General features: G+C 41.5%; 8 protein-coding genes and 1 long non-coding RNA gene across 14 annotated transcripts in view; 3 read left to right on the forward strand and 6 right to left on the reverse strand.

The window, feature by feature from the left end:
• Positions 1-24,604: 24,604 nt before the first annotated feature.
• mrpl12 (mitochondrial ribosomal protein L12) lies at positions 24,605-27,716 on the reverse strand. The gene is made up of 5 exons (XM_034539227.1): positions 27,522-27,716; positions 26,345-26,543; positions 26,183-26,245; positions 25,837-25,974; positions 24,605-25,213 (listed from the first exon to the last, which is right to left on the reverse strand). The coding sequence occupies exons 1-5, from the start codon at positions 27,578-27,580 to the stop codon at positions 25,097-25,099; spliced, it is 576 nt and encodes a 191-aa protein (XP_034395118.1). The 5' UTR covers positions 27,581-27,716; the 3' UTR covers positions 24,605-25,096.
• Positions 27,717-28,347: 631 nt separating this feature from the next.
• On the forward strand, positions 28,348-29,492 carry zgc:103625 (methyltransferase-like 26 B). The gene is made up of 6 exons (XM_034538575.1): positions 28,348-28,547; positions 28,738-28,900; positions 28,975-29,034; positions 29,131-29,198; positions 29,280-29,358; positions 29,445-29,492. Exons 1-6 carry the CDS (start codon positions 28,348-28,350, stop codon positions 29,490-29,492), a joined length of 618 nt encoding a protein of 205 aa, XP_034394466.1.
• A 230-nt stretch (positions 29,493-29,722) lies between these two features.
• On the reverse strand, positions 29,723-39,043 carry hgs (hepatocyte growth factor-regulated tyrosine kinase substrate). Of its 4 annotated transcripts, none has more exons than XM_034538569.1 (20): positions 38,830-39,043; positions 37,069-37,153; positions 36,878-36,953; positions 36,637-36,729; positions 35,660-35,777; positions 34,888-34,940; positions 34,638-34,706; positions 34,380-34,504; positions 33,848-33,965; positions 33,536-33,634; positions 33,360-33,455; positions 33,173-33,211; positions 32,902-33,066; positions 32,581-32,791; positions 32,303-32,475; positions 32,075-32,215; positions 31,616-31,799; positions 31,386-31,522; positions 31,104-31,286; positions 29,723-30,987 (listed from the first exon to the last, which is right to left on the reverse strand). In XM_034538569.1, the coding sequence occupies exons 1-20, from the start codon at positions 38,864-38,866 to the stop codon at positions 30,871-30,873; spliced, it is 2,319 nt and encodes a 772-aa protein (XP_034394460.1). In that variant the 5' UTR covers positions 38,867-39,043; the 3' UTR covers positions 29,723-30,870. The 4 variants fall into 4 exon arrangements, with proteins under 4 accessions (XP_034394460.1, XP_034394462.1, XP_034394461.1 ...); XM_034538571.1 differs by having other exon boundaries at positions 33,854-33,965; positions 38,830-39,042; XM_034538570.1 differs by having other exon boundaries at positions 32,581-32,794; positions 33,854-33,965; positions 38,830-39,042.
• Positions 39,044-40,691: 1,648 nt separating this feature from the next.
• On the reverse strand, positions 40,692-43,116 carry cldnk (claudin k). The gene is made up of 2 exons (XM_034538574.1): positions 42,782-43,116; positions 40,692-41,806 (listed from the first exon to the last, which is right to left on the reverse strand). The coding sequence occupies exon 2, from the start codon at positions 41,605-41,607 to the stop codon at positions 40,960-40,962; it is 648 nt and encodes a 215-aa protein (XP_034394465.1). The 5' UTR covers positions 41,608-41,806; positions 42,782-43,116; the 3' UTR covers positions 40,692-40,959.
• Positions 41,699-45,200, forward strand: LOC117734519. The gene is made up of 3 exons (XR_004609812.1): positions 41,699-41,801; positions 42,830-44,799; positions 45,090-45,200. It is a non-coding gene; the product is annotated as an uncharacterized LOC117734519 (long non-coding RNA).
• btr02 (bloodthirsty-related gene family, member 2) lies at positions 43,300-46,901 on the reverse strand. Its single transcript, XM_034538572.1, has 7 exons — positions 46,761-46,901; positions 45,076-45,348; positions 44,908-44,985; positions 44,575-44,808; positions 44,344-44,491; positions 44,221-44,247; positions 43,300-44,125 (listed from the first exon to the last, which is right to left on the reverse strand). Exons 2-7 carry the CDS (start codon positions 45,343-45,345, stop codon positions 43,581-43,583), a joined length of 1,302 nt encoding a protein of 433 aa, XP_034394463.1. The 5' UTR covers positions 45,346-45,348; positions 46,761-46,901; the 3' UTR covers positions 43,300-43,580.
• A 240-nt stretch (positions 46,902-47,141) lies between these two features.
• Positions 47,142-49,133, reverse strand: LOC117735345 (GTPase IMAP family member 8). Its single transcript, XM_034539904.1, has 2 exons — positions 49,014-49,133; positions 47,142-48,350 (listed from the first exon to the last, which is right to left on the reverse strand). The coding sequence occupies exons 1-2, from the start codon at positions 49,030-49,032 to the stop codon at positions 47,326-47,328; spliced, it is 1,044 nt and encodes a 347-aa protein (XP_034395795.1). The 5' UTR covers positions 49,033-49,133; the 3' UTR covers positions 47,142-47,325.
• A 1,316-nt stretch (positions 49,134-50,449) lies between these two features.
• On the forward strand, positions 50,450-54,269 carry rsad1 (radical S-adenosyl methionine domain containing 1). Of its 3 annotated transcripts, none has more exons than XM_034540459.1 (9): positions 50,450-50,768; positions 50,883-51,016; positions 51,100-51,304; positions 51,391-51,756; positions 52,484-52,547; positions 52,622-52,769; positions 53,011-53,065; positions 53,220-53,323; positions 53,642-54,269. In XM_034540459.1, the coding sequence occupies exons 1-9, from the start codon at positions 50,622-50,624 to the stop codon at positions 53,769-53,771; spliced, it is 1,353 nt and encodes a 450-aa protein (XP_034396350.1). In that variant the 5' UTR covers positions 50,450-50,621; the 3' UTR covers positions 53,772-54,269. The 3 variants fall into 3 exon arrangements, 2 of the variants coding, with proteins under 2 accessions (XP_034396350.1, XP_034396349.1); XR_004609906.1 differs by having other exon boundaries at positions 50,461-50,801; positions 53,132-53,323; positions 53,642-53,661; XM_034540458.1 differs by having other exon boundaries at positions 50,461-50,801; positions 53,642-54,245.
• A 1,618-nt stretch (positions 54,270-55,887) lies between these two features.
• The window catches only part of rasd2 (RASD family member 2), a 1,515-nt gene continuing 456 nt past the window's right edge, over positions 55,888-56,946 (reverse strand). The window contains exons 1-2 of the mRNA XM_034539643.1: positions 56,721-56,946; positions 55,888-56,567 (exon numbers count right to left, since the gene is read on the reverse strand). The exon at positions 56,721-56,946 is cut by the window's right edge and continues 456 nt beyond it. Of these exons, the coding sequence (XP_034395534.1) occupies positions 56,056-56,567; positions 56,721-56,946 (738 nt within the window). The 3' untranslated portion in view covers positions 55,888-56,055. The remainder of the gene's footprint in view (positions 56,568-56,720) is intronic.

The following is a 56,946-nucleotide window of genomic DNA, read 5'->3' on the forward strand; positions in this document are numbered from 1 at the left end:
CACAGAGAGGTCACTCGCAGACGTTGTGCTGCAATCACAATTTTCATTAGTGGCCAGTCAAACAAGACTTGTGTTCTGCTCTCTTAAGTCACAAATGAGGTAGTCCAGGATGGGAAAAAGGCAAAAAGGCCAGAATTCACAAAGTAAACTCTTTATTCACAATGGAAAAACAGTTAAACTTGCTGCAAGACTCCTCTTATACATTATGTGTGAATTGCAACGTCAAATTAAGACTATGAAAACAGAAAAATAAAAACAATTGAACTCTAAATAATGACTTACGTTTTTGTCTGGGAAGCAGTGGCACAAGAGGAACGCCTCGGTTTAAATTCTATACAGTGACTCCTCTCACCACTTACCATCACCACGGCAACATTTGAGTGCTGCTAGACAGACACAATTAGGATCTGGAGGAAGAGAGGACAATCATCAGACACACACACACACATGCAAGCATGCACACACACACACACACACACACACAAGCATTGCAGTGTAGCTCTTCAAAAAATAAACCTTAGAAATATTCCACATTTCTTATACACAATTGGTATTATTCAACTTTTCAATGACATTCAAATGAAACATATTCTGATTTTCCAAATATTCCTACCACTTTACCTTTTTCCTACACATTCAGCATTTCAGCATTTCAGCATCCACCATTCACTTTGTAATTTTGTCAGAAACTGATGTTTGGAGTTCTTCGTAATCCATTTAGCATAAGAGCCCTTATAACAAAACAAGCTATTACCCCCTCTCCACAAAGCCACATCCTCTGACCACAGGCTTCGCTCACACTGTTCATTCAGCCTCTCTGTGCCATTTGCAGCCCGCCTCTGTATTCAAAGGAATAAGAATAAAAATGGTCTGTTTATCTGAGACATTCAGAGTGTTATCCCTGATCCCACCTGCAGCTTCAGCTGGATGCATTAGCACTTCACTCTCTATCAACCCTGCCTGCTCTGCCTGTTATCACACAGAATGCACCCTTGAGTGCTAAGTGCTGCTCCTCAACAGTGATGTATGTTATTACTGTGGTAATAGCATGTCCATGTTTCTGCCCAGTTGGGCCCAGGCGTAAAATAAAAAATATACTTTTTTGTATTTAAAATATACTGACAGTACATTGCAAATACAGTACATTGCAAATACAGTATCAAATAATTGTACTTTCTGCAAATATATAAAAAGTATACAAAAGTCACACTTTCACCTATTTTAAAAATTCAACTTTTAACACACTTTAAAATAATTGTACTGTAGTATTCTTTGAAGAAATATATTATAAGAAAAATATACTTTAAGTGAAAGTTCTGTGCAATTACTTAAATGTACTTCTTTGAACTTTGTTTTCAAACATACTTGTTGTATATTTAAAAATGTATGCTCTAGATTACCATTGAAACAATGTATTTAAAGCACACTTGATAAATACAGATTTTAAATATACCAAATTTTTTGAATATGTTAGGTCATATTTGAATGTAATTAGTAAGTAAACTTATTTGTGCTATTATTTTAATATATTAATTGTATTATTATTTTGGAATGTATTACTTTGAAAATGCACCAAAAGCACATTTTTAAAATATATATGTTGATATCTTGCACGCTACTCTGTCAAGTTATTTTAAGGTAAATTTCAGCTTCATAATAAAATGTTACTGTTCATCTATTTAGCAAACTTCGTCATCTCTTTGTCATATAATATAGCATAGTAATAACAAAGTGTGCTTTCTTAGTAATTGGAATAAACCAAAAGTATATTTTTTGGTCTACTAATCCCAATATTAATACATCTACTAAAAGTATAACTATTGGTATAGTATTACCACAATATTATTATAGTTATAATGTGATAATAATATACCAAAAGTATAACTTTTGGTATATTATTACCACAATATAAATATATTAATATTGTGATGTTTACCTATTTGTTAAATACTCCAAATATACTGAAAACAATGGAAAAAAAAGTGAATTATCGGCATGTATATTAGTACATACATATACTTAAATTGTACTTTCCAACTGAGGCTGACGGGTCATTAGGAATTGGTCATAAACTATAAAGTATTGTACAAACTTAAATATTGACCTGATGAGGATTCGTTCTGGACCAAAGTGGGAGAACGATCGACAGACATTTATGAAGCAATACCCATCAAGCCCCAACATTCTGATGCATGCTATCCATTATTCTACTTGGTTTATCAACTATAGTATCCATATAGCTAATTGAGAGTATAATGTTTAAAGAGTACTTACAGAAAGCTAAAAAGGTGCCGCGTATTGCACCGTAGTGCCTATTGTCAAGAGCAGTGACTGTGGAAGTGAGGAAGAAAGCATAATGAGCGAAGAGAAAACAGCTGTGAACCTCCAGCAACACATCTCTTACTGCACATGCTGAGTACCACATCTTTTATCAATGACCTCGCATGCAACACAAGCTGGATCCAACCAAATCACACTACGTCTCCACTGACAACTTCTCAAGACTATGTTTCTTTTACACTGGACTCACCAACAAAAACAATACAAGAAAAGTACATTTACCATGAAGCAGTGCTGGTAAGCATACGCATGTTGCAGTCTGGTAAGCAAATGCTTATAACTTGAGCATGCTAAGTGTAGTAAACTAGAGCAGCCACCTGGAGGCTGTATTTATTATTTTCAGTAAAGGTCAAGTTTGACCTATTAAGAAGTAAAAGGGAACTGTTTATTTTATTGAAAGAGTCCACTCTAGAGAACTTGTACTTTGTTTTATGATGTCAATCTTACACTTTTGGTGTACCCACTGACCCAAACCTGTATCACTTGCTTTTTGGCTATGTGAAGGCATGGACTTGCATTCTCAAAGCAGCTTTCTGGTAGTCCGAGCACTCAAACACGACATGCCAAAATTCATCCCATTTATTCTTACGCACACGTAGCTTGACATGTAGACACGCGTCAAACACACGTAGCTTGACATGTAGACACGCGTCAAACACACGTAGCTTGACATGTAGACACGCGTCAAACACACGTAGCTTGACATGTAGGCACGTGTCAAACACACTTAGCTTGACATGGAGACACGCGTCAAACACACTTAGCTTGACATGTAGACACGCGTCAAACACACTTAGCTTGACATGTAGACACGGGTCAAACACACTTAGCTTGACATGGAGACACGCGTCAAACACACGTAGCTTGACATGTAGACAAGCGTCAAACACACGTAGCTTGACATGTAGACACGCGTCAAACACACGTAGCTTGACATGTAGACACGCGTCAAACACACTTAGCTTGACATGTAGACACGCGTCAAACACACTTAGCTTGACATGGAGACACGCGTCAAACACACTTAGCTTGACATGTAGACACGCGTCAAACACACGCAGCTTGACATGGAGACACTCGTCAAACACACGTAGCTTGACATGTAGACACGCGTCAAACACACGCAGCTTGACATGTAGGCACGTGTCAAACACACTTAGCTTGACATGTAGACATGGGTCAAACACACTTAGCTTGACATGGAGACACGCGTCAAACACACTTAGCTTGACATGTAGACATGGGTCAAACACACGTAGCTTGACATGGAGACACGCGTCAAACACACTTAGCTTGACATGTAGGCACGCGTCAAACACACTTAGCTTGACATGTAGACACGGGTCAAACACACTTAGCTTGACATGTAGACACGGGTCAAACACACGTAGCTTGACATGGAGACACGCGTCAAACACACGTAGCATGACATGTAGACACGCGTCAAACACACGTAACTTGACATGTAGACATGCGTCACACACACTTAGCTTGACATGGAGACACGCGTCAAACACACTTAGCTTGACATGTAGACACGGGTCAAACACACTTAGCTTGACATGTAGACACGGGTCAAACACACGTAGCTTGACATGGAGACACGCATCAAACACACTTAGCTTGACATGTAGACACGCGTCAAACACACTTAGCTTGACATGTAGACACGCGTCAAACACACGTAACTTGACATGTAGACATGCGTCAAACACACTTAGCTTGACATGGAGACACGCGTCAAACACACTTAGCTTGACATGGAGACACGCGTCAAACAAACGTAGCTTGACATGTAGACACGCGTCAAACACACTTAGCTTGACATGTAGACACGCGTCAAACACACGTAACTTGACATGTATACATGCGCCAAACACACTTAGCTTGACATGTAAACACGCGTCAAACACACGTAGCTTGACATGTAGACACGCGTCAAACACACGCAGCTTGACATGTAGGCACGTGTCAAACACACGTAGCTTGACATGTAGACACGTGTCAAACACACTTAGCTTGACATGTAGGCACGTGTCAAACACACGTAGCTTGACATGTAGGCACGTGTCAAACACACGCAGCTTGACATGTAGGCACGTGTCAAACACACGCAGCTTGACATGTAGACATGGGTCAAACACACTTAACTTGACATGGAGACACGCGTCAAACACACGCAGCTTGACATGTAGGCACGCGTCAAACACACTTAGCTTGACATGTAGACACGGGTCAAACACACTTAGCTTGACATGTAGACACGGGTCAAACACACGTAGCTTGACATGTAGACACGCGTCAAACACACGTAGCTTGACATGTAAACACGTGTCAAACACACGTAGCTTGAAATGTAGCTTGACATGTTCACACCAAATGTGAACATGCCAAGCTACATTTTATTCATAGTCACATTTATCTGCATGTCCGGTTATGGGGGCTAAAAATCAAACCGCTGATCCCGCCACTCGTGGCTTAAATTAAGAAGTACCCTCTTAAGAATTCATTGCACTGATTCACTTTAAGTTCCTTCATCATGAAGCCGTAACCTAGCTTGCGTACAGGCCAAATAATGTGAAATTCACATTAAAAGTTATATCTAGAAATAATTGCTTACTGTATAATTTGATTAATTGTCACTAACTGGAGCGTCCGTCAGCCCTAAAGAGGTCCCTTCTGTGACCAAGGCTTTCATCAGCAGGCAGTGTAAGGGCCATGGGAACCACTGTAATGGAAACGCTCAGATTCAGTATGATGGAGTACAAACACTTGATAGCAGACCGAATTAGGCCGCTGTTTATGCCTTACCCCACGTGGTTATCTTAGTGTACCTCTATCCCTGTATGGCATTAATGTTCTGCCCTGAGGTTAAGTGTTTCCAATCTGCACTGTTTAGAGGTGATGAAGCATCCCATGCGCCTAACAGACACAAAGCATCACAGAGTCTGCCTCAGGAGAATGAAAGCTAGTTTGCCTTTCAGATTTAATTCAAACATAATAGAAGAAGCTTCACATTCCAGATGCCCAGCTCCTTAGAAATGTGATTAAAAAAAAAAAACTAAACAAGAAAAGCCCTCCAGCAGCATATAAAAAAAGATTGAAAATGAGCCAACGGCCATTTGCTCTTTTCGCAACTTATAATTTCATGTTAAGGGTAGTATATAAATAGGAGGATTATTGTATAATGAAAAAAGTGACCCGGGTATGGCCGCCAGTTACCAATGAGAAGCCTGCTTTTGTCTGCCCCACCGGCTAAAAGTAAGGACGTATTATTTTGAACATTACTAAGAATTTCAAGTGATAAATAATTATTGGAAACTGCTCGTTACGTGACAGCTTAACAGGCATAGCAACAGTAACTAAGGGGGTTAGCATAACTGATGAACTGAGGAACATTAAAGAAGAGTCAATGCAGTGCATCCACATTATAGAGTTCAGCTGTATTAAAGTTTGTCGGAGTGATGTCAATTACTCTTTAAAATGGCTTCAGGGAGTCCTGATGTAAATTGTGCTCAATGATCCCAAACTTACCAAATGTAGTGAGCCAACTAATTACAATCATAGCCTGCAATCAGCATGCAGATATTAAAGAAACCATTGCCTCATTTTCTTAAAAATCATTATTGCTTTTTAACATAGCAAGAAAGATGAAGGACGCTGGATTGCAATACGAGGACATTATTAAATTACAAGCTAATGAGTCCTTGGAAACAATAATGAGGGAGATGTTTGTGTCTTTTTACACCTCATTCCTCATTCTTATGACCAAACACAAATTGTCTCTTTGTGTCTTTGTCTGTGGGAGGGTGATGTCATGTTGGGTGGTTATGGGACCAAAAAAGCAAGTGTGTTTGTCAGATACTCAGTTTGCACATTGTCATCTTGTTTTTCCCCTCAAGGATGAAACCATCTTGCATGCACATTACAATAGAAGAGGAAACAGAAAAATCTGTTCCCCATCCATTTGTGACATGCAAGAGGTCTGATTATTATTGTTATTGGGTCCTTAAAAATTTCAAAATATCCATTAAGCACAGCAAACATATGGTTAATTGTTTCTTCTACAATTAATGGCTATTTACGCTCCTCGAATGTCGGCATTTAACCCCAGCAGTGTGATGAGAGTCACATGTTCTCAGATTCAGGACATATTCACAATATGAACCCACACTTTACTCCTCATGCAGTTGTTTTTCTAAGAGATTGATCCTCAACTTTGCAACTTCAGAACCTCCCCGTTGTTTTCTCTGTGAATTTTCAGTTTCATTCACAACAGGGTAGTTCTGCTACGATGCTCAGTGATTTATTTTACTTTCAAAAGCCCCAAACTGTACCTTGTGTCTACCCTGATCAGCTAAATAACTGAAGCAGAGATGGGAAAAAAATAAAATAATAATACAAAGTACCAAGAACCAAACCACTGTTATTAATAAGACCGATTGATTTTGTTAATTGACTGCTAAATGAGTATGACTTATTTAGCAGTAAAATCGATAACACATTCTCAGTCAAATACAGACGCGTGGTCAGCGCCCCTCGGCATTGGAGATTGACGCACTGGTATCGCGGTAGCACTAACCTGTCATGATCTTGTAGAGGAGACTTGATAGATGGGGTTAATTCCAATGAAGGCAATAATTACAGTAGTAAATATGAAATAAGATGTATTAACATTTAAAGAAAGTGTGCACAAACTAAACCTTAAAATGCATGCAATACAAAGTGTTTTGGTCATATGGTGAGTTATGGGATATGATAAAGGCCATGTTTGTATCACATAAAAGAAACAATGTATGCATCAAAACAAATATCACATCTATGAGATCCCCACATTTTTTTTTTATGTCCGGGGTCTCGGCATCTTTTAAATCTGATCACAGTGTCAGTTCCCAGGAATCCTAATCCCGGTTTCATTTCGCCCAGGAAACTGAACATGAAACTGCCGTTGTAATAGTTCACGGCCGCGACAGTTTGACTCGCCAGCTTGGCACCTGGAGGTATTGCAGGTGATTGGAAATAGATTGGTGGAAGAAGGCAGAAAGGAGTTATCGTTGGAAGGCAGGCTGCAATAATTCAGCGCTATCGTAGGAAAGGTGCGGTTCACACCTCACTGCAGACTGAGTGAATTAGGTGGAGCGGTCCAGGATGTGTGGAGTGGAAACGGAGAGCAGGATAATAAGGCAGCTGATCAAACATGTCCAGTTTTTTCTGGTTGGGTCTGACTGCCAATGCACTGCTTCAACATCTGTCATCTACTGGCCATCTGTGACCATGAGCAAAAATAACCGCTGGGCTTCAATTGATTAACCCCTCCGAGTAGGTTCATCGACATCCATCTCTCTAGAAGTATAGATTTCTTCTTTTTGTTTTTCACTCAGTACATTTAATGTCTTTCTTTTGGATAATGAGATGTTTTCTGTGCAATGCTTACATTTTCAAACTAGGTGAAGCTTTCCAAATTGGATTGTGATATCAGCGAGTGGGGAAACAATACCCTGTCAGGTCATTGGTTGTGTTGTTGGTGACGTAGACATGTTGACCTGACATTGGTACTTTCTGAAAGCTCAATGAGTCACTAATTGGTCATTAGTCCTTCAAATGATACGACAAATTACATGGTTTCTTCATGCTGTCTAGAATGACACACAGGTTTATTCCAAAATTCCATACAAACATGTTATTTACTACATTTAAACTCTATATTTAAACATGATTTACTCAAATTATTTCCTTGACCTCTATTTATAAATGTCCTATTTAAATTCTTCCCTTGACCTCTATTTATAAATCTCCTATTTAAATTATTCCCGTGAACCATTTTTATAAATGTCCTACTCAAATTACCCTCTTGACCTCTATTTATAAATGTTTTACTCAAATTATTCCCTTGAACTCTATTTATAAATGTTTTACTCAAATTATTCCCTTGAACTCTATTTATAAATGTTTTACTCAAATTACTCCCTTAAGCAGTATGTGAGATATTTTGTAATTCATCAGAACCCTGAGCAAAACTAATAGTGGCTGAATTGCATACCAACTCTAGTGAAATATTACAATAAGCCAACGATGGACACTATGCTGGCATAAATATCCCACAATGCAATAGTTATGATAACCATAACAGGCAATGGACAGCAATTAACAGAAATAATGTTTAATTGTAAGGGTAAAAATCCACTTTTCTAGCAGGCAAACACACATATATATACATATACATATATATATATATATATACATATATATATATATATATATATATACACACACACATATATACATATACAGATATATTCTTCAACAGTGTCATTGGGTGCGTTACCTTTAAAAAAAAGTGTAATCATAGTTAAGTTGCTCCTAGCAAATAAAGTTGCGAGGTATTATAGGAAAATGAATTAAATGTTTGTGAACATTCCGAAAAGATCGTTTTGTAACATTCCCTATTTATGTTAATCAAAAGAAAAAAAAATATTTTGAAAGCATTACATTTCCTCCAAAACATGCATTAAACAACTATAAACGACAGGTTGCTTGATTTGGATGGCGTGACAGCCAAACCTGTACAAACACATCAGTAAGGAACCAAGATAAACACACAACAGCATGCAGAACCACGGCATCAAATCCCCAGAGCGGATGTCTCCCATATTCGGGTCTATCACGTTAACCTTGAGGCATGATCCCGCATGGTCAGCTCCGAGTCAGTTTGAATTAGAGACGTTTGTAACAGAGAGCTCTTCCTAATGTAGAGCCGTGTGACATCATCAGTGGGCACAGAGACGCCCGGGGTCACAGGGCAGCCAGTAAACGGTCACTAATGAGCCAGGTGAAAACACACACACACACACACACACACACACTTTTTTGATTTCACGATTAAAATACCTACAGGATATTAATGCCAGTTTCTTGTTCACACACATTAAAACATCATACAGGAATTGTACGGAATCAACTCCTCTCTAATTTAACGTAGATTAAGTTTTACTTATCTTATTCAGTTTAACATTTCAAAATTAAAAGAAATTATTTGGTCTGACATCATTATTTTGACTTGAAATATAAACCGCTGGGATTTCAATCGACTCATTCAATGAGTCCCCTCCACTGATCCATCCATTGACGACAATTAGCCTCCATGTATAGTAATTAAGACTACATTGTATGTAAGTTTCCATCTTCAACATGCCAGCGAATTGTTGTTGCCGACTTCAAGATCAGCATTAAGTGACCTTTTCCCATGAATATCTAAAGAATAACTCCTCATCTGCATTTCATTATGTAAAAGGTCAAATTGCTTCAGTCCTTACCACCGCTTAAAACCCTCAAAAAACACTTCCTACTTTGAGTTTAAAAAAAAAAAGAAAGTCTGACTGTCTTTGGGCTGTTTTCCCCTCAGTGCTCCAGTGTGAACAGGGCCGGTCGTGCCATGGCACCGGCGTCCCCCCTGACGAGATGATTGCTCTGTCGGCTTAAGGCTCTGTGGGATTACGCAACTTCCACTTTGTTTTCATTCAACAGCCTGCATGCCAACTGGTTCTGGGAGAATGTGCAAGAAAGGGACGAATGCTGCTAAGATGTAATTCATCTTGTGGTGAAGTTGTGGTCGACAGAACTCTGACCAGCGCCCATTAAAAACACACTAAAGACGCACTGATGAAAACACCAGCAGAGTGATTAGTAGAGAGATTAGGGGCTTTTTCTTGTTCCTCTAAATACAAGCAGTGTGATTTTCACCAAAGTGTTTTATTTATTTATTTATTTATTTGTTATTAGCCTTTATTTAACAGGGTCGGTCCCGTTGAGATACAATGACCTCTTTTTCAAGGGAACAGTCACAAGACACAACAGAAATCCCATAACAAAGATAAAATACATCAAAAAAATAAATAAATAAATAAGGCAACAGGACTAAAGCTCCGGAATCACACCAAAACATGAAGTGCAGTATGAAGCCGCTCCAATTTCTCTCACACGAGTCTTTAAAGTTTCAAGCTCCGTTAACTTTAGAGTTTTTTTGCAGTGCATTCCAAGCAGCAGGTGCAGCAAACTTAAAACAGTGCTTACCAAATTCAGAGTGAACTTTGGGCATAATTAATAAATAAAGCTCATTGGAACGTAAGCAATAATGCATATGTGTTATTTGCATGATGATTATCATATTAAAGTGCACACTTTACAGCCTTTGGGAGTGCACAGTGAAAAAAAAAAAAGTAAAGTTGATAACTCTGAAAACCTTCCTGCAGTCTGTTTAATGGCACACTAGTGCAGCTGGAATTCACAAACCTGAGCTACATCAAATAGATAAATTAATTTGCACGGCTTACCGGTACATTTTTGACATTCCTTGCTACTGTAGTTGCTCTGCGCGAATGGGGCTAACATTAGTGTGCTAACATGCTAACTGTATAATGTTTACAATTGTGTTAGTACAGGTGATACTGATGGGTGTGTCATTGGTTCTGCAGGTATTTGGTCATAATGAGGACAACATCTGATGTTTAATGAACACATTTACCCTTGGGGATTAATACAGTATATATATATATATATATATATATATATATATATATATATATATATATATCTTACATTTAGAAGCATCAAGAGTCCCAAATGGCAAGATAACAGAAAAACTGCAACTGCAACTAAGATGATCTGAAAGAGGAAGTGGATTGAAGAGTGAGCTGATGAGTGAATTAGATGCAGGTGAGGAGGAAGGTAGAGGAAGGCCTGGCAGAGCTTGATTGGGGAAGTGGGGACAGGTGTGTATAGATGGGCGGGGGGGATGTCAAGTGACTTGGGCTGGCAAGAGAGAGTCTCAGCGCATCAGCGTGGATGGTTTTTAGAACGGCAGGTGTGGGGAGTGAGAATTAAAAGCCCTCTTGACAGATTGTGTTGCCGGATGAAAGCTTAAGGGATCACCAAAGTTATTACAATTTATCTTGAGAGGGGAACATCAAAGTCTGTACCACATTTCATTCAAACGTGTCAGCAACATTTCACTCAAAATCACAAACTCATGATTGTGAAAAGCCAGAGGGGGGGGGAGGGGTCATCAAAGTCAGTAGGGTTCAACCCGATGGGACCATGAATGCCTGTACATGAGATGAGCCATGCGGCTAACTAGATACGTCATTCTGATTAAAGATTTTCACATTAATTCCAATATGAGATCAATCAGATGAAACAATTCTGGAAGGTAATGACTTTAATCACAAATATGGATGTTGAGATGGATGAAAATGTCATTCAGATGGTGTGTTAGTTTGATCGTGATCCATCTGCACGTTAGCACATGTGTGAGGAAACCGTGCGCTGCAAAAGGAACTCAACAACCAACACGAGTTAACATCCTGCTACCTTTTCACCCACACTCTCTGCGGATTGATTTCCTCTTGCTATGTCCGAATATTGAGGAGTAAGGTTTTACAAACACAACCTTGTGCAGTCAACTGAGGGATAAAAGCCACTCGCACACACTTACACACGCACGCACTCAAACTCTCTTGTTTATGTTTCTGACATGTTCACTAATCTCTGTTTGAAACTCTTCCGCAAGAGTAAATCTCAGTGGGGGGGGGGGGGGGTAATTAATCAAATAGAGATTTAAGAGGCTTGTTGTCCTCTGTTGAGTGGGTTTAATGGGCCCATTATGTGATGACAAGGTTTTATCCAGGGGGGGCGGGGGCTCTGGCGAGATCGCATCTGGGTTGCAGCGTTTAAACCTCCACCTTGTTAGTCTGTGAGTCGGTTATAATCGCGTTCCACTGGCTGTACCTGATAAGCACCAGCAGTGTTCCCATTTCGGACCCCGTCGTATCTTTCTGTCATTTCTCTGGATCATTTACCTCTTCCATTCTTCCCCCGAACCGAGAATCACAGGACATGAAATACAAACAACCCCGGCGATGAGAGTGGCTAATGTTCGGCTGCAGAGGCAATCGTCGCCTCCATTACAGCCACTCCTGTATCTGAATGACTGTCATCAAGAGCCCCCTCAGTGGGAGACGTGTGCACATATTCTTTCACCTAAGGTCCACGTTTGGCAAAAGTGGACCTTATTAAAGCAAAGTGGAGTTAAACGATGCCAGCACAATTACAACATGCATAAAACATCTTTTATTTGTTTTACTTGGAGATATACTCTCAAGTGGTGGTAGATTACATTAGTCTGGAGGGGAAAAAAAGAAGCACATTGGAGGGGAATATGTTCCGTATTGGGTTGTTTATGCGTGTGTTTTCATCTGTGCACATGCTCATTGAAAGGTTGAACATACCGTCAGATAATTGATGGTAGCCTACTTAACTATTATTATCATTATTGTTATTATTGTATGGTACACGACACATACGTCTTATTTTCCCTCTCCCCTGCTCTTTTTCAATATTCAAAACATATGCAAATTACTATTTTTTATTTTTTATTTTTTATTATTAGTATTATTTTGTGTGTTTTATTTATTTTTCTCTGTACATTCATCATACTAGTTCAAAGTACTGTTGGATGATGTTATTTGTTTGGAGAAAAAAAAACAAAAAAACATGGAGATTGTACCAATAAGGCCTCCCAATCTACTTTCTGTATACCACCAATCAATAAATACATTTGTAAAAAAAAACATGCAAATTGTAGCTTATACTGTTTTGTGTTGTAAGTGTACACTGCTGTGAATGAATGAATAAGAATAAGAATATGAATAATGAATGAATAAAATAAAATAAACCATTTACACAATGTACAAATAGGCTACTCCGTTACACGTAAGAATTAAAAGTAAAGGCACACGCCGTGCAGAAATGATGCCCGTGTCTGACATATTATCATATAAGCCTCAATGTATCACTCTGAATACATTGTGCTGAAACCTATTGACCCGCCACAGTTTTGGGAGAAAATATCGATGACACACGGCTCTGCAAATGACTCACATCCGCCTCGCTCGGGATTGGCTTCTATTTCAGAGGCCAATGTGTGAGCGGAACAATTGCCCACTAACTCTGTTCTTCCGCTGTTTAATAGAGGAGACATATTAGGTTTCTAATGAGAAGCTTAAAGACATCAGAAACAAGCAGCAACCAAAATAACAATTTGAAATAAATATCAAAAAAATATACAAGCGGATACAAGCGGCCGAAATGAGCTTCCTCCGTAGGGTGGCCGGGCTCAGCCTTAGAGATAGGGTAAGGAGCTCGGACATCAGGGGGGAGCTCGGAGTCGAGTCGCTGCTCCTTCGTGTCCAAAGGAGTCAGCTGAGGTGGTTCGGGCATCTAGTTAGGATGCCTCCTGGACGCCTCCCATTAGAGGTTTTCCGGGCACGTCCAACTGGTAGGAGGCCCCGGGGAAGACCGAGGACACGCTGGAGGGATTATATCTCCCGGCTGGCCTTGGAACGCCTCGGGATCCCCCAGAATGAGCTGGAAAGTGCTGCGGGTGAGAGGGAAGCCTGGGTCGGCCTGCTGAACCTGCTGCCACCGCGACCCGACCCCGGATAAGCGGGTGATAATGGATTGGGATGGATGGATCAAAAAAATAACACGCATCAATCGGTGAATCTACTGTTTATTTCAAATCAAAACAAATTGGCCGCAGGGGAAGAAAATATACACAGTATATGGACAGGAAATGAAAGCAATTGTTTTATAATGTGAGCACAAAGCCATATTTGACCAGGCACATTCATGCACAACATAATCAAGCAGAGGCTCGGAAAAGTGACTATTTTAGAGATCTATTTGGAATAAATGTCAGACCAGTTTAGAACAAACACGGCTTTAGTGAAGGGGAACATAGTTGTGTTTGCTTTCATTTAACTTATAGAAAGCCAGAGACATTTTACCATAAAACAAATAAAAGCCATAGATCAAATGCATTATGTATTGTCTCTGTCTGAAAAGGTACAGACATTTGTTTTGGTGAATTAAAACTGACATAATGTTGCTGCGAATTGAATACAAGAGAAAAACATCTCATTCATCTAAGATTCCTTAAAATGTCAAGATGTGTTTTGACTAACAACATATAACGGTAATAAATAAGAGGGAGATCTATCAACTCATCAATTATGATGCAGTGCTCCTTATCAACAAATATTTTCCCAAGAAATGTGATTAATGACTTAAATGTAGTGAACACATATAAATAAATCACTCTCTGGCGACGCGTCACCTTTGTTCAATTCATCATAGAAACTGTAATTCGTGATTGCTAAATAAATATTACGCGACTGTTTCGTAGCTGACTTTTTGTGCATATAGAATATTATTCGGACTACATGTTTTAGTTGTATCTTGTAAAGTTTCATCTTGTATCAAATATTATTTTGGAGCTCAGTGAAAACTACAAAACTGTATGATATTTTATTAAGAACAGCCAGAAAACAAAACTCATAACGCACGCATTAAGCAAATGAAGATTGTGAAAATAATCAAATTGTGTAGCCTTTTCGCATTTCAAGTTGATGTTCTCAAAGGTGCCAGTATTTCTCATTAAAAATATAAACCTCCAATCATACTAATTAATTTTTTTTTTTTTAAATACAAAAAAAAAAAGAAGATAAATAAATATTCATTATCATTAATTAACCGTTAATTGAGACAGCTGTTGCCTGAAAGGGAGTAAAAACACATCGATATGAAAATATGTAGTTTTGGAAAAAGGTATTTGAAGAATTTGTCAAATGATTGGCTCTAATATCTAAAAACATGGTTAATTCAGTGGTTGTCCATACTCAAATGGTCCGAAACCTACATTACAGTGAAAATCTAGAAACAAAAGCTGAAATACGACACACTGAGAGCCAATAACAATGACGAAATGCCACAAGAAGAAGGGCTAAAGCGATAAGGAGGGTGATAACGAGGGACCGGTGACACAATCAGGGAGGAGCAGAGGGGAAAACAAAGGCAGGAAGTGAAGATGTCTGCCAAAAAAAGAGGCCGAGAGTATCAAAATAAAAGGAAAACACTGAACATGTATGTATTACAGAAATAAGGTAATACGAAGGGGAAATAAAATCCTGTATTTGACAGATCTTCAAAGAAAGGCATCGAGCCAGACTGTGACTAGTACATTTATTTAGTTGGTGAAAACAATGTGTCCTGCAGGAGGAGAGGATGCCTCCGCTCTCTCCACCGGCCACTGGAGCTACTTGGCAGCCCTCAACCTCAGCACTAATAATAGTAATGAGATTATGCCCCATTGATTATGAAAATAGCTCTCAATGCAACACTGGTTAGTTTTGAACAGGGGCTAATTAAGTAGCCGGGAAGTAAAGTAGCCATACCAGAGTGTACGTTTACTCTGTTTTATCTATAAAAAAAATACTCCAGTGCATTTAAAATATATATAAATGTAATGCAGTGGAGGTATAAAGTAACATAAAATCTTTAAAAAAAACAATACAAGTTCCTCAAATAAAAACTTGAGTGAATGTATTTAGTTACATTGCAGCAGGGGGAAATCATTGGTCATGTGCACAATATTATTTTTATTATTATAACCTTATTTAAGAAGCCATGTCTCCATGTGGTTCCTAGTATATGGCAATAAAAGCTGGATACCAATGTTGAACATGTGCACGTCATTATTGCGTAAGACTGTAAAGCAGTCGGCCATTAATCAGTTCACTTTAAATCATTGTTAACAGTTTTGTGTGCAGCAGTTATATTCCACAGAGTGAATACTGTAACTTTAATGTGAATCTTTACGTAATGGAATCCCAAGAGGACGTATAAATAGCATGAGAATAAACGTCCTCCTTCACAAGCGCTGCAGATCTGCATGAGTGAACTTTGCTGTTTATCACAAATTTCCATATAATCTCAAGTGAAATTTAGGGCAAAACAAGTGGATTACATCATTAGACTCGAGGGGAGTTTGCTTTTTTATTTCCCAACCTTTCACTGTGTGTTGTTGCCGTCATACCTTTTTTAAAACATTTTTTTATAGGACAGCCAAAGGTAACAGGGTTCAGTGTCAAGGACAGGGTGTCTATATCGGGATAAAAGGCAATACGATTACTTTGGTCCACTAATAGCTTGTGTACGTCCATTGATGTTATTAAGCCTGGTGATGAATGCAAACCCCACAGTTCAGTCATCAGTTTTGTTTTGTAACTTCACTTCCTGCTGCACAAAATAGACTGAAATTAAAGCAAACACTAAATTGCTCTGACAGGGCAAATGGGCCGTAAACATTTGGATGTAAAACACACAACATGTCTCCATTACTGTAGCTGTTATTTTGGATGCAGGAGTCTGACATTTCTAAGGAATATTAATATCCTTTGTGAGCACGAGACTTTAGGGAAATTCTCCCCAAAACATCTCTGCTGTTCCAGATTAATGGGCCTGCTCTCCAGTGATCGGTCTGAGACCTGCTGGCTTTTTAAAAAAAACATCCTCATTATCATTAGCAGTCGCAGCAGCGAGCAGCAGCCTCTTGTTTTGTCTCCTCTTATCATTTTGTTTTCAGATTGAAAGAGCTCGTTAGCTTTGCTTCATAATTAGAGAAAATGTGAGAGAACACAAACACAATTAAGCATCTTTGGTTTGCAGTTTGGACCGATTCTAGATTAATACATATACCTGAAGTAGCTCCTTAACATTTTGCTCACTTAACACTGGTGTGTCAGACAGAAAGAAACAAGTTTGGAAGCTTCTTTTTTGGGGGGTTCTGCACCAACTACTGAAATCAGACTGATGCTCTGGTCCCACTATCCTTATTGTGTTTGTGGCACTTCCCCATTTGGCTTTAGATCATGTTTGTGCTCTGGCTGGCTGCAAATGTGGAAAGGCCGGAGCAGAGAAGAGAAAAGCTTGGCTCCCGCTCTCTATCCCACAAACCTTTCCATAATATGAAACCACCGCTCTCAACTCTGTCATTGTTCCAAACCAAGGAGATCCGCACTCTCACCACCCAGTGAGAAAACATACCTCAAGAGAGAATAACATCACCGTTGTCGAGTTAAGATCCGGTTATTTTCCATGTAATTACACTCACACATTGCACACATGTCTCCGAAAGCACTTGGAAAAGACTTTGAAAAAAGTGGCAGAGCGAATGTGCAGGTGGTGCCTTGAATGAGTCCTGCAAGTGGAGATACTGCGGAGATGGATATTTAAAAAAAAAAGGGAAACAAAAGTCCTCTAGCCCATCCCTGTTCTCCAGTGACAGTGGAAGGGGGACCTCAATTGACGACTGTTAAAATAAAACCCAAACCCTAAATCAAATTAAGGAAACATACGAATCAGTAGGATGAGATGTGAAAATGTCGTGCGGTGTAGGATTCATCTGTATTGCATTCAATTAGCAGGTGCACAACAATGTATATGTATATCAAACCACAGCTGAAGGGAAAAACCTAACACTGCTTCTACATGACCTTTTTTCATTTTACAACAGATTATGTGACGCGGGACGTTTTTAAATGTGGATGCAAATCCCTCTCAATATGGTTTACAAACATCGATGGATGGGGAAATGTTGAGGCCAGTCACAGTTTAAGGAAACAGCACATGTTCTCCTTTTAAAGGCTTCAGAAAGGTTGAAGAGGATGACCGAGGTCATTCTTCAAACTAAATCTGGACTTTCAAAACGCGAAATTAATCTTGAGGTTGGCAATTTATATATATATATATATATATATATATATATATATATATATATATATATATATATATACAGGTAATAGGATTAAAATAAGCATTTTCAATACTTTTTAGATTCACGTCACATGCTGGTAAGAGACATGAGTCATAACATTCTTTTGGTGTTGACTTCCCATTGAGAGGCACACATCTCATCAGTGTTTATACTATTATATCAGTGGAACAGAAACCTTTTTGTGCTCATCAAACAGAGTCCCACACTGTGTTCATGTCTTCAGTATTTGCACTCGGCCGTGTTTCTGTGAGAGAGAGAAATGTGCTCGTTTTGATAAGACTCACACAGGCCGAAATGCTTCCAGACGATTTTTCGAGGATTCAAAAAGAACAAAAGCTACAAAGCATATTTGTTCACATACGCAGTGAGCATCCTATCTGGTTAAAATCAGAGCTGGAAATACAATTCTTTTCCATGCGGGTTTAGTTATGTACACACAACATCTGGAATAACATTTGTTCCAGTCGGAAATCTCAAATTCAGTCAGTTTCTCTTCGGTTTTCCCAGAAACAAAGATTATGAGTGAAAGAAGGTATCTATGTGTGTGTGTGTGTGTGTGTGTGTGTGTGTGTGTGTGTACCATCATTGACTGCATCCCCAGTGGATGTTTTTCCAGCACAGTGGTCAGTAGTCTGTAATCGGTCAGCGATAGAGTGCCTGATAACGAGGAAACTACAAAGCATAAGCCTGCGTCTGCGACTTCTCTACAAAGTAAAGCAGGATGTTCACTAGAAAAGACGAATACGTTGCAGTACGTGTCGCTACCGGATTGATCTCATGCTGCTCTTTTAGTGAGCTCCATGACAACCACAGATGATAACTGTCTCACCATTACATTGTTTTTTTGTTTGCACAGATTCAACAGGGTTATATAACCTGTCAATTAACTGATAGCCACATAATTGATTTGGATATATTCTTCTTTTCCCAGTCAAAGGACGAAAAGTAAAGCTGTCACAACTATCATCACCTCAAACACCGGCATCGGTATAGACCGTGGGGCATGGGAGAATATCAGGTCTCTTTTAAAGCCGAATTTGATGGATTGTACGGAGTAATACTTGGAAAATAACACCTGGAACGATATGAAAGAAGCCACCAACCCACACACACCGCAACTCAACAAAGACTCTTCTTTTCTCAGAATTTAAGAGTCAAAAAATCTGTATCTCCAGTCCATGTGAAGATTGTTTCACAAAAAAAGCTGCTGATTGCACAGTTATATTGTGTAAAAGTCTTACTAATTGGTAGCTTTTGTTCAGTCTTGTCCACGCTGAACCAGCCTGGTTAAGTTTAAGAGAGAGGACACCTGACAGGCAGATAGATGATAAGTGCTCAGTCGAGAAACAAATAATCTACAAGGTGGTATTCTTCTTCAGACAATGATCAGCAAACATTGTCTGGTACATATACGGTAACATTCTGCATCATTACAACAACAAATACATCGTAAACATATGCGCATGGGCACTATTTGTCTGTGTGACGCTGTCCCCCCAGAGGGCAAAGAAGGCCTCGTATTAAGAGGTGTAATTCGACCCAACAGGAGTTGATGCATGTACTTTAAAGACCTCTGACTTCACTAAACCTTCTTTTCACAAATCCTTGTGTGAGATTTATTTAGATTGTACATTTCGTCACGGGTTATAAAACCCAAGTCGTGTTTAAACCACACACACCCTTTTCTTTTTCACTGTAATCTGTGTAATCTGTGACTTCCTCTCTGGTTCTTGTTGCCAGGCGGGCTGCGGAAGAACAGCCTCAACGATGAAACCGGCCTCCACGGAGTGAAATTACAAACGACTTCCTCACAACATCCTCAGGAGAGACGGCCACTGAGACGAAATGCTGCCTTAGTTGTTCGAGGAATATGAAGAAGGTGAAGACCGTGTGTGGGGGGATGAGGAGGACCCTTGCGGAGAATAAGACCCCCGAACACAAATCATGTCATTATTTCTCCATGTGAAAAGTCGTTTTCAGATAGAGCAACAATAGAAATACTGCGAGATACATCAGTCGTGTCTCTGTGTTATCAACGGGGAAGGTGGCATCCACCTCGGATAACGCCTTCGGGCCCAGCCTTGCTGCCAAGGTGCGTTTTCCTCTCCACGCCACATTAATAAAACATATGCGAGGGAGATTCCCCCGAACAACATGACACAACCAGAGAAATCACACGTGAGAGCGTTGCACACAAACTCACCCCATATTCCAGTTTGGAGTTTATTAATCTTGTTTTAACAACGTCAAGTGGTCAAGCCCCCCTCCCCCTGTGCAGAAACAAAGAAAAGGTGTCTTATTTTTGGACAAAAACGTGATGATATTATACGGATGAGTAAACAGGAAGGGAGCGAGGATGTTGCCAACAGGGACCAGTGCACCTTTAGCGGAAGCCATTGAAGCACCGGAGAACCATTTCCCCCTGAAAAGTTCACTTTGAGCGTAAGGTTGTCAAGATAATAATGAATAATAAATTGAGAACGAATCAACATACGCCTGCACTCGGCTTAAAAAAAAAAAAAAAATGCAAGAAACATTTGCTCTGCTGAAGAAATGCTCACTATTGTAATAAATAGATTTTTGTTTTTGTTCACAACAGAAGAGATTTTTTTCAAGTTATGTGTCAGTTTGACTGTCATGTAAAGTAAGAAAGAGTTTTATGAATCTTACCCTCCCTCCAAACAAATAACAGTCCACGTATAGACGTTTCCACTACTTAAAAAAATATATATTCCCATTTTCAGAAATCACCTACTTTTGTATCCTGAGCTCTACCGAAAACTCGGCATTATTCTGCATCCTACACAGATGACTGAAATACTTCAAAGCCTATTAATTTTCAGGATGAGTAACCTTCAGAGTGGTTCTCTTTCTATTGAATACAGTGAAAATTGGCCAATTAAACTGAGTGGTGAGCAGAAAAGGTGAAGGATTCGTCTGTCGGTGACATCAAATCTAAATCTCACACCGACCGAAGCCTGAATTTCAAATTTTGGCGAGATTTAGTATTTGCTCTACATAAAAAATTAAAAGAGAGGGAAAATCTTTTCATAAAACTACAACCTTCTTGTTGAATGATTTATTATTTCAGTGCTGAAAAAGACGTTAGGCTATTGCATCCTCGTGGCAGTACGGTAACAGCACAGCATTATGCAGGTTATGACTTTGGACTTAATAATGTGAAGTACAAAAGTGCTATAGTATCAGACAACACGCAAAAAAAAACAAACACACAAAATCTCTTTCTTGATAATGATAACGAATCTATCCACTCAAGTCACTGGACAGCTGGGGAACACACATTAACCAATAAAATAAGATATAGCCTAACGACACGTACTGTCAAGATGCAACACATTTACTTCCAAAGGCCCCCAGCAAGACGTTGTGGTAGAAAGAGATGCGACCTTTGACCTGTTCATCTCATTAAATGGCCAAACCGTCATAGAGAATTAGTCTTCGAGGAAAAAAATAAATGAAGCAGTCGATCCAAGATTGAACAGTATGGACATTATTTATTATAATATATATATGGACATTCATTATTATATATATATATGCTTTTTATGAAAGCAACAACTAACTGCACAAGTGCAAAGTCTGCTATTCTCCTCGTCAGGTGTCAGTGTGCATCAAGCAAACTACATCTATAAAATAATGGTGATATTCAGATATTCGGTAATGTCAGCAGTCGCTTCTAAACATCACCGCAGACATTTGGTCTGTGTGCTGAATTAAAGAAAATCAAATAAATAGCTGGATAGTAGCTGCAACGTCATCATTGTACGCACTTGCCTATTGATTGTTATGATCAAGGTATTTGTGACTCGCCAACTTCCAAGGAAATTGGGTAAACTGAATCATTGCCATAAAACAGCAAGCTACTCCGAAAGTCGGTGTCAACAGTACACGAGAGGATAATAAAAAAATATGATTTCATTGACATTTTCCACAATGCAATGCAGGCGTAACGCAGACAGATCAACGGGACCTAATTGGAGAATTGTTCCTAATTTCTGAAAGTAAAAATGGCGCCGGGTGTAATGAATCTTTAAATCAATGATCCTTTTACCTTTAATCCAGCGGTTGTGTTAAAGAGGAGGCCACTGCCCTCATATGTGGACACTGCTCCTATGGAATGCACCGTGGACAGCGACCTTTATGTAAAACTGCACGTTCATTTATAAACTAACACACATCAAAGGTCAGTCTCAAGGTCACACAAAAGGGTCATCAGGTTTTAAAGATTCATTCAACAACAGTTTGTAAAGCTGCTGTATTTGTGGTCTGGATGGGCAGCCAGGAAAGAGAGGGGCCTCATGACAGATGACAGAAACAGTAACTGGATACCCGCTCCAAGTCAGAGCAAAGGCAGGACATCGGCAAACGCTCGGTGCTGCAGGATGTGGCGTGTGTGTGTGTGTGTGTGTGTGTGTGTGACAATGACACCCAGCGATGTTTAGATTCATTCTGTCCATTAGTCCAATAACAGCATTCCACTGCGCACAAGTCTACGTCTTGTTATGGACATTAGGATGAAGATAATTTTGGTGGCTGAAAACTGAGAATTTCATATTCTGCATTTTTTTAGATTTCACCCAAGTGAAATTCTTTATTGCTCTAAATGACCTGCTCTGATTGTGTCTAGTTTTACGTGCAGTTTCTCTCTTATGTTTCATATACTAAACTTGATTCAATGCAGTGGTACATCATCAAGCAGCCTGAAACCATAATCAATGACACTGCAGGCCTCCCATGACTCCATGCAAACCATTTTATACAGACTGGTTTGTATGCGATGTTGTGTTTTGGCTGTTTTATTTTAATATTGTTAATATGTTATTTTATTTATTTTCAAAGTTATAAAGTTTTGGAGTTGTGTGCCTTTCTTCCTCCTCGTGTCACAACCACTTCATCTGTATCCGTCTGTTTTGATAGAGAATCTGCCCTTTTCTCATTTTGACATGTCACAGTCATGAAAAGCATATAGGTGAAACCTCTGTTTATGTACATATGCTTGAAACTGAAGCATTATATAGTTAATATTCAGTTTCAAGGTCTGGACACTGTCATGGCTCAGTATGTCAAAATGTGTGCTGTTAAGGCCGTTATGCTTTCCTTTTTCCTGCATGTTTGTAAACAAGTCTTTCAATTTGAATATTGTATCTGATATATTTCCACTTACATTTTTTGTATTGCCATTATTTGTGATTTAGATTTCGCCTTTAGCCTTTTTAATCTGAGCTCTATTTTTCACTTTCTATTTTCACGCTGCCAGGTTAACACACTGTTGAAAATGTCTCTTCAATATAATATTCATGGGGTTCATTGTCCCTGAGGGTAGAATATGAGTGTAAGATATATTTCATTGGGTTTTTTTCTGGGCAAATCGCCCTCCTTGTGTCAAACAAAGCCTTAAATACAGACTACACACGCCACCTGGTGGCAATCTACAATCAGTGACATAGTCATTGTTCATCACCACATATCTCCATCATCCCGTCTGTGGAAGCAGTCGAAAGGGTGAACATATTGAACATAACTGGTGTGGGTTTACCATGGGTGCACAGGGCCTTTACATTGAGTATTGAAGACCATTTAGCACCTTCGGTTTCAGGATAAATACTTTTTTCACAACAGACATATTAACATGTCGTTGCAGGGCAAACACAAATAACATAAATGTGTTCCATGTTTTATTTAGGTGGGCCAGGGCACTGGAATTGGGCACGCTGGCCCAATGAAGTGGCTGTTCCACACTCATGTAAATGGATCCATAATTGATGTCAAAATGGTTGTTGGTCTATTGTGCACGCTGTCTCACTGTGATAGTTAAACACAACACTAACTGATTAACTCTGGTATATCTTTTAACTTGCACATCATCTTATTAGATGCGTATATAAAGGTTAAATATTGACCCTGTCAGCACCGTCCCTGGTGGTCTAGTGGTTAGGATTCGGCGCTCTCACCGCCGCGGCCCGGGTTCGATTCCCGGTCAGGGAACGACTGTTTTGTAAAAATGTTCCGAGTACCAAAGACTGTGTTCTGCACCGAAGATGGTAGTCGATCCAACTCACGAGGACTGGTAGTCGATTCAACTCATGATCGATCCTTCAGAAACCGTCCGCATTCACAAAGACACACATTAAATCTATACATTCAAATGCAGGTTGTCTTTCCATTTCAAACGCATGTGAAAAGTATTAACAAGAAAGTAGTTTCTTCTTTTCACGGACAGCAACGGAATTGTGTGCATGTCAAGCATTTGGGAGATTAAACCTTGTGTCACACACACACACGTAACAGAAGTGGCTCAAACTGTCGGAGGTTTATTAAAAGAGATATTGACCTCTAGTGGTCAAAAAACAGAAAGCAGGATGCAAATTACGGTAGTTTAACCATTTTCACTTCTGGCCTTTACAGTCACAATTAACTTTGCAGTCTGTGCTTCATGATAACAGAACACACAAAATTGATCTTACCGTTTCATTCCCATCGTTAACTTTGTGTATATATATATATATATATATATATATATATATATATATATATATTTGCATAACATCACACGAGAAAATGTAAGAGAAAATATTTATGGATATTTCAACTTTAATCACATTATTAACAATTCTATAAGTAATAAGGACTCAGCCCTGCCACCCTGAACTAGATACAGTATCTGGTGTTTTTCCACATAGGGAATGTTAACCATGTCCCTAGTGCATAATCTTTTCTTCTGTGAAAAGTTAAACGTACACACACACACACACAAATTGACCAACTGACTTGTCAGTCAGGCCAGTATTTGTCGCTTGTTTGTTTCACAAGTATCAGAAAGACACAAGAACAGACAAAAAGGAACAGCTGGGTGGCTGTTTGTGCAGGCTGTGTGCCTGGAAAGTTCAGTCTGAGTTGTACTGCCCCATCTGATGCTGTTGAGAGACAGTATTCATGTCAGAAGGCATTTCTTTGTTTCCCGAGGATGCTCCTCTTTGTCACGTAAAAAAAAAAAGAAGAAAATAAGAGAATGAAGGTTTAAGTGCATGAGCAGCAAAATGGTGGACAACAGGTTGGCACGTGGAGCTACTCCAAGACGACGGTGCCGCCTGCTGCCTCCAGGGATGCTTTCAGTTTCTCCGCCTCTTCTTTGGACACGTTGACTCGGATTTCCTGGGGAAGAGATTCCACTAGTCTCTTAGCCTGGTTGAGGAAAAGACAGATGAAAAGATTTAGTGTGATGTGAAAACAGGAACTAGGACAATGAGTCAAACAAACATGTTGCAGAAAACAATAATATACTTTTTTTTTTTTTAAAAAGGGACTAAATATTAGAGGCGTGGTGTTGAAGACCGGGTGTCGAAATATTCCTGCTTTATCAGATTAACAACGACGCTCTCGTTACCATAAATATTACACCAAACACCATAAGAAATCTGGGATGAGTAATATATTTTCTTATATTTCATATACGAGTAAGTGAGTCTACTTTTGGCACTACAAACCTTTATTATTTCGGAAAATACACACATTGGATCAAGCGTCTAAATGTATATTAAGGGCACCCTGTGTGTACCCTTGAGGTGGAACAAACATGTTAAATGTTTCAAAGAATATTTAAAATCCTGCATTGTTCATATTCATGTTTGCCCACATGCAGCCATCCTCTCTACAATGTGTTGGCTTGCTTGCTGTATTTATTGGCACTCTACCGCCACCTGCTGTCAATCAGCAGACATTATTCCTAAGCATTAGCTGTGGTCAGAACCTCCATTGGGCACCTTTAGATGGCTCAATATCAAGGACTAAACAACAATGAAACTTACCTGCACCAGATTCAGGCCTTGGATGCAGTTCTTAACTTCTTTTATCAGTTTAACTTTGTCAGCTGCGGTTAATTCTGTCAATTTGACTGTAAAGTGAGTCTGCTCTTTCTTGACTGGTGCCTCGTCCTCTTCTGCAGCCTAGTTTCACATAGGAGGAAAAAATAAATGAATTTAATTTGCAAACTGAAATGACAAGAAATGAGTAAATCTTAAATAAAACATAAATATCCGGTGTCAGAGAAGTGTTTTTTTGTATTTTATTGAAGTTGTAGTGCATAGACGGAGTGGTTGCAGATTCAGTTATTTTGCCTAAGTGTTAGTTATATCTTCTACTTTCTGTACTTACAGCGGCAGGTAAAGCTGAGGCAGCCATCGACATCATTCCAACATCCTGAATGTTCAGAGTTTTCTACAAAAAAAACAAACAAACACGGATCGTCACTCAAAATGAGCTGCAGCGGTCTGAAAAGACGTATTGTGGTTTAGAGTCAGTGCCTTGTCTACAAACCTTGAGCAGCTCGTTGAGGTCCGACACCTCTAATAAAGTGAGGCTGGCTATGTCACCGACGAGCTGTTGGATTTTCGGGGAAAACTGTTTGGGTGCTCCGTCAAGAGGAGGGGTGGCGATGGCGCCTGAGTGGAGGGCAGAGCTGGTCTTCAGAAGTCTGAGAGCACACACGGCTGGCGTTTGTCGCTGAAGCTGTTGCCTGGAAAATGAGAACATTGATTAACTGAGGTCCTAAGAGCTCAAGACACAGACAATCCAGGAGGATCTGTCTTAAAGTACTGGATCATAATGCATTCACACCTGTCTACCTGTGATAAGATGATGTGTTGTCATGTGGTTTGTGCACATTATAAAAAGCTTGTGACCCCCCCCCCCCCCCCCCCCCCATTTAAAAAAATACATAAGAGGTTGAAGAGGGGAAAACAATTCATTAAATTACAAGAACCAGAAGCTAAACGAAAACAATATGATTATTCGTGGTTTAATTGCATGACCAAGCACATGTGTTATATAATTAGAACCAAAATAAGCTTCTCAACTGCATCACTTTTCTTTGACTTCCATGGAAGAAAACGTGGTATAATAAAACGATGGCCAGTCCGTCCGTCCACACACACACACACACACACACACACACGTTAACTACTGGCAGGTCTGGCGGCTCCAGTTGAATGCGGTTGGTCCCTGAACATAACACCTCTAGTTAATGTAAATGAACACGCTAGGAGATGCACATTGCAGTCAGTTGAACAGCACAAGCACGACTTCCAACAGGCACGAGCGTGACCTTGGTGACGTCAGGCGCTCCGAGGAAGGAGCACGTCAAAACAGATGCTACTTTTTCTACACGTTTTGCACCAGGACGCCGAGTTCCCACGTGAACAACTGCATAACATTACGTCGCGGTTCGACAGTTAGCTAAACTAGCTAAAGCCTGAATCTGCACAGTTACTGCCAAACAATACTAACGTTAGCTAACATGTTTCACATAACAAACGGCCGCGGACTAAACGCAGCTTCTGTATTCACACGAGCTGCAGAGTCAACGGCATGTTTCACAACCAACGCAAAAAGGGGCAGCAGTCACAGAGACTGTCTGCCCTTGAGGATGCAGGCAGTCGGGACCCTGATGGACCGCTGCCTCCATTTACGTGGCCGGTCGGCGAACGTTACGTACCGGTGTGAGGTCGCCGCGACACGCAGCGCGGTCTGGAGGCAGCGTCTGGTGCAGTACATGCTAACGTTAACTGGAGCCGTTTCCCCCGGTGTACCGTAAAAATAAAACAAGCAAAGTCTGTCACAGCCGGTTCCCTGTTCACTCCCTCTGCCTCATAAGCACATGGCGTCCTCTCCGCTGCCTCTCTTCTCCTGACCTACCCGCAATGCATTGCGTGAACTCGAAGAAAACCTACGGGAACCCATAAGGGACATGGGAAAAGAAAAATAACTGCATACACTGATATTCATACAGATTATATATATATATATATATATATATATATATATATATATATATATATATATATATATATATATATATATATATATATATATATAAATAAACCAACCACGTTGCTGCAGTTTTTCCCTATGACCACCAGAAGACAGTAAACACTGGTTATAAACATACTCAGGATATAATACACCACCATGAAATATGATATCAAGCATTATAACGATGGTTATCATGTTGATTGTCATTACTATCCAGAGACAAGCGTATTGTATAAACTGTGTGTGTTTGTGTCATACCTGCACTGTACAAGTCAGTGCTGAACACTGGGGAGGAGCACAGAGGGAATCCTCTTAACCAGGTAATCTCTGCACCCATCTGCTGTTACAGTCCACCACGATCAGTCTCCACCAATATGCCATTTTCCAGCTAGTTTCTGTCAAACAGCACAAGTTAAGGTAAGAGGAATCCCCTGAGTCAGAAAAGCAGCGCATCGACTGGCATACTAGATGATAGGGTAATATGTCCTTCTGCTTTTCTCCTCCAGACCATGCTGCTGTCTCCGCAGGCAGAGAGGAACTGGGAGAGTCTGTGTTTAATGCTTGAAGATGTACTAAAGGACCAGTCCCACAGGCAGCTGTTTGCCTTAGAGCTGGGCTCTGGAACTGGGCAGCATGTCATACGCTTTGCCCAGAAGATGCCCTTTGTTACCTGGCAGCCATCAGACATCAAAGAGTCATCTCAGGACAGGTTTGTGTCTGACAGAAAAAGGCTACCAATAAGTATATGGTAGTCATACAGTCAAGTGTGTGACAGTGAGCTTTGTGGGCAACAACAGGTTGTGTATTTCCAGTTATATGGATATGAAATAGTAGCATGTGATTTATTTATTTCATATTGAAATAAAAATGTAAGATTAAGTCTGCATACTCACTTTCAGTATTAAGGAATACATTGCTGCAACCCATTCAAAGAATGTGCTGCAGCCCGTCCACCTGGATGCCAGCGAACCGTGGGAGAAATGGGCAGGCCTTCCTTGCAACTCCTGCGACGTTATTATTGCCATTAATTTACTGCAATACAGCTCATTCAAAACAGCACAGGTAGGCCTGGTTATAAACAAGATATTGAGCTATGTAATTAATTTTTATTTTAAATAATTTTTTGATTTCCCTAGGGTGTTTTCACTGGAGCCGGTCAGATCCTCAGACAAAATGGCCTTTTGATAACATATGCGGTATGTATGTTTCTACACACTCAAAATACCACGATGTCAACACGTGAGTGAGAAGTACACAAGCCGACAACTTTCCCAATCTTAAACTTGTTCCAGGTGTATGCGATCAATGGCACCATTACACCAAGTTGTAACGAACACCTGGATGCAGCGCTTCGACAAATGTGAGTGGCCGTTTGCATCCTCTAATGCAACAATATGCGTCTGGGTGTAAATAGACTGACATGTTTAACCCTCTTACACAGGAATCCAGAGTGGGGTCTTCCAGACATCGATGTACTGAGACAGCTGGCCTATGGGAACGGGATGCGCTTGGAGAGGATGGTGAGTCCCATGCTTCAGCACCGGGTAACAATACCTGCTAATAACTTCAATATAGCTTTCACACCCGTGTTGTGTTTAATTTCTAGATTGAGATGGAAGAATACTACAAGTGCCTCATCTTCAGAAAACTTTGAAGAAGCCAAAAAGTGCACAAAGAAAAGCTAATTTTCTTTTGGAATGCACAATAATTAGTTTTATTCATTTCATCTTATCACTCGTCAATGTCATGTTATGGCCTTTACCCCTCTTATTTAAACATGAATGAACGTAGCATGGAACACTATATTTACATGAATAAAAGTTGGCACACCCATACGCCGCTTTCTTTTCCAATCCTTAAAAAAAATAAAAATAGAAACCCAAGTTCAAGCAAGTGGACAATAAGAACCAGATATTTATTAAATATAATTTTAAAATTACTTTTAAAGTCAGACAGATCAGTATGATGCAATAAAGAAGTTCAGATGGCAACTGAAGAGTTACAGAAATTACTGATTGGGTGCGTGATACATAAATACATGCGGCACATAATGTTTGCTCTGCTAGCATTTCCACATTTCTGGAAAGTAAAGTACACTTTAGAAACGAGCCCCCACCTTTATTTACTACATAAATGTCCTCATCTGTGACAGCTACAACCCAATGCAGACGGTGGCCGGAGGTCATTTTCAGTTAATTATAGGTTAATTTACTTGCATCAGCAACACAAATCATTTTAATAGAGAGATGCAGGCTGCTACTAGAGCTGCTGTAGTTCGTTTTGACGAGCTGTGTCATTTCAATTAATTAAACTTGTGAAACTATAGTTATTGAGGATTAAACAACCACCCAGCTAATTTTCTAACACTCCCCCCACAATGCCCAATCCCTGAAATAGGTTTCATTATTTTAAGAAAGTACACAAAGACACTTGTTAATCCAAGCAGTGCACAACAAATTAATGCCGAAACAAGATGTCCTCAGTTTGTGTGCGCTTAACAAGGAATGGAACCTGCAGCCATGATGGAGATTTGAGTTAGAGCCAAACATTTCAGGCTTAAGACATCACACCCACGTTGCAATAATTCACCTAAATTTCAGAAAATAATGAAACTTTAACATGCAGATCTTGCTTTAGAAAAATATGAGACAACGGATGGTTATGTCTTGTCTTTTTTGTCCTCAATTATTATCATACTTTCCTTTAATACCACTGACTATTTCTGACCTTCAGTTAGTCATTTAATAAGGACATACTACATACATATCAGCTGGAAAGAGGGAGGAAGAGGGCGAAAGGGTTACGGTGCCCTCTCTTGCAGCTTCACCCTGCATACCCATACTACAGTGGGGGAGAGGCAAAGAGAGCGACAGTTCTGCAACATCATCACAATAGTTTACATTGCCACAACATCACAGCAAGGTGGGAGGTGTGTGCGTGTGTTTCCAGAGGGCGGAGAGTCCGGAGAGTGAGGGGACAGACCAAAGGAGGAGAGAGGGTGTAGTGTGTCAGACCCTGCAGCATGTGGGCTTTCAATCGAAGGAGATGAGCTGTGCTTCTGCGCTGCCAGGCACAGCCTGAGGGACCTGCTGCTGCTGCTGCTGCTGCTGCTGCTGCTGTTGCTGCTGTGGGCCGCCAGGGGGAGCCACCTAACAAGCAAAATGGTAAAGGTAAAAAAAAAAAGGATTGGTGAGGATTGAAATAAAAAAGCAGAAATCAAGAATCAAATCATTATCCTAGAAGGAGGCTAGAAAAAGCGGCTGACCTGTTGATACATGGGCGGCTGGCCAGGCATGTACTGCTGTTGTGGGGGCATATTGGGGTCCTGTCCTGGTAATGCTGAAATCATGTTCTGCATGCCGTATGGCTGGTAGCCCATGTAACCCATACCGTTGGCGGGGGCAGGCTGGGGCATCGGGGGCATGCTCTGGGCCTGGGAGACCACATTCTGCATAGAACAAGGACAACATCGAGTGGGCTAATTATTTCTCTTTGAATATTTTGGCTGTAGTTCTTATAATGAAAAGAAAGTGAGAGTCAATCAGACCTGGTAGCCCTGTGTGGGTGTGGGCTGATAGTTGGAGTAGGGTGGACTAGTTGTGGGAGGAGCCTGACCAGGCGGAGGAGCAGGCTGCCCATTACTGCCTGCAGCCTGGTACATGTATGCATTTACCATATTGGGATCTGGAGGAAGAGAGGACAATCAGTCACACAGTCACACACACACACAGAAATGGTCAATTTTCTCATTGTGAAGCTATCAAAAGGTCTTTTCACCTGGGGCAGCACTGGGCATGGCCTGGTATTGTGGTGGTGCAGTCTGCCCAGGCTGGTTCATATAGATGTTGTGCATAGGCGAACCCTCCACAGAACCAGCAGGGCTGAAGGTACCCGGATAGCTGGGTGGAGCACCGGGCTGGTACACGACCCCTCCCGCCACATTGGGGGGCAAAGACTGCATCTGCAGAACAGCACATATATATATATATATATATATATATATATGATCAGACATTTAATCTCAAAAGAGTTATGAAAAGGTAAATATGGTGTCTAAATCAGGATTTTATTATCAAAACCAATAAATAAATTGTTCTGCCGATTGGAATTACAAAGAGTACATCGTTAATACCCGAGTGCAGTGGTTCTCAATCATTCAACATGAAGGCCTACAGTATGTGTCTGAGCTGCCCCCTCAACCACCCTGGTAATCCCAATGATGCATGCGGTGTGTACCTGAGCGTAGGGCAGAGAGAACGCAGGCATTTGGGCCCTCATCTGGATCGTGTGCTTCTGCTGCTCCAGACGCATCTGCCTCTCCTTCTCCTGCTCCTGGAGACGCTGGATGGCCAACTGTCTCTGCATCTCCAGGTACTCCTGCAGTTCAAAGACAAACACTTGTGAGCAAGGCAATGAACAGTGTATCAATGTGTGCATTTTCCACGGAGAGCATTGTTTCATTACCTGTTTCTTCTGCCTCATGATCTCCAGTTTTTGTGCTAGCTGGATATGCCTCTGTCTCTCCGCTTCCTCTGTGGCACGACGCAGCTTCTCTCTGTGTTCGTCCCGGAGCGCGTTGAGGGCTGCCCGAGCATCGCGCACCTGAGCCAACTTGTCCTGCAGCCCCTCATAGTACACTGCAGAGAGCATACGTGATACACTCAGACATGCATTGGGACACACACCCACACACACACACACACACACACATACATACATACACACGCACAGCTAACACTCACATCGCTTCTCATCCAGCTGGTTGAGGATGTCCAACAGCTGTGGATGCATGTTGTTGATGGACTGGAAGAGTGAGAGCACAGCACTGTCGTTGGTGATGCTGCGCCCGCGCATGTGGTTGCTCTTCATGCGGTTCAGGAAGGTGGTGACGGAGTTCTGCAGAGCCTTCAGAAACTGCTCGTGGTTCTCCTCCGACTCACCGTTCTGGTACTGCTGCTGCAGGCGCAGGACGAGAGGGAAGCAAAACACAAGAGTCATTTGTGGTTTTGCGCACTCCAGTTCAGCTCGAAATAAAAACAGCTCTCAGCACAGAGTCGACATACCTCCACTATGCTGACCGGCTGGACAGGGACATGAATTTCTACTGGCTGACTGATTGGTGGAAGCGGTTCAGCCAATGGCACAGGGGCGGGAGCTGAGGGGGTGGGACTCTTGCGAGCCTCTTCCTGCTTCTTCTCCCAATATGTTCTGTTCAGGTAGCGAGCCAGCTGGAATAATGTGACATGTTACCATCAGTATTACAAGCATGATGTAAAATTCCCATGTCTATTATAAAAAGGCAGGTATTGCAGAAGAGAAGGATAAGACATGTACCTCAGGGTCTACATCTTCAGCTGATGGAGCAGAGGAGTTCTGAGGAGAGCATATCGTTCACATTGGTCAGTGACAAAAATACTTTCCAGAATTTGCTCAATAATTAGCAGACGAGTTTGTTTAAATCACGCGAAACATTGTTTGGTGTGGTAAATAAAGAGAAAGGCGGCAGGAGAAGAGGTCTCACCACAGGAGAAGTGTAGAGCGTGCTGACTGGTGGAGCTGAGGAAGTCACTGGAGTGGGATCCGCTTTGGGATACATCGAGTAGGAGTTCTTATGCCTCTGTAAGAACACATACAGGCATGCATCACTGTCTCTTTCTAGTACAAATACAAAGCAAAGTTTCAGCTGTGTAAACCCACCGCACGCTCCTTCTCCTCGGCCTCGCTCTGGGAAAGCGCAATGGCCAGCTGCAGCTCCTCTTCCTCCTGCAGGGCTGCCTCATCTTTCTTGGGAGGCATCTAGTGAGAGAGCAGAGCAATGGTAGGATCCAGAAACAGCCCACAAACTACAATAATGAATGAATGAAAAGAATGATCTCATACAGATTACGTTGAAGCGGTGGGGATCGGTTTTCCTCTGGGGGAAGACCTTAAACAAGGACTTCCTTCCTCCACAAAATTCATTTCAACTATAACCAGTGACACCATCAGCTAGGCCATCTCATTTTTTACTTCTACCTGGGATTGTTGAGACAGCGGGCTGGTCAGGTACTCAGGAGGCAGCTCGACAGGGCCTGGGGTGGGGGCTTTCCCTTCAGCTTTCCTAAGTGGAGGAGAGAGGGAGGGGTGGCTGGGAAGGAGAAGAGATCGGGGAGGTTTAAACTTACAAAATCAGTCAGTCAACAAATCCCATTAACATGAAATGCATCTAAGTGTTAAATACCAAATCAGCAAAGTCTAAGCTAACAAATAAACCCCTCGCTTGTGAAACAAAAACAAGCAAAATGTCCAACGCATGGAAAAGGGCGAGAAAAGAAGGATTCAATCTCATTGAATATTCGGCCCTAAACCAAGATGCTATCAAGGCGTACAGCGATCAGGAACAAAGCATAATAACCAAAGTATACACAACATAACTTGAGCAACACAATAAAACTCAGTGTCATACTGCAGCTCATGACGTAGTGCTCTTCAGACATAGAGACACTGTTCAGAACCACCATCCGCGCTTCACACTCCGAGACCGATGGACGTGGCAACTCACTTGTTAAGCAGCTCAAAGCAGGGCTCACATACACGCACTTCCTTCTCTATGCCAAACTTTGGAATGGTGGAGTACTTCGACGAACACTTGCCACAGAAAATCTGGCCGCAGGCTCGACAATGGTGCTGGAGAAGAACACGAATCAAGGTCAACCTCCGGACATGCAGCGCAAACATTTACTCTCACTCACACACAAACAAACACACACACATGTACTGCTGTAAATGAATAAAGAAAACCATAAAATCCCCAGCCTACCTTTCTTGTCATAACTCCAAACTGGACTCTGCACCGGTGGCACTCCTCAGCATCAACCCAGTCAGGGGCCTGGACCAAGCAGACAGGCGTCACATATGACTACAGGTGAGGTCACATCACCTCTTTCTGAACAGTTCAGTGCCTATGACCAGCACCCAACTAGCACCCAACTAGCACTACATCTACACATATCACCCACAGGTGTCACAAACTCTAACATCAGTGAAACAAGAAAAACTAAATGTCTCACTCTCTCAGCTGCAAACATCGCATCGCTCTCCTTGAACTCGGGGAACACATGACCTGTGGAAAAAAAAGAACAACAGACCTGTTAAACATACAGTATGGTACAAGCGAAATAAAAATGAATCACTCAAATCCCTTGTATGTGTAACACACGTGGCAATAACCCGTTTTTGATTCTGATAAAAGAATTGTTCTGTAATACAATGTTTTTTAATATTTTTGGGCTTTTAGTTCAATTTCAAGCCATATTCATACGGGACTAATATTACACGGGGACCTCATGAGATTTAGAAATGACCCTCAATAAAACCTCATGAAACACATTTGCTAAATAAGAGTTGTTTTACTCAAATATACTGACATTATCTCCAGAGAATGAGAACATTCACTTTTATCAAAAATAATACACTTTATGATTTTTATATTTATTATTACAAATATTATTCAAAATAATGTGTATATAATTAAGAATATGAACCCAAATCACAGAGACTCTGATTCACACCAGACTAATATTAGCACATGACTTCTGTGTTTGCAGTGAAATTAGGACAAATTACTAAAGGTCCCATGGGTGTACTAGCCCTGTGCAAATAGAGCATTAGTCATTAAAAATAGTGTTGGCATTGTAATTACATAAATACACAAATGTTGCTGTGTTTTTCCTAAATGTAATTATAGCTAAGACGGTAGTGGGAAACATTTATGTTGGTAACTTTCAGGAGATTAGCTTAGTGGGAAGAAACCAAAGTCAAACACAGCATGTGTCCTCTTACCTTCCACTTTCATGATCTGATAAGTGTCTTGGACCACTTTATATTTGGGTTCGTTGCGGAAGGCATGAGCCCAGGCCTGGATCAGGTACAGGATCTTGTTCCTGACATTCGGTTCCGTCTGTTTCGGGTGGCAAAAAGAACCACACAATGAAATAAAGTCTTGGCAATCCCTCTTGTGTTTATATAGCTTTCTGTTGTCCAAGAACATTGGTACAAGTGAGCTTTTCAAAGCCACAAGAACAAGAACAGGAGGTGAGAAGGTCCTTTGTTCTGGTCTAAAAAAAAACTCCCGTCACAAGGCTATGACATCATCAGGAAGTGGAAACCAGCATGGAGCTGCAGGAGCTCGTGTCACATGATGCAGCGAAGATCTCATCGAATATTGCTCGTCAGGCTGTTATGCAGGCTGCTGCCTGACGTGGTGAGGCTTCCAGACAAGATATGGTGAGACAAATCCCCCCCCGTCTCTGTCACGCAACACTGTATCCAAACTTCACACTGCTGTTTTACATAATACATAGTGGCACTGATATTATTTAAACACATTTTAGGGGTGAAACAAATAGTCCACTACTTGATAAACTCAGAATCCCAGAATTTATCGTTTTGGATATTGTATATCAACCGATATTCGCCCAATAATCACTGGTTCCATCAGCTTAAAATATGAGGAATTCCTGCTTTTCTCAGTCCAATATCATCGCAAATTGAAACACTTGAGATTTTGGACAAAATAAGTGGACTGATAATAAAATAATCGTTAGTTGCAGCCCTCAGCTCTGACTTCAGTTCACCTTTGTCAGCAAAAGATAGCGACCGTGAAAAGACAATATTGACTAAACTAGTGTCAAAACTCGTGCAAATCTATGTCTATAACTTATGTTGAGTCTTGAAAGATGAAAGGAAGGGATTATAGCTTTGAAATTAAACAGAACGGGATTACGAAGTTCAAGAAATGAACAGAATAAAAGGGTAACCTTGAGTAACTCCTTCAGTTCCTCCATAGTTTGTTTACTCGCCACCTCATCGTGGACTGTCTGGCCACAGTTCTTCACCACTGACTCCAGGACCTGAAGGGCGAGGTATCATAAGCACATAATTACTCACTACGCCATCTATGTCACACACGTTTCACCAAAGAAGCGAAGACATTCTGACATAGGCACAGGCGCACCAACACAATAAAATAGACAGTTGTGCATTGTACTCATATCTTACCTCAAGAGCATAGAGGGCCACGTGGGGATTTTTGTCATTCAGCTTCTTCTTAATGGCCCCGATAGCATACTTAGCTCTGCAGGGACAAACACAAATAATGCTCAATGGAAAACTCAAGTCAATAGATTAAGTAACAATAAACCTAATAATCAAATCAGCTTCAACAGCTGATGATTAGATGAATGACCTACTGTGCGTCTCCTTGTCGAATGAGATCACAGATCTGCAAGATGGATTCCCAGTCAGTCTCCAGCAGCAACTGACTGGTGGCTTTATCTGCAGTTAGAACAGATCGTTAAATCTTTATAGCATTGGTGTTATTATTATATTATTATTTGCTTCATGGAGAACGTGTTTGTCTGAGAACATGTTTGTCTGATCTTTGTGTATGTGTGTGTGTATATATATATATTATAAAGTAGAGTGTCATCTACACTCTTAAGTACACCTATAGCTAAAAGTAATGCAGTCTAATGCAACAGTCCTGCAATAAATCCTTCCTTCATGAAGGGTATTACATTCAGGTTTGTTTAAACTGTTTTGGAGAGGTTTTCAATACGCTTTAAGGTCATTTAGGAGGCTGTAATTTGTGATTATGTTAAATTGCATTGTGTTATACTGACGAGTGTTTCTAATACACATAAAATGGCAACTGAGTGTATGTCTATATACATAGATGTACTGCATCTTGTGTTAGGCTTCTTTTGATTATATGCAAATCACACAGTAATGTTTTCTCATGACAGATAAATGAACTACATCCACGTTCCTTTTTATTGGAGTAAACTAATTCAAGTGGTATCTGTTAACCTGGTGTTGTGCAACATTGATATCTGGTAATTTTGCATAAATGTTGTCTCACCTTAAGTTTCAAAAGATGCCCGATGATTAAACACGTTTGAACTTATTTCCCTTTTTTAAATATAAATATCATTGAGTGCCAGGCACTTATTCCCCAAAACGTGGTTATATGACTGATTCCACTGCGAGTGTTGTGACATTTGGTTAAGCCAAAGAGGGCAGTGGCCTCAGACTATTTCACAGCTGGTTTGTGGCAATAAATCAACCAATTGTATCGTTGGGGATATGTAAAAATGCACAGCGATAGTTCACTATCCACTGACGTGAAGAGGGCCTCAACTTGTGTTTTGCTTTGCACCGGATCTCGAGGCTCTGTGGAAACGTCTAGTTTTATTATAAGTGGATACAGTGCTTACGTGGTGGATATTTCTAAATCCCTGTGTTTCAAATTAACACACCACTAGATAATCATCCATCACAACAATAATAATAATAATAATAATAATGTTCCAACATGCAGAGAGCTGTTTATCAGCAGAGAGCCAGCAGGCTCATTTCTGGAAGGTTTTAATATCAACGGAAAGAAAAAGAAGGAAAAAAAGTGTTATTAATATAACTTCAAAAAGTTGTGACATGTATGACCAACTTGGCTCGTGAAAGCTAAGCTAACGAGCCCCGTGACGTCACCTCTGCCAGCTGCACATCAATAGAAATGTGAGGACTGGTTTAGCTAAAAATCAACCTGTTGGGGAGCTAAACGACTCGGGACAACGCGTAGAAGTCACAAGTGTATCTCACGAATGGCTGCTTGCTTTCATAAACAGCCGAGTCACACAGTAAGGTAACTAACTAACGTCAATAATGAAGCTGAAGGAAACCCGTCAGCCTGGCTTAGCTCCGCTAACTAGCTGATGGGCGGCTGTGAGGGAAGGTGGGGGGGGGGGGGGGACGACACAACGGACAGACCCGATTGTAATGCAGTGTAATCGGGCTGCCGAAGCTCGGTCCGGGCCTCCGAACAATAGCAGCGAGACTGTTAGCAAGAAACGCGTTAGCTGGCCCCGAGAGCCACAGCCCTCTGTCAAAACAACGCACTTCGACTCACAGTCGGCTCGCAAACCACCAGCTCGACGAACGAGCCCAGAACTCACCCAGAAGCCTCTCGAACGTGCCTCCGCCTTTCCCCATCTCGGATGCGGACGTGTCAACGTATCAGTCGCGGCGTCTTGTTTTTTTTAGTGAACCGGATCTTTTTTTCTTTTTTCCACCGCGGAGGTTTCGCCTGTTAGCTCACCCCCCCCTGTTAGCTCCTCTGTTAGCCACCGAGCAACAGCTGTACGACTTTTCCTACTTCCCACTTCCGCCGGAGAAACGTCAACGGGGCGCGTTTGTCTCCCTCTAGCGGCTGGCATTTACAATAGCAAGTACACTGTCCAGTTATCGCGAAGGCAAATAAGAATTTATTGCACATACAAGGAATTTGACTACAGTTTAATATTGTGTTGACATGCAAATAACAGTTTGGGGCAAGGACACCAACGCTGGACTTGATAAATAAATATACTAGACTGTTATGTAAGCAAGTAGTGAACAACGAGGTGTAACGTTAAATATACATATTCATGTTATATAATGTAGACCGAGGCAGAAGTATATGTACAGTAGCAGAATACAGTTGTGAAGTAAAATACTAGTTCTGGTTATATTTCAGATGAAAATATTGTATGACAGTTATATATGCCAGTTAAAATGCAAAATGTAGATTGTATGACTATTTATGAATATAGGAAACATGATGACTACCCAACAAAGTAGGCTTGTTAAAAGTAGCTGAATCTTTTTTTTTTTCCTGACCTCCAATGATGCAGTGATGCACAGGTCTGTGACATCACTGATGGGTATGATTGCAGGTGCATAAAGTACACATATTTCTGTCCTCACCTAATCAGGAGTGAAACAAGAGACAAGAGAGTCCAGCCTATGCACTACTTTCCAGCCTGATATTTAGGATTCTCCTTAATAAGCTGCTTAGATATGAATATAGTGCACTTGTCTTACTCTGCATGTTCCCTGTTGTAGTGTTAAATAGCACAGTCGGCCTTACTGTATTCACAGCGTTACTGTCCCAGCATTGCCTTCTTAGGTCATGTATGAGTCACTACCTGGCACTTGGAACACTGGTGCCTATTGTCATTGTGGTGCTGTAATGCTTTATAAAGTGGCATTGTGTTGCTCTGTCCTCTGGTGATAAGGACGGAATAATTTTTACTGTTTACAGCAAATAGAAAGCAAATACCAGGGCGAACCTTCTATGCAGTTAATTAATAACATGTTCAGTTAATTAATAACATGTACAGTTAATTAATAACATGTACAGTAACCAAAGTGCAAGAGACTTTAATGCTGTTCATTAACTCAAATTGTTTTTTTAAACTCTCTGTGGATAACAATTTACTTCAAAGTAAAGGAGTACAGAGAATATTCACAGATAGGAACACACGTATTACAAACTTGCGCATCCTGTGTTGATCTGTTTGTGAGTTAAAATCATATTGGTTTGGATATCCACGATAGTTGATGGGATGGCTTGTCCATAATGATTTGACAAAGAGTAAAAGGCACTTTGAGATCACTTGTGCTAAGACTAGTCTAGTTTGCAGTACTCGTTGTTAACTGAAGGAATCCCAGGATTTTTATGTTGAGAAAGAAAGATGTGTTTTTCTTTGTCCCTGGTACAAGAAAGAGGAGATGGAAGATAGGAGATGGAGTACCACACACACACACACACACACACACACACACTTCTAGACAATATGGCACCACAAGCAAAAGTACACACATCCCCATTGTTCTATTGTTCTTCTCCACTCAGTAGAACCACAGTAGTGTTTACATAAAGGAGCAAAACAAAGATTTTCTTATTAAAACTACTATAATACGTCTCTCGAACACATGCAGTTGTAAGATCTTATATCTGTTATCATAAAAATGTGAACACACACCATTTGCTTCAGTAGAGAATTTGGAGGACCAAAACTTTTATTGTGTTTTACACCGACATACAGAAACACAAGGTTATTGAAGAATATCAGGTATGAAATAATAAAATGAGTTCAATTTTCGCCAAACAGCCTCCTGTGGCTTTTCAGAGAAAAAAACTAACTGGAATAACATTAAATATAAAATAATTACAAGGAGCAAAATCAAATGGTGAGGAATAAGGTTTGTCATCGTTTGGGGTGCATTTGAGGGACTTGAAGGCATTCAGATATGTTGGAAACTCAAACATAACCTTTGACTTGAGAGGCCGGTGCCCTGCGAGGACTACTTTCTCCACTGCTGAAGGTGGGAGAGCCTGGGAGGCCAGGGGGACTTGACCCGGCATAGAGCAGAGATCCCCCAATGAGGAGCAAGGATGAAGCCCCCCAGCCGATGTAAAGGGCAGGGCCGAGCTCACGCTTGTGTGGAGCCGCCACATGTGGATCATAGAAATCCCTGATGATGGAGTTGGCAGTCCAGCAGACGGGGACAAGGTAGAGGAACCCTGCGATGGCAAAGAGGGCGCCAGAGATGCGAGCAATACGGGCCTTCTGGCTGTTTACACCGATGCACTTAGTGCACTTGGCTCCGAGGACCCCCAGAGACAGGGCCAGGCCACAGATCAGGATGGAGAACACGGTGAGGCCTCGGGCAGCCTGCATGTCACTGGGCAGAGCCAACAAGCTATCATACACTTTACACTGGATTTGACCCGTGCTCTGCACAATGCAATTCATCCAGAGGCCTTCCCAAATGATCTGAGCCGTCACTATGTTGTTACCAATGAAGGCAGTGACCCGCCACATCGGGATGGCACAGACTACCGCCCCACACACCCACCCAACAAGGGACATGATTAGGCCCAGCAGCTGCATGCCCGTGGTTGCCATGATGAAAGGTGTTGTTTAAATCAGATGGATTTGTCTCTGTTTTATTTCAGTCTCTGTTTGTTGCAGATGGACAATTTATAGTCCCACAAATAAATGTGACAGTCTACAGTACTGGAAGTATTGTGCTCCACTGCAGGGTCCTCGGTCCTCAGGTGTTGACGGTGTGGACTTCAGCTTGGGTCAGACAAGGACAGGTATCCTGAAATTCAGGAAAAAGAAAAAAAGAATCAATTTTGATACTTTTTTTTTTTAATCCATCACCCAAATAGTGCTACAAACTAACACCTACAAACATATTTCTAACATTCCCACCACTTGGAGCAACATGCATTACATTAGTGAAGTATGAAAAGACTATTGGAGCATATATTTATCATAAACATTTGGAAACAGGCTGTGGGGCCCATGTTTAGTGGATTCCAATGAGAAGCACAGAGAATAGCTGTCTTTGACACAGCTGTGGGTGTCGAGCTACGCCTTTCTTGGTGAGTGGATTATCTCAGAAAAACATGAGGAGACTCTGAACACAAGCATCTTTCATGAGGGCTTTCAGAGTGGGCCAGGAAGACCTATGTCATCTGTTTATCTCTGCTCTCAGTATCCACATTTCACCAATTCTGTCCCTGCGCAATTAATCAAGGGGGAGGCTTCATGACATGGATGGATGAGAAAATGTCAAAAGGATAATCTTCATCAATTGGTCCCCTTTTAGATAAACATGTATCCAATAGATCCCAATTTAAGATACTTTTTGATTTGATTTGATATGAATAAAGTGGAACAGTCTGTTTTTTTTAAAGTGGGCATATAACAATGGATCATATGAATCCTTGAAACCAGAATAATCAGTCTGACAGGCCCAAATTCTCCCACTGTTACAAATATTGCGCACGCATTTACAAAGGCCCCTGAAGACCCCACTTTAATAATCTATTCTTTATTTTTTTATACAACTAATTGCTCTGTCTATGGAGGTAATTTTCAGGAAATGATTGCGACTGAGGCACAAGTGATCTATACACTTGCACCTGAAACTGAGACTATTTAAATAAGTAATACATATAATACAATAACTTTATATTTCATTAAACGTATCACATTTCACACAAATGTATCGTTTTTTTTCCGTATCATTTATTTTTAAAATCGTTTTCTGAAATCTATTGATATTTACCTCAAAAGATGTATATTGGACTCTTGCTGCTCCCCCTCGGCCCCACAGGCTAGTGCTGCTGGTCCGTTGCTTGTGTCGATCAACGCCCGGAGGTGTGGATGACCGACGGCCCCGAGGATTCAATTCAGTCCCCGGGAAGGCTGGAGAAAAGGGGGAGGCTCTGTCTCAGAGGTCAGGTGAACTGAAGTGGAGCGGGTCGATCAGCTTGGACACGGGAGGACTGGACTGGAGATGGGGCTGCCCTCCGAGATGCCAGCGCAAGTCTGTGTGGCGGTGGGCAGAAGCATGCGCTTGTGTGGACGACTGAGTTAGTGTGTGAATGAGTGAATGTGTTCGAGTGTGTCTCCCAGTGCCTGGCGTACAAGCACAATGCCCTGCTGTTTTCGCTGTGCCCTCCCTCCCTGCTCCTCGTCAACCTCTGTCCCAACCCCGCAGACCCTCACGTCCAACATGCAACCCATGTTCTCTTCTTTTTGACTCCCTTGTTCATTTATGAGAGTCTTCTCTTTTCTTCTAACCTCCTCTTTTCCCTTTCGATCTGTTTATGGCTTTCATTGAAGTTTTTTTTTTTCGAGTGTAGGGAGTCGGTCCTTATTCGACCTCGTGTTTACCGTTCTGAACGGAAAAGTGTGGTTCATTGTAGTTTTTCATATGGATTTTGTAATTAAATAGATATAATTCAAACACTGGATTGATACTGAAAGGATAATCGCATGCACAGCAACTGTATTTATACTGGAGAATTATAAATATATATTTTAAAAAAACATGATGTGTGAAGATGAAATAAGTATGATGTTTAAATGCTGCAGAAACTAGAAGAGATGATGAGGGGAGCGTCGTTCTTGCCGCCATGCAGGCGACCGGGACTGAAGAATGGATGAAGCCTGTCGGTGAATGTATCCGTGAAGGTGTGAATGTGGACTCCAGACTCGGCGCAGTAGAAGGACACGCGGCCCTCAGTGTAGTCCAGAAACACGCCCACCCTCCTGGGTCTCTGCTCCAGAGCCAACGGCGTGGCAGGAGAGGTGTTGGCAACGAGCTGGCCTCCAGCCTTCAGGCTTAGAGTCCAGAAACCATTTGCAGGGCAGACGGAGAACTTGCCCTTCCTGTTTATGGACTGTCTGACAACACCCAGATTCCACTCCACCTTCCCCCCGACCTCCACCTGCCAGTAGCACCTCCCGCCGCTGAAGCTTTCTTTGGCCAGCACGTTTGCCACACGGTCGAACCTCTTGGGGTGATCTGGTACCTCTTGAAGCTTGTCCGTATGCCTCACCTGTTTTCTGTCATCCGAGACGGAGAGGAAGGGGTGGGCTGTCTTGGCGCTCAGATTGACATCCACTAAGGAAGAGGAGGGGAGAAAGTGCCAAGAATGGGTCAAATCATCCATGTTTTTTGTGTGTACAGTCCTTTATATTTATTTATCTAAGCCTTACCTATGTACTTCTCTATTCTCTTCAGTTCTGTCAAAGGAGAGCCAAAAGAAAGAACAACATTACAACATTTATTGTAGAATGAATTAATGATTTAATACACAAGATAAAAGTTGCTTTACTCACCAGATTTGGAGAGCCTGTTGACTTCCACCTTCATCTTCTCCATTGTGTCTGCCAGTGCTCGCCTGGTGACCCCAACACATGGGTCAGTTTCTATAACAACCTTGGACCAATCCTTCATCTCAGAGGGGCACGTCGTGGGAACAATGTTCTGCGTGACGGAAACACAGTTTTCACCGATGGAAGCCAGTCACCAACGCCGTTGCATTATCTACAGAAGGTGCAGGAGATTACCACGGTGACTTGGTCGTCATCTTGATCGCCAACGCGGGGATCTGGGTCAGTGTTCTCCTTCCTCAGCTCCTGGATCTCCTGTTCGATCTCCTTCACCAGTGTTGCCACCCTCTTCTCCTCCTCTCTCTGCCTCCCCTCGATTGCGTCGACGACGGCTTTGTGACTCTTCTCCATAGCGTGGACGAGGGCAGAAAAGACCTTCTGGCTCTCTCTCACCTCTCTGAGGTAAGAGTTCTGATTGGACGTCATCATGTATCAACAGTCAACGATGCACGCTTTTTTTGTTGTTGTTGTTGTTAAACAGATTCAATGATGTCGAGACTTTCAACGCACCTTTTGTAACTCCAGAGCATATTTAAACCGTTCTACCTTCTGCTGCCTCTCCTGAATCATCTGCTCAACATCTATAACCTGTAACAGTGCACATACGCATGTCAACTAGATTCTTTAATCATCAGATTACCACTCGTGATTGAATTACTGACAAATAAAATGCAGTACCATTTCCTCATCAGGTGGAGTTTGTGGTCGAGTCTTCCTGTAGTTATCTGAGAGTTCTGCCAGAATCCGGTTGACGCTGAGGTCCGGCCTGTCGCTAAACACTCTCCTGCAGCTGGGGCAGTATTTGGACTGGTGTCGCGTCCAGTATTGGCAGAGACAGGACAAGCAGAAGCTGTGTCCACATGGGGTGGTCACCGGGCTGGTGAAGATGTCTCTACACAGAGAGCACAGGAAGTGCTTCTCGGGGAGAAGGCTAATTGTAGAGGCCATACTCTGAAAATTACAATGTCAACAAAGTATGAGAAAGCTGTTTTTCTTTCATTTTTTTTAATAATAAGTTTGCACTTGAGTGAATGTTATGTAAAACACAGAAATAACCAGTAGCCAGTTGACTTGAGGAGTGCCCATTATTTTCCAAACAAAAGGAATTGTATTTTATTTTTAAGCGCATTCACATTTCTTCGGCAATAATAATGTTATAGAAAATATATAGATACATTAAAAAAGTACTATTGAAAATGGAGCATTTGTATATTTAAAATACTCAGAACCTTTCATGTAGAGAATAGAACATTACGTTAAAGAAAATAATATAAATAATAAGTGAAAGTCCTGAATTTATTAGTTTATTAAAATAACAGTACGAAAGTATTATCAGCCTAATGTACTTTAGTACATAGTAGTTTAAAATAGTATTTGTATTACTATGGCAGGTGTAAGTGTGAACATGCAATGTGTGCAATGACAATAAAGGCATTAATTCAGGTTCCGCTGTAAAAAAATCCTCATGACATTAAGTAAGTAAGTAAGCAGCATTTTCTGGTAGCTGGTTGAAGTGGAGCTAGTTTGAAGTCCTTCTATACAGTTAGGAAGGCAACTTTAATACATTGTCACAAGCCAAAAACATTGGAAACCTCTGATTTTAATCTTTTTACAATATGTTGTTGTCTTTTAAGGGATATTTTTAAGCCTATTTCTTCCAATAAAATTGTCCTTAATTTACTTTCCGCCACTGTATTTGAGAACATATTTTTACATGGCTATCTTTCAAAGCTTCATAGTGCAAATTTGATATCAATTCAACTATTCCATGTTGAACGATACATATACTTCTCACTGACTCCCTCACATTATATAATCAGCTCAGATATGCAGCATTCAGACTCGCAGGACAAATGGTACGTCGTGTTCTTAAGCAGAACGGCACTCGTCTCATATTATGTAATGACACAAAAAGGACAGGATACATGACTTCTCCTTTTAAATCTAACATTCATTTCACTGGTAAAAAGCTCCCCACGGTGAAGCCTAAACCTCTGATTGTTTTCTCTTTTTATTGTACCTGTTCAATTGTTCAATTGAAAAGGAATTTCTTTGTGATCGAGGCGATGTACTAACATAGAACGGGAGCGTGACAATATATGACGTAAAGAATGTGGTCAAACAGGTAGCAAAGCACACTGTTTGTTACGTCACTGGGGAGCTACAGTGGAAATCAACACAAAGCAGGAACTCCCGAAAAATGTTACGTTTTGTTCTGACGTTCAAGGAAGGAAACACTGCCGGAGTATACAGCATGTTCACAAATGATTTTAAGGTCTGAATTAACTGACAGGAAAAGTTTTTCAAAAAGGAAAAACAGAGCCCAGTGTAAAAATATTCACTGAGCAAAGTGATTGTCCTACCTCTCTCTCCGGGTAAATCTTGTGTAGAAAACTCTCCAGTCTGGTGAGTCAGTGTAAGCTTCTATTCACAGTTTCAGGTACGTAGAAGTGCAAATGATTTACACTGAACAGGTGCACTAAGGTGTGTGTGTGTGTGTGTGTTGTGGGCCAGTAACAATGACACTCTCAGTTGAGACTCCACCCTGAATGTTATCTGAGCTACTAACTTAACCTACAGTTAGAAACCAGGAAATGTTGGAGGTTAAATAATAAAACACTCTTAACAAAGAACAAACACTACCACGCTGTGTGACAAACCTCAACTTCATTTATTCAGTTTACAAATGTACAGTTTAAATCAGCCAAGGGATTTACTGTTGGCCATTACTAAACCACCTAGGCTGCATAGTATAGGTCAGGTTTCAATCTCAACCTAAAGGGAGTTTTACATTTCCTTATATAGTTTGGTATCAAGTTAGCCCGGAAGCTACATAAGCAACAGGTCGATTTCAAAGAGCCTGTGATATATTTTCTTCTTTTCCATTTGTTCCCGAAGAACAGGCCATACTCAGTCAATACCACACTGTCACGGACGAGGGGTGGAAAAGAAGCGATTGATAAAGATTGAGTTAAAGTTGAGTCTGGAAAAAGGGGCCACTCTGTCCTCCATATGCTCGATAGCTACCTGGGCTGTCCCTCCTGCTGATCCACCCACTGCGCCACCTATGATCCCATAAAGAACCATCCCTCCGGGCCCCTCTATGGACCCAAACAGTGCACCCATGACAGCTCCCACAACAAAACCCGTACCCAGTCCTCTTGCCAGGGAGGTTCGGAGCCATCCGTTGTCCATCTCCGCTTTGGCTCGGATCTCTGCGCCGACATTGGCGGTGTAGGCATCCTTCTGTTGATACAGGTCCTCCGCTATGTATTGTTTCTCCATCACAGTCCACGCCTTCTCTATCTCTCCCGTCCTCTGCTTCTTGAGCCTCTTCACCTCCTTCTTCACACAGTCCTCTGCCCTCTGGAAGGTTCTGCTGGAGAAGCAGACCCCTCCTAAGGAGGCCACCATCCTCTCTATCTTCTGCAGCAGCTCTCTGTCCCGGCTGCGATCTCTCCAGTTCTTGCTAATAATATGAAAGCGTCCACCGTACTGCTCGATCAGTTCCCTCAGGGGCCAGTCAGTCTTCTGCACCCGGTCTTCCAGGGCAGCTCCCTCAAGTTTTCCATCATATGCCAGGAGCACCATGCAGTGCCTCAGGCAGTGTCTTCCAAAGCGTTCCTTCATTAATTTGGGGGTTCTCATTTCATTTAGGGAGATCTTCTCCATGTCAAAGGTGACAAGAAAGGCATGAGGACCAGGAATGCACAAGCACTTAGACCTCCTCAACTCCATTTTTCTCTTGACTTGAGATATATCCTTGTCGTAGATGTTTGGTCCATTGATCACAGCCACCCGTCTACCGGCGAGCTCTCCGGTATTCTTTATGCTGCCAGAAATGCTGGTGACATTCTTAGCAAACTCTTTCCTCCCAAGGATGTGATTTGTCAGTAGGAACTGCGAATGTCCACTGCTGCCGACCACCAGAAGCCTCAATTCTGTAGGAGATGCTGTGAAAAAGTGAAGTTTAAATTGGAGAATAACACCAGGGTAAATGTTCAAAGAATTGTGCGTCTGTTACTGTGTCTCATTCTCTTGCCATTGTATCTCACGGCTGTGATATGAGCTAAATGCTTACTTTGGCATGGCAACATGCTCACAATGTCAACGTTAGCATGCTGGTGTGTAGTCGTTTATAAAGCCATGTTCACCATCGTAGTTTAGCTCGCTAACCTTTGCCAATCGGCACAGAATGCAATGTTGACCTGATGAGGGCGCTTGATGAAATGTCAGAGGATCGCTAAGCAACGGCAGTTCATCCTGAGGGCGGCATGAATGCTGTACACAATGTCATGGCAATCTATCAAACATTTCACTGGCAATTAACTTCACAAAAGGGGGCTCAAAGAAAAGCCAGAGGATCACCAAAGCCGTCAGGATTCATACATGTGATACACACAGTTCTGGACTAGATGTCATCACATTTGTGTTAAGTCTAGATCGAAGAGGTTGTGAACTGACAAACAAACCGACACTGCCATCCCGCTAACGTGGCTAAAAACTAACGCTGATGAATGCTGCTAAATGGCATGCAGACTGAAAAGACCCTGTACCCCTTTTTTTTTTTAAACATGTTTGTTAACCCCCTGGATATGTTACATCTGTGATCTTACCTTTCTTCCTCTTATCCATTTGGCAGATCTACAGCACAGAGTCACTCTTTTAATTTGGGTTATCGCAAAGTTCTCCAGCTTCTCACTGGACTGAAGTCATCACCATAACGGTTGCATATATTCAATGAAAACACATCCCCCCTCTACCTCCCCCTCCCTCTCTCTCTCTCTCTCTCTCTCTCTCTCTCTCTCTCTCTCTCTCTCTCTCTAACTCCAGTGATTAGGTAATAGGTACCAGATTTACTATTACGTGGAAAATTACCTCAGGGTTGAATGCTGGTAGGGAGCACATTCACAAGTATTGATATTCTCAATGAAATACTTAGATTAAGTAATAAACTATGGTGTTTTATATTGTTGCATTTACATCCTTGGTAAAACTGTGAAGATGGAGGAGGGGATTCATGTATTGTATTTGTGGTGGTCTTCATTTGAATATAGCCACACGTCATATAAGTTATTTATATAACCACCATCATCATCATCATCATCATCAACATCCACCACAAGTGCTGATTAGAGGCAATTATTTGAAGATGACAAGCGTGACTGCAGAGGTGAGTTTAAGACATATACAACATGTAACTAACTATAACCCTGATTGTATCATTTTATAAACATTCAATACAGAGTTGATCTTTTGTTATTCCGTCAAAATTACATTAAAAAAACACCCTGATTTAAAATGTGACTCTCCACTGTTATCTCTCTGTCAGTCCACCAGGGATCAGAAAAATCAATAGCTCATTAAATTAGTTTGATCCTGTGTGAGTAGAGCACACACTTATATTCTAAAAATAGACTAGTTGTGACTGGTTATCTCTGCGACCACAAATAACAGTGTTTACGAAAACCTGCAGACCATGCCTCATGCAAAAAGACTAATATTCAGATATGCACTCATGGTTGTGCATGTTTGTATACGGTACTTATCGTAGGATTTCGGATCCCTTCTGTAACAACAGCTTAACAAACTCCTTAATTAGAGTAATCAAGCACCTGGACATGCACCATAACTATATACTAAATAGAAAAGCCACTCCAAAGCGGATGCCTAGGAGGACTGCTTACTATTCGCCTCGTAAAACCTAAGCACTTTTACACATTAACCTGACATTTTGGATCCAGAACATTTACAATTTGAAGAGCTGAGAGAGTATTATTCACATTTTAATATTTTCAGTATTGGACATCAAACTGTTGTCTTTTTTTTTGTATATTCAGTATATATTCAGTTTTGTATATTTTTACAGTATAAAAGCAGGTGACAACAGGTCCAAAGCTGCAGAAACGGGTCAATTCAAACTAAACTGTGCTCTAAAGTATTTGACTTTGCAGTTTAAATGCGTACAAAGAACACTGTCCATAACGGGAGGCCTAACGCATGTGCAAAAGCGCCCCCGTGTGGTCAAACCGCGTAACACACACACAGAGGAAAATCACGTGTAAGTATTTCCGGTTTGGAGCGACGTCACAGCTACCTGGAAGTGACTTCGGCCACATTGTTGTCATGAAAACTTAAATCTCCGGGACCACGTGTCCGCGTGAAGGACGACCTTCACACAGACGGGGGTCAAGAGGTTAAACGTGCCGTCAGACAGACGGAGAATGATTCAACACACGCTGCGCGCGAGCCGACGTGCCGTCTCGGCCGCTCTGCGCCGCTTCTCCGAGACTTCCGGTGGAGAAATCACTGAGGAGGACGGACTTGAACGGACCGGCTCTCCCGCAGAGCAGGCGTCCCTCTACGTGCACGTGAGCTGGCATTTGAAAGGGGGAACAAAAAAAGTATTGCAAATACTAGAAAAGTCTAGAAAATGTGCCCAAAACATGTCAAAGTCACCTTCCTCCTCTCTTCCTCTTCTCCAGTGGCCGTACTGCCTCAGACGGTGCTCCTACTGCAACTTTAACAAGTACATATCCAGAGAGGACAACGACCACATCATGACTGAGTGCATCCAGCGGGAGACTGAGACGTTGCTGCGGCTCAGTCAGGTCTCCTGGTACGGTGGCTGTCTTTCTTCCGCATGAAATCAGCCTTTCGACACGTGCCTTCACGTTTTTTAAATGTATTTCCTCCCTGCAGCATCACCTCCGTGTTTTTTGGTGGTGGGACTCCGAGCCTGGCTCACCCCTCGACCATCGCCGCTGTCCTCCAAACTGTTTCAAGGTGGGCGCGTCTCTCGGATAAGGCCGAGGTCACGCTCGAGGTCAACCCTACTCCTGTAGGAAAGTCAAAGTTAGAGGACTATTGCCGTGCAGGGGTGAACCGTTTCTCCATCGGGGTCCAGGTGAATATATGCTCTATAGACAGAGGGGACGGAGGATTAGATTATGAACTGTGTAGTTGCACATATCACATTGTTCAACCCTTCAGTCTTTGCAGGATGAGGATTTGAAAATTCTGGGACGAGACCACAGCTCTCATCAGGCTTTGCAAACTGTCGAAGAGGCCAGGAGGCTGTGCCCCGGGAGGGTGTCGGTGGATGTCATGTTCGGTCGGCCCAAACAGAGCGTTGAATCCTGGGAGAACGAGTTGTCCGAGCTGTTGAGGGTGTGCGACGACCACGTGTCTCTGTACCAGCTGACCTTGGAGCGTGGCACCCGTCTGTTCAAACAGGTGCTCGGAGGAGAGGTGACCGTGCCCGCCGAAGACGTGACAGCAGAGATGTACCGGTGTGCAAGGAGGACTCTCCAGCAGCGCGGCTTTCTGCAGTACGAGGTCTCTAACTTTGCAAGACATGTAAGTCCTCAGCAGAAGGACCGCTCACTGATCGTGTGAAAGGGCTTTATATAAGGAGTAGGGAGAAAACATGCAGTACAATAATGTTTAGGCAGACTAATATGTATATATATATATATATATATATATATATATATATATATATATGTGTGTATGTATATATATATATGTATGTGTGTATATATATATATGTATATATATATATGTGTGTATATATATATATATATATATATGCATATATGTATATATATATGTGTGTATATATATATGTATATATATATATATATGCATATATGTATATATATATGTGTGTATATATATATATGTATATATATATATATGTGTGTATATATATATATATATATATATATATATATGTATGTGTGTGTATATATATATATATATGTGTATGTGTGTATATATATATGTGTATATATATATATATATATATATATCTATGTATATAGATATATATATATATATATATATATATATATATATATATATATGCGTGTGTGTATGTATGTATGTATATATATATATATATATATATACACACATAATTGATACATAATTAACAGCAAGTTGTAGAGCGAGAGTTAAAGGAGATGTTGCTTCTTAAACAAAACATTTTGAGAGATACTTTTCTGTTTTGTTTTTGATGAGACGTCACCAACAACAAGGCCGATGTCAACGGCATGATACGGCTTCACTTTGTGTCACATAGAAGGCAGCGAGTCATCACAACACCAGCTACTGGAAGGGAAGACAGTACATCGGCGTCGGCCCAGGTGATTATTATCAATTACTTTATTATTACTATTATCTAGACTAAAGTTAGTTTTAACGTGTTGGTCTGTGGCAGGAGCACACGGGCGGTTTGTTCCTCTGGGGGAGGGAGGGGTCCATCGGGAGGCGCGGACCCAGACCCTGGAGCCTGACGTCTGGATCCGTGAAGTCCGTCAGAGGGGACATGGGACACGTAGGCGGATTCAACTCGGCCATCTTGAACTGTGAGCTGTTGCACTTACAGGCAAAAGTGCGGCGTAATGAGTGTACATAACACACGCGTGTCCGCCAATCCACAGCGTGAGCAACACAGTGTTGGAGGTCGCTGTGCATGTGCTCGTTCTTCCAGACATTCTGTTCCTGTGAAACGACCATCATCAGTCTCCGCACACTCACTCCGCGCGGTCCTCGTCAACATCGAAGTCACCGAGAAGTTCTCAGATGAAAGTCGTTTCTTTTTTACAGATTGGAGGAGGTGTTGGTGATGGGATTGAGAATGACAGATGGCATTAATCACGAGGTGAGGTTTTTTTTTTTTTTTTTTTTTTTTACCTGCATGACATAACTGAACATATTCTCTTTCCAGTTTCTGTGTGATCTTTTCTGTCGGTGCAGTCGATGTCCAGCATTCAGCACATCTTGGTACATGTCGATCCCTTTCTGATATTTAACAGCATTGGGAGATGTTTAGCCCTCACCTGGGTCTCCGGGAAGTCTTTGGCACATCCAGAGAGGTCCAAGAGTTGCTCCAGAGTGGACAACTCATTCTTGATGACAGGTGACCGATGACATCTTACAATACATAACTTAATAAATAAATATCCTTTTTTTTTTTTTTTTTTATTTCAATTCATAAAATGGTGGGAATTGCATGTTATAATTCCCCAAAGCCCAAGGTTGATGTAATCATACAGCTCATTGTACTTTGTGCATTATTAGACTAATACAAAACAAAGAGAGGAGCTGGTTTCGGGGATTATTTGCCGTTTTTGCTTTTTAAAAAACACAATTACTCGATTAATCAATTAAAATAGTTGCAGTTTTGCACTTGTGTCTGAATCTCTTATAATTTGTTCTCTCCTTTCCTTAATATCAGAGGTTTGCGCTGCTCCTGGGATGGACTGGTCCTACTGGACAGCATGCTGCCAGCTCTACTGGTGGAACTGGAAAGACAAATCGGTCCGAGCCTACAAAGGGATCACCACACTGATGGATCACCACACTGATGGATCACCACACTGACCTCCAGCCCTCGATGAGAGCAATGTTAATACAGCAGATAACTTCAGAGAAGGTGTGTTTGTGTTAGACTCACAGTAAACATCTGCCTGAAAACAGGCAGATGTTTACAATAGTTCAATATTTAATGACTTATTTAAGGCGTTGCCAGTTTTCACATTGTATAAAGTGTAAATTGTGTTACTTTGCTGTGCAGCTGACATGGGAATAGTCTCTTATTTGACCCTGTTAATAGAGAAATGAAACCGGCTCCACAGGCATTTATTTGATATTGACTGGTTTGGATGAGAATATATTTTTTTCAAGTCTCCTGGTGCTATAAAACAATTATTGCTTGTGCTGAACATTTCTCTGAAAGTCATATCATCTAAACGTGATTATTTCTCTCCCCGCACACAAGGAATAGTGTTTTATTCTTTAAATGGACGTCAACTCTCTTGGAACATTCATGTATTAACTGATCCATCTTATAAACAGTTAACTTGGATAAAAAAAATCTTTGTCTGCGAATTTATTTTTGACTGGTCCGTAATCTCCTAATTTAGAGCTGCAATTAATCGATTAATTTGTCAAATATTAAATTTATCGGCAACTATTTTGATCCTCAAATAATCGAATAGAGTCATTTCTTTCTCTGATTTCAGCTTCTTAAATGTGAATATTTCTGGTTTCTTTACTCCTATGAAAGTAAACTGAATATCGTTTGAGTTGTGGACAAAAAAAAAGGACATTTGAGGACGTCATCTTGGGCTTTGGGAAACACTGAACACGGTTTTAGCGATTTTAATCAACACCAAAACTAATAGTTAGTTGAAACACTTTCCAAAGTAATTTCTTGGAATGTTCCTGGAGATCGTCTGTAATGTGACACTAATTACAGAGGAAATGGAGAGAAATGGAGACAATGTTCTGTTGAGTCTGAGCAGATCTTTGAAGGAAATTCCTCTGGCAATCTCACTGCTTAGAAACTCAACAAACTGAACTAACAAAAGCCAAATAACCGTCTCAGACTTAAAGTGTTCCTACTTCACGAGTGTCAGTTTGATGTGGATTCATTTTTACCAGCTCCTTCAGCGACACATCAATTAAACTCCACAAATCATGAAAACGACAGATCTCACAGGAGAGAATATAAGTGAGTATCACCGCCGCTGTACGTAGAACTAGTGCTCTTCCAGCCTGTTGTTTATGTATTTTTATACTCATATAATCAGCACACTGTTTTCTCTCCGAACAGAAGCCACTTGACAATACTTGCCTGCGCATTCTGACGTACGCGTGCGGGATATCGTCATTAGTGACGTTGCTATGAGCCGTGCTACTTGAATTCTGCAGTGATCACGACGCTCTCAAGGAGAACCAGCTCTGCTCTGTGATTCACGAGGCCCATTGTGATGAGTCCTCTGCTATCTGGTTGTAGTTTACACTGTATAAATACATTTTTTTAAACACCGATGGGTGTCATGCATTGCCACTCTTTAAATAGCTCAAGTGAACAGAGCAGCTCCATGTCGGCCTATTGCTCAACAACTGTGGCTTTTGTTTTAGTCAAACCACCCTTTTCACAAACCAAGGACACTGAAAGAAGAGCCCACACAATCGATGTGTCTTGGTAACCGGAAGAGTGGGTTGGATATGTAAGGAAGAAAAAGGCCGAGTGTTGTTTAAGGAATTTAATTCCTACTCGGTGGTGGAGCAGAGTTTGATGTGGGCTCTCTCCGTGGTGCTGAATCCACGGAGTCCAATACGTCTCTCACCTCCACCTATTTCATACGCATTGCTTAGGAATACACATGAGTGTGTCGCTGATTAATCAGGCATCGTAACACCTCAGCTCTTGATGCCAGTCACAGCGCCGTGGGAGGATGTGATTGTGAACAATCTTGTGTGTGTGTGTGTGTGTGTAGGATGCCAAATACTAGAAGACGTTTAAGGTCGCAGTGAGTCATCTCCTTACACCAAGGAGCTCCCTCCCACACACGTATGCTCTTCTTTTGCATCATCACTCGAAAAACAAATCGATCGCTGTAGTCCGTGAACACAATCTGAACAACATCTCTGTCTCCACCGGCCCGTTTGAATGATAGAGCAGAGGCACTTTGTGACAATTAGAAATGTTTTATTATAGGCTCATATATATACAGTTACATAAAAAAAAAAAGACAAAAGATGAAAGCACCGGTCCAGCCAGGTGCGACAGAGTATAACTCCTTACATAATATGACATTGCAGCATACTACTACAATTGGTTTTTTCGAGCAGACGCACCATTCATTGAATGTGACACCTCTCGGGTTTGTTGTGCTTGGTGCTGGATCGCAGCACGAGCCGCAGGTCGCTGGTGAAGCTCGGGCGGCGCGCCAGCGTGTCCACGGCGGCACAGGGCGCGCCGAGCCCCCGGCTCCCTCTCCTGCCTCGCCGGCCGACGCACATCGACTGGTAGCTGGGGATGGAGATGATCTGATGGCGCGTCGGGCTCGTCTCGTCCGGCAGTCCGCCCAGAGTGGCGAGAGCCCGGAACACGCCGTCCATGCCGGTGCCGTCTTTCGCGGAGGTTTCGAAGAACGCGATGTCCTCGCCGAGTGTCTCCGTCACCTCGGACCGTCTGACGGCTCTCGGCGCCGCCACGTCCGCTTTGTTTCCGCAGATCACGACCGGCACTCTCGCGGGATGCTTTAAGTTCAGTAGCTTCGCCCTGGCGGCCTTGATCTCGTTGAGCCGCTCGCAGACTTCGTTGAAGGACTCCCTGTCTTCCAAACTGAACACGAGCAGGAAGGTGTCACCTGGAGAGGGGACAAGAGAGCATCACTTGATTAATTAATGGCAATGGGATACATTTCGCATTTTAATGTGCAATGCACGACTTCTCTCTCTTTCTAAACATCGTATTGATACTTAAATCAACTGCAGTGATGCTTAACGGCCATCGGGCTCACCTGTCAGTATGGATAACCTCCGTTTGGCAGGGAAGTCCCTCTCACTAGCGGCGTCCAGCAGATCGATCTGATACGCCTCCCCTCCGATGTGGAACAGTTTTCTGTGGAAGTCCTCGGCTGTGGGTTCGTAGTGTTCTTCAAAGTCTTTACCCAAGAACCGGTGGAGGATGTTGGTTTTACCCACTTTGGGCGCGCCCAGCACAACTATTCTGAGGCAGTTCCTGCG

The sequence above is a fragment of the Cyclopterus lumpus genome, chromosome 8, assembly GCF_009769545.1.
Source record: "Cyclopterus lumpus isolate fCycLum1 chromosome 8, fCycLum1.pri, whole genome shotgun sequence".
Taxonomy (NCBI): domain Eukaryota; kingdom Metazoa; phylum Chordata; class Actinopteri; order Perciformes; family Cyclopteridae; genus Cyclopterus; species Cyclopterus lumpus.

What these genes read in the sequence shown, in the direction of transcription:
- rsad1 (XM_034540458.1), top strand. Translation starts at nt 50,622, where the DNA reads ATGATTCAACACACGCTGCGCGCGAGCCGACGTGCCGTCTCGGCCGCT. An exon ending in CGGCTCAGTCAGGTCTCCTG is followed by an intron (nt 51,017 to 51,099) that starts GTACGGTGGCTG and finishes TCCTCCCTGCAG; the next exon opens with CATCACCTCCGTGTTTTTTG. An exon ending in CAACTCGGCCATCTTGAACT is followed by an intron (nt 52,770 to 53,010) that starts GTGAGCTGTTGC and finishes TCTTTTTTACAG; the next exon opens with ATTGGAGGAGGTGTTGGTGA.
- hgs (XM_034538568.1), bottom strand. Translation starts at nt 38,866, where the DNA reads ATGGGGAAAGGCGGAGGCACGTTCGAGAGGCTTCTGG. An exon ending in CACGTTCGAGAGGCTTCTGG is followed by an intron (nt 37,154 to 38,829) that starts GTGAGTTCTGGG and finishes TTCTAACTGCAG; the next exon opens with ATAAAGCCACCAGTCAGTTG. An exon ending in TGGCCCTCTATGCTCTTGAG is followed by an intron (nt 36,730 to 36,877) that starts GTAAGATATGAG and finishes CTCGCCCTTCAG; the next exon opens with GTCCTGGAGTCAGTGGTGAA.
- mrpl12 (XM_034539227.1), bottom strand. Translation starts at nt 27,580, where the DNA reads ATGTACTGCACCAGACGCTGCCTCCAGACCGCGCTGCGTGTCGCGGCG. An exon ending in GTCGCGGCGACCTCACACCG is followed by an intron (nt 26,544 to 27,521) that starts GTACGTAACGTT and finishes CTCATTTTCCAG; the next exon opens with GCAACAGCTTCAGCGACAAA. An exon ending in ACCTCAACGAGCTGCTCAAG is followed by an intron (nt 26,246 to 26,344) that starts GTTTGTAGACAA and finishes TTTTTTTTGTAG; the next exon opens with AAAACTCTGAACATTCAGGA.
- zgc:103625 (XM_034538575.1), top strand. Translation starts at nt 28,348, where the DNA reads ATGCTGCTGTCTCCGCAGGCAGAGAGGAACTGGGAGAGTCTGTGTTTA. An exon ending in GCTCATTCAAAACAGCACAG is followed by an intron (nt 28,901 to 28,974) that starts GTAGGCCTGGTT and finishes TGATTTCCCTAG; the next exon opens with GGTGTTTTCACTGGAGCCGG. An exon ending in GGATGCGCTTGGAGAGGATG is followed by an intron (nt 29,359 to 29,444) that starts GTGAGTCCCATG and finishes TTTAATTTCTAG; the next exon opens with ATTGAGATGGAAGAATACTA.
- cldnk (XM_034538574.1), bottom strand. Translation starts at nt 41,607, where the DNA reads ATGGCAACCACGGGCATGCAGCTGCTGGGCCTAATCATGTCCCTTGTT.
- btr02 (XM_034538572.1), bottom strand. Translation starts at nt 45,345, where the DNA reads ATGGCCTCTACAATTAGCCTTCTCCCCGAGAAGCACTTCCTGTGCTCT. An exon ending in CTCCACCTGATGAGGAAATG is followed by an intron (nt 44,986 to 45,075) that starts GTACTGCATTTT and finishes GCACTGTTACAG; the next exon opens with GTTATAGATGTTGAGCAGAT. An exon ending in CAACAGGCTCTCCAAATCTG is followed by an intron (nt 44,248 to 44,343) that starts GTGAGTAAAGCA and finishes CTCCTTTGACAG; the next exon opens with AACTGAAGAGAATAGAGAAG.